Here is a 60078-nt window from a genome sequence, read left to right as displayed (position 1 = left end):
GACCATGGAGGGATGTTACTTACTGGCTTGCTTCCTCTGGCTTGCTCAGATTGCTTTCTTATAGAACCCAGGACTACCAGCCCAGGGATGGCACCGCCCACAATCAGCTAGGCCCTCCCCTCTTGATCACTAATTGAGAAAATGCCTTACAGCTGGATTTCATGGAGGCATTTCTCAAAGGAGGTTCCTTTCTCTGTGATAACTCCAGCTTGTGTCAAGTTGACATCCAAAACCAGTCAGTACAACAGTTATACATTTGTCTTCTGGATGTCATTCAGAATTTGTCTTTGATATTAATTCAGGATACCCACCAAGAACACATGAGGGTTCAAACACCAGACACTTCCTGTCCACATCAATAAGCCGCCATTCTGTGGGCTGCCGACGCACACCAGGCTTTGTGTAAACGTGTGAATGAGAAATCTCTGTAATTATGACCTTGCAAGATAAGTGCATGAGTCTTCATTACAAACCTACATCTTCCTTCAAAGTCTCAGCTAAATGCCTCAAAATAGGCAGCAGAACTAGTCCCCATAGGTTTGCTCTGGGTTGTATGATCTTACATTGTTTATATGGGACTCTCCATTTGTAACTGTGAGCATATTTACAGTTTAAATTCTCCTATTTCACTTCTGTTGTTACTACATGCTTTGTATTCAGCTATTTCTCCATCACTGTAATTTATAGAGTCACACAGCACTCAGAGAACGTGAGGATGAGGTTATAACTATAACTATAACTATAATAAACTTGTTGGGATAAAAATCCTCACATTCTGAGACCTATCATGTTTCTGACATCTGACCCGGCTAGGGGAAAGAGAGGCCCAGGAAAAACAGTAAGTGAATTAAAAAGGTGATTAAGTGAATTGAAACCATCTGTTCACAGTGTAAGAGAAGCAGACAGGTGAGTGAGGTGGCAGAGTGTGAGCAGTTAATACTGCTTCCTTAGCAATCAAAATGCATTACTATCAGAATTTTAAATCAGTATGGTTAGTAGAAAAAAGGCTTACCATTTCTCTGTGGCAGGTTTTCCTCAGCACAAGACGAGGGACGTGGATATGGAACCGAGTTTGGGATAATGGGGATCCCTTGGACATCGCACTCTTCACCCGTTATAACAGAACCGTCAAAAGTTTCTATCCTACGTTCCTAATCAACAGATGGACAGAGAATAAATTAAATTTGAGGTTTAACCATGCCAATTATGGACTGCAGGCTAAGCACAGGTAAGACCTAGACAGCATTTAAGACAAACAAATATTTTAAAAATACTATGCCACGATCAAGAGATGGCTCAGCAGGTAGCAACATTTAATTCTTTTGTAGAGGATTCAAATTCAATTCCAGGCATCTAGAGGCTCACAAATGCCTGTGACTACAGGCTCAGGGGATCTGATGCCCTCTTGTGGTCTTCACGGACACTGCACCCTCATACAAACACACACACACACACACACACACACACACACACACACACACCAAACTATCATACAAAACAACAATGCTATACCAATCAGAGAATATATAAGGCAGGTGAGTGACATTCTTCTAAGTCTTAATAGAATTTATTCTAATTGGAAATGCTGACGTCATTTCCTGCTGACTAGGCATTCTAGCCATTCGACTGAGGTAGAAAAGACTGCATTTGGCGTAAACACAGGTGATGCGGTCTTAAGTTCCAGCACCGGTCTTACTTCTCCTTTCTCACTGTGCCAATTCACACCACCACTCACCCCTTCTGCCACCACCTGTCACCTGCTCTCCACTCTTATTCTAGGTTTAAATTTATAATCCCACAGTAACCCTCAAGCCTGTTGTCGGCTAGGACAATTTCACCATCAGAATTCCTAACCACACCACTCATGCAGTGCAGGTGTATCTGAATTCCACTGTCTGCTCTTACTATTCTATTGTGCACTTACACCATCCACAACTATCACCACATGAAGCCACATTTCGTGCACTCCACCCAATCGGCTATTCTGATCTTACCGAAACTTTCCATCTCTCTCACCTTTCATTGGTTCCTCCAACCCCACAGATAGTCTCCTTCTACATCATTTCTCAGTGCTTTGCTTCAACCTGACACTTAAAACTCGGTGTCATCCACGTAGTCTTTCTTGGCCATCTAACTTTTTCATGCTACATTAGGTTTCTGCATTTAAAAGTCTAACTAAGCCAGGCATAATGGATCATACCTATAATCTCAAAAAAAATGCCTTATATAAGTACAAATCTGGCCTGTGCTATACTACACAGTTCATTCTGATAGAACCTAGTGGGGAAACCCCCACTCAATTCCCGATTCGGCCTGCACCCAAAAAAAAAAATCACGAATAGACCATCTTGATGTAATTACACGAGGTAGTTTAATGACAGAGCGCTGGACCGACATGCATCCCACACAGGAGATAACAGATGTTGGCCACGAGGCTCAAAAGCTAGGGGTTTTTATGGGGTTAGAGGCTTAGGGTTGTGGAATTCAGCATAGCAACACACTATTGGCTTATTCAAACATCAGCAGAAAAATTACATGTACGTGCAGGGTGTCAGAGTTCTGTGAGTTGCTGACTCAGTTCAGATAGCCTTGTTATGTCCTCACATTCCTCTTTATCTCTAGGGTCAAGCTCTTCCCAAGAATGTTTTAACTACGGGGGAATATCTGGGTTTGTTTTTCTTTTTTCTCAGCCCCAGGCAGCCTCTAGGCTCACAAACAACCAGCAATTTCTGAGTACTTTATATGACTTACAGGTCTTGGAATTTCATCTTTCTTTCAATTCTAGGACAGCCTGAGCTACAGAGTAAAAATATGTGTCAAAACAAAACAAAACAGAGGAACAAAAACTAAGTATGTAAGACTGGAGAGGTTGCTCAGAGATTAAAATATCTGGCTGCACTTCAAGAGGACCTAGGTTCAATTCCCAGTACCTACATGGTGACTTATAACCCTCCAGTATCTCCATTTCCAGGTTCAGGGGATCTGATGCTCTCTTGTGGCCTGAAAGGACATTGCACCCTTACACACACACACACACACACACACACACACACACACACAGACACACACACACACACACTTTAAAACAAACTATCATACAAAAAACCAACAACGCCATTCCAGTCAGTGAATGTATACGATCTGACAACTTCTTCTGGCCACTAAGGATAACAAAAACACATGTGGTGATCAGATATATATTCAGGCAAAACAACCATATACATAAAATGAAATGACTTTCCAATTGGTTAAATAATATAAAAGATAACAAAGGCTTAAACTATTATGGGTTGGTAAAAACCAGAAAATTAGCATAGAGATGTCTGTAATAGAAAAGCAGAGATTTTCATGGCTAGTTTTATGATACTGGGTCTATAATCCTGGTGAAGAGCATAGAATACATAACATGATACATGAATGTATCAACTGTGAAGCACACCTGAGAATGGGGCTTTCTGTAAGAAACTCAGACCTTATAATTACCAAGCATTAGTGTGTCACTAAGCACAAATATTTACCAGGGAAGATTCAGTATTACAGTCATGCAGTTGCATATTGTAGAGCCTTGAAAGAGACTGATAACCAATTTGCGTCAGTCTTTACATAATCCCAAGCACAAGTGCCTAAATCAACAATGAAGACCTTTACTCCTGGCAAAAAGTCCATCATTAAAATACAGTGTAATCATGACTTGATTGGTGAGGTCTTATTTGATTCTTATGTCATTATTATCATCTTACAAGTTTGGAAATTGATAATAAACTGTTTCATGAGCTGTCCAGAAATTCACAGTGAGGAAAAATAAAGTAGAATAAGTATAAAGCCCATTCTGACTCCAAAATCACATTCTTCACTAATAAACCCCATCACGTGCCCAGGGAGGTAGTAAACTCTATTAAAATTAGAGCAATACTGCTATGGTTTTCTAAGCACTAATGACCTCAGCTTCTTTATGAAAATGTTCATTCTCGTTCCATATAATTATGCTCCCTATCATGCAGATTTCTCAGCCATCAGTCTATCTTCAGTGATGACCTGCCAAATCGCATCATTTCCGGAAGAGTGCTGGTGAAGACCAACGTGAGGGAGTTCACCTCCACGTCCGCCATCTTTGAGGATGGCTCGGAGGAGATTGTAGACGTTGTTGTCTTTGCCACAGGCTACACTTTATCTTTCCCTTTCTTGGATGACAGCTCTGAAATCCTGGACAGCAAACACACAATGTTTAAGTTTGTCTTCCCTCCTCAGTTAGAGAAGCCAACACTAGCCTTCATTGGGATCCTCCAGCCAATAGGAGCCACAATTCCCACATCAGAGCTCCAAAGCCGATGGGTTACACGCGTGTTCGCAGGTATGATGGTCTTTATAGGAGCAACTGTTCTCTGACCACGCATGCAGATGATAAAGGCACCTAGTTTTCTCTTCTAATGTTACCTATTCTGCTAAGGCAGAGGTGTAGCTCATTGGTAAAAAATTTACCTGGAATGTTCATGATTCTACTTCTGGTTGATCCTCAGAGTTAAAAAATAAAATCCCTCAGCTAACTTGGGGCTCTATTTTTAGAGTGTCTAGTAGCTCTGTTTTATCATAAAAGAGAAGTGTGGGACAAGGTTTATAATTTATCTTTCATTGGAGTACTCTCTTAACCTAAGGAAAATCTTGGCTGTCCATACTGTGAGCAATGCATCTCTCACAGGGGAAACTTATTCACAGTGGCAGACAACTTTGTGGCTTTCTAATTTTAATTTTGTTTTCTTTTATTATATATGTATGTTCCTGAGTGTGTGTGTGTGTGTGTGTGTGTGCCAGGTACATACAGGTACTGACAGAGCCCAAAGGAGTGTGTTTTTAGAATTATAAATAAATACTACACGTGGCCTACTGTGGATGCTGGAAACTGAACCTGGGTCTTCTGAAAGAGAAGTGTTTCTTAACTACTGAGCTGTCTCTCCAATTCCCCTTATGGATCTAACTGGCATGCTGCCAGATTTATGCCTGCCCCACCATCACTGGCACCATGAGCCCAACTCTGTTTTTTCTCTGCTGCCCTGCCATAGAGAAACCTACTACTTTGTAAGTTAATTAAAATCTTTTTTAAAGGAATGAAAAGGTTTAAGGTAATGCATATGTTAATTATTCTGAGCTCATTATTACCCCATATATACATGAATCAAAGCCTCATACTGTATTTCACAAATATATGCAAATATTATGTACTGATCAAAAAGCCATATTAACATGAATGTTTAATAGTCATGAGTTTCAAGTAGAAATTTAAGTGGAAAAAACAACTCAAAAACCTAATTTTTTCTGAGAGAACACTGACACCCCCCCCCTCCCTTGCTGATAGCCTAAAGCTAACAGGAAGAAAATAGTCTTCTGGGGAGTTGTCTATATGTGGCTTTGGCTATCCATGGCTTTGACCATGCATTCCATGAAGATCCATGGTTATGACTATTCCATTCCAAAGCCATCCTTTTCTTTTTCTCTTTAACCAGCCCTTCTGGCAGTCCTCCAAAACCTATCTTGTTTTCTCAGGATTGCAAAAGTTACCCTCACAAAGCAACATGATGGCAGACATCAATAGAAAGAAACGGAAGATGGAGAAAGAGTAAGAAGCCTGGCTTTAGGGAGTAGAGTTGTTGCTGTTGCTGCTGTTGCTGTTGTTGCTGTTGCTATTGCTGCTATTGCACTTTTGCTGCTGTTGCTGTTACTGCTGCTGTTGTTGCTGTTGCTGCTGTTGCTGCTGTTGCTACTGTTGCTGCTGCTGTTGCTTTTACTGCTGCTGTTGTTGCTGTTGCTGCTGTTGCTACTGTTGCTGTCACTGTTGCTGTTGCTGTCGCTGTTGCTGTTGTTGTTGTTGCTATTGTTAAAGTAAATGAAACCCGTCCAGAGAGAATTGCTTAATTTTTTTCATATGCTTTATGCCTAAGTGTGATACATTTGTTTTTGTTCATGACACAAAGGAACCATGCATTAAAAAAAAAAAAGCAATCTCCAAACAGACCTTAAAAAGTAACAAGAAGCAATCATTCACCCCTTGTAAGAACTATGGTCAGAAAAGAATACTATCAAAAATAGTATTGACAATCTTTTTATGATTCTATTCATTTTATTTATATGATTACACCATCACTGTCCTCAGACACACCAGAAGAGTGAATTGGATCTCATTTCAGATGGTTGTGAGCCACCATGTGGTTTCTGGGAATTGAACTCAGGACCTCTGGAAGAACAGTCAGTGCTCTTAACCAATGAGTCATCTCTTCAGCCCCCAAAAAGAATATTTTAAAATGGAGACAAACATGTTAATGGAGTAGCTAGCAGCTGGTTACACAGTAATTTTGATTTATTTATCAGTTACTCTGGGTAGATCTTCCCTCAAGAAGACCCTTAGGGAAATTTGAAAGAATTGATAAGACAATCTTGCCACAACCTTATAACTTTAAGAAATGTGTTTATTTTACTATTTTGTTTTCCTTCCCAAGAAACAAGCTCTATGATATATCAATTATTTTTTATGATACCACGAATATAACTTTTTGCCCTTATGAGTTACTGCTGCTCATTGACCCCTTGTTTCCCATCCCTACTTTTTCATTTAGCCAGATGACTCGTTCACATTTTGTATTTTTAAAACACTCATTCTTGTCTTCTAAACACTTTAAAAGTTCTGATGGCTTGTAAATTGTCCATAGTTTTGGTTTTGCTCCTCTTTTACTCAAGAAAAATTTAGCCAGAGGCTTCCAAATTTCTAAGCTTGTGGAGCAAGTTACTATAGCCTAACAGTATCTGGGGTCACAATTTGTATCCAGCAATGACTTCATGACAAGATATTTTGTGTAGCTTGAAAACCTGAAATGGGCTGCACTTTATCACAACGTTCTACCCAACTCATGCATTCTGTCTATCACTTTTATAAAATGGAATTCAATTCTATGCCTGCAGAAAGGATACATGTATCTCCAAGAATTAATCTTGTCACTTGGTCAACAATTTCTATATTTACATCACTCTTCCCTTTGGGAAGTTTAAAGATGTCAATAATATAGGATTTATGCTTAAAATCTAGAGTAAAGCATGTATATGTAATGAAGATGATTTGTGAATAGAAGATAATAAATGTTTTACAAAGCAGAAACTAACCCCGCTGGAAACTCAGGGGTGAAATCTAACCCAGGCATTTAAGTATTCCCTTCTTGTTCCAGGTTTGTGAAAAGCCCCAGAGATGTACGTCGAGTGCCGTATATCGACTACATGGATGAAATTGCTTCTGAGATAGGTGTCAAACCCAACCTGCTCTCTTTCTTCCTCTGGGATACAAAGTTAGCCAAGGAGATTTTCTGGGGACCCTGTACCCCATACCAGTATCGTCTACAAGGGCCAGGGAAATGGGCAGGTGCTCGGGCAGCCATCCTCACTCAGAGAGACCGGATCCTCAAACCCCTGAGATCCCGGGTGCTCAAAAACTCTGAGACATCGTCCTCTAGTCTATTCTGGGTCAGATGTATCTGTGCTGTCATTTTTCCCTTTGTTTCTGTGTTTGCTATCATCCATGCCATATATCAGTGATCACATACTGATGCAGAGAGGTAAAGCACTAGAGAGAAGCAGTCATTGCTATTTGACATGCATGCCTCAGAGTAAAAAAAGTGAGGATGTGCAGAAAAATGTTCATTAGATTGACGAAGACACACACATATGTACACTTAAATGAAAACAAAGTTACTCTATTACGGATCTCCCAAGAGTTTTATATGTAAGGGGTTTTAAAATGCATAGCTCATTTCTACTTTATTCCATAGGTGGAAGTACATACCTTATAAGTTTCCCAAAATAAGTATATAGGGAGAATAACAAGCAGAATTCAATAAGCAATAGTATAGGGGAGGTTAAGGCAGACTATCTCCTGAGATGAGGAAAATTCATCTTCTTGATAGAAAAGCTGACAGTTACCATTTGAATTGATCAAACAGTGCTGAAAACTCAGTCTGTTGCTTTTCACACCATTATTTTGGGGTTTTTGTTGGAGTCAGTATATTTTATTTGATAAATTTTATCTGCAGAGTTTGCTGAAATCATTTTAATAATTGCCAGATTCTCCCAGATTTCCCATTCACAGAGTTATGTTGTAAACCAATACAAACTGCCCCCTCCAAGTCACCCCCTCCCACAATCTTTCCCCCCTCCCTTCTCCCTTCAGTGGGGGTTCCCCTGGGTATCCCCCACCCTGACCCTGGCACTTAAAGTCTCTCTGAGGCTAGGCACTTCCTCTCCCACTAAATCTAGACAAGGTAGCCTAGCTAGTAGAACAAATCCCAAATACAGGAAACAGCTTTTGGGATAGCCTTTGCTCCAGTTAAGGACATTCATGAAGGCCAAGTTGCATATCTGCTACATATGAACAGGGAGGCCTAGGTGGTGGTTCAGACTCTGAGAGCCCAGGTTAGTTGATTCTGTTGGTCTTCTTGTGGAGTATCTATCCCCTTCAGGGGCCTGCAATCTTTCCTCCTACTCTTCCATAAGAGTCCCCAAGCTCCATATATTGTCTGGGTATGGTTTTCTGTAGATACTGTTTTCTGAATCAGCTGTTGGGTGGAACCTCTCAGAGGACAGCATACTCTTGTCTGCAAGCATAACAGAGTATCGTTAACAGTGTTAGGGATTGGTGCTTTCCCATGGGATGGGTCTCAAATTGAGCCAGTTACTGGTTGGCCATTCTCTCAGTCTCTGCCTATTATATGATAAGAAATCCAACACCATTTGATCTTACAACGAGTGTTTAACTTGAATGTGATCATGAAGAGTAATCAGAGAAGTGAAGAGGACAAGACCTTCTCGGGACATCTCCCTGATAGTCTAGAGGAAAGTCTGTACCACCAGATAGTAAAAATATCATAAATCTTTTTATAATAATGGAAACCAAGGAGGCATAGACCAGATGCAAGTTTTAAATGTGAGTGAGCTGTCTTAGGACAACTGAGGAAATCTGACATGCACTGTTTTATGTGATCTTACCGAATTCATGTTTGTATTGAGTGACAATACTATAGATAAAGATCCTCATATGTAGAAGATGCATGTACAGAAGGAATTGGTTATAATGATACTGCCAGTTAATCTGTAAAAAAAGCCTTTGCGGGGTGTGGAAGGGAAGAAAAGAGGGAAATGTGTGGTGATTCTAGGGCAAGGGTTATAAAATGTTCATTGTGTTATGCCTTCAGCTCTTTTGTAAATTTGAGAATTACAAAATAAAAGAAATTTCAAAATAAAAGCCATACTCGTGTGATGGTTTGCATGCATGCCACAGGTTGACCACAAATTCAGCATTCATGTTTCTATTAACCAAGCCATAAAAGGGAAACCTAGACAAATAAGCAAGACTTTATGTTTAACAAACATGTCTTAGAGACAGGCAACCTAATGGCAACACACATTCATCATGAGCTGGTTTCCTATCTCATAGTAAACTTAATTATTTATGAGCAGTGTTTGAAATAGTGACCTAATACGAGCACACTCTTCAAAATAATTTTCAACCAGCATAAATTTCAATGGACATAGGGAGCATAGTTTGAGAAAATCTTTGGAATTAACATACTTACAAGCCTAGGGTTGCTATTTTAATTGTAGGTCTCTATATCAATATATAAAGACTCCAACCCTTTGAAGGAATGGTGAGGGAGAATGAGCAGCTTCTGTAAGGGAGCTCACCTTATACCAAAGATTTGAGCCCCAAGGAGACTCACTTTGAGGACCAGGACAGTTTTTAGGAAGCTATGTTAAGCCTGCTCCACATGGACAAATGTTTGATTGAAGTCCGGAGCTGTACGGGCTTCAGGAAAGCCAGAAGAGTCTTCCTGTGAAAGCAACTCTGGGGGAGGTTTGCACATCCTCACTCACCTCTCAACTTCCTGCCTGCCCAATGTTTACACTGTGAGTTACACCCCTAATATGATATAAATTACTGTAAGAAAGAAAAATGCAATTTACCAAAGTGAAAAGTTAAGAAATGTCCATTTTAAAATGTTGTTTGGTTTAGACCAGAAAATATCCCCATTGTTTTCCCTAGCAACAACCAACTAACAGGATCATCTGTCTAGATTGTCCACTCAGAGTTCAAAACTCAAAAAATACACCACTTCTAAAAAATTGTGAATATAAGAGAGGATAAAAGTATCCATTTTTCTACGTTAAGATTCCGGGATTTTCTGGAAAGTCCACCCATGGACGGATCACCATATTTCTCTAGTTCAGAGTTTTGACTTAAACGGTCAAAGGACCAATGGTTTTAAACTGAACAAGACTTCTTTCTTTTCTTATAAGGTAAAACCCACTACCAAAAATAGCAGAAAGTAATTAAAACTATTTCAGAGTTAACTGAATCTAAGCATAGTAGACAGACTTTTTCCATCATCTCCTCTTCTATGTGGAGGCTCACACTAACCCTAGAGTCTCCTCCTCTCAACCCAGAGGCTGTGAGGAATGGAGCCCTTTCTTTTTCATCAGGCAGAAGTCTGATCGTGGGTCTGCGATCTCTCGCTTCCTGTCTTTGCCTATAAGATGTCACAGGTGTGAAACAACCATTGTGAATAATTTTAAACCTGAGCTCCCTTGAGATTCACCCTAGAATAAATCAAGGGGACTATGAGAAAGCCAAACTCAGCTGCACATCAAAGCTACAGTCTCACCTAGGATCAATAAAAGTCCTGTTTTCTGTTTCAATGCACTTAAATCCTGCACCTTCATCCCAATTTGTCTCTGAACTCAAGAGATAAATAATGACTTGTATAACTATGACCCAAACTCAAACAAAAAGAAAAAAGGACTCATTTTGGTGATGCAAGAATGAAAGAACAGGTATAGAATGAGAGGTGACAACCATGAAATTTGGGCACCTACTGCAATACCAAACAAGGAGGCTGGAGATGTACATGTAGAGTAGAGGGTTGGAAATGAGGAGGTATGGAGTCAGAGTGAGATCCTGCTATGTCATGGCCCTTTACACTTCTGACATCAAAGAGAAGAAATAGAGACTGTTGGCTGATGCATGAAAAGTTAGCAGATCATAAGATAGACATATCAGACATCTCTAGGAACTCCACAGTGTAGCTGGTCGAATTTATTAGACAGTATAATTCTCTGTCTAGTGATACTACTAATGTGTAAGACTCCACTCCCCTAATGACTTAGAAGTGAGAAAAGGTAAGATTAATTCATTCTTTCCAAATACTTCAAATACTAAAGCCAGTGGTTCATAAAACTCTTGATGCCCTCTTTGCTTGGAGATTTTCCTATGGAATCTGGAAGTTCATTTCTGGCAGTTTGTTTGTGGCTGTTGCCAATGGGATCCTTTGTCTGGTTCCCTTTTCAAGGTGTTAGCCATCTCTCTCAGGAAGGCTGTGGTCTCTTGCTTCCTTCCCTGAGTCTGTTGTTTGCACATTCCTGGCCTGGCTCAAGCCCCCTTTGCTTTTACTCCACATTTTCAGTGAAACCTCCTGCCCTTTTCTTCACTCACATTAATTTCAATTTACACAAATGACCAAGCGGTTTTCAAATGACTACTCTAACCAACCACCATAGGTATGAAACTCACTAAGTTATGGTTTGCAAAACAGGTCTGAAATTGCTTCTGAATAACAAAATGCAATCGTTGATGGCCTTGGTGTGGTTAACCTCATGAAAGAAAATTCAGAAAACTTAACAGCTCAGGCCTAAGACCATTTTCATATTAAGTGCACATTCCTAAGTATATTATGTTAAGGTAAGCTTTTCATGTGTACATTTATTAACATTTATCAGAAATAACACCTCTACATATTTTGCCATAAATTCACATAATAATAAACACCTTTTATCCACGCTCTTCAAGAAAAGGGGCAATATTCTAAACTTTAAATTACAACAGTTAGCCCAATCAGAATTTTTTTCTATAATAAAATTAACGAGTCTTGTAGTTTTAGAAATAAATCCTTATCAAAATGTGTGCTCTTAAGCTTCAGAATATTTGTGTGTGGCATTGCTGTAACCTTGTTAGAGGGAAATAAATGAATACTATGCCATGTTAGGCCACAGGGAGCATCAGTGGGAGGCAGTGTGGACCACCACAAGATTTTGGACCTTCAGCTCACAGGCCTTTCTCATGAGTCAATGAGCAGAGTCAGAATCTGAGTTTGTTCGAACACTTGACCTCAGAAGGTTCCAAGAGAGACTTAAGACTCACTATAGAGCTTCATGTGTTTCTCTTCCACATCTGTCTTCAGTGTGGGCTAACAACCCAGATGACCTGTGGCGCTCACCAAACAAGAGGCGTGCAGGTCAGTGTCTACAAATTTTGCTGCCTGTTGTGGTGACGTGTCCCTGAATTCACTAAGAAAACTGCCAATACTGAAACTCTCTGTGTCTCCTCTTTTGTTGATTCCGTTTCTCCTCTGCCTCTGTCAATGGGTAGTAGCAGTCTCTTATGGACAGACACTGAAGGAGAGGATGGCTTATAGTTTCCTGTAAATGGCCCAGTTACTGGCCATCCTCCTGTATGTACTTCAGGTTGCTTTGACACAGTGTTTCTACCTCTAACACTAACTCCTTGGTTCAACACGTCTTTCTGTTTTCCCTCCCTCGCAGCAGAGTTTTATCTGTGGCCTTCACACCATGCCCATTCCAGCCAATGTCCCACCTTCACACACCTCAGGGAGACCAGTGTGCTTCAAAGAGCAGTGTTGATGCCTCGGCGTATCAGAAGAAACATGCAGCCTCCAAGACACAAGGTCAGGGTTGGTGGAGCTACCAGGCCTTGGAGCCAGAGCAGCAAATAGAGAGCACGGGCTGTGTATGAGCTGGAATTCAATTCTGGCATCAAATTCCAAGTGACATGGGGCAAGTTATTAATTTCTCATCCTTCCTAATATAATTCATTTAAATTAAATTCATATTATTCATTTTGATGTCTTTATTCATCCAAAAACTTAACGTTTAATATTTAAATGTTATAGCAAAAAAATAAATAAATAAATGCAGTATGTGGCATATCTTGAAATGCTTTCAGCTGCCCTATTTCACGCATCTTTGAAGAAACTTTTAATGACACCATCCTTAACTCTTTTTTTTTCCATTTTTATTAAGTATTTAGCTCATTTACATTTCCAATGCTATACCAAAAGTCCCCCATACCCACCCCCACAATCCCCTACCCCCCCACTCCCCCTTTTTGGCCCTGGCGTTCCCCTGTACTGGGGCATATAAAGTTTGCAAGTCCAATGGGCCTCTCTTTGCAGTGATGGCCGACTAGGCCATCTTTTGATACATATGCAACTAGAGACAAGAGCTCCGGGGTACTGGTTAGTTCATATTGTTGTTCCACCTATAGGGTTGCAGTTCCCTTTAGTTCCTTGGGTGCTTTCTCTAGTTCCCCCATTGGGGGCCCTGTGGTCCATTCAATAGCTGACTGTGAGCATCCACTTCTGTGTTTGCTACGCCCCATCCTTAACTCTTAACACCATCCAAAAATATAAACCATAGGAGGAACCCAGAAGTATACTGCTAAAGCCCATAGGTGCCATTGTCAGACTGATCACAGTTCAAAATATAGTCTTACCCCATAGTGCTAAGTAACACTGGACAAGCTGACTCACCAGGCTACGTCTCCGTGGTCCTGTATAAGGTGGAGTTCATCAAAGGAACAAAAGTAACAAAAGGTGATTATGAAAGGAATCCATTAGACAGGCTCGTGCAGTTAGGGTTGAATACTCCTACAAGGACCATCAGCAGGCTGGATAACCAAGGAAATCTGCAGAGGATGAGAGCCTCGGGATACTAAAGAAGCCTGGTGTTGAGGCTGAAGGGCTAAAGATCCTGGAGAGCTACTGGGAAAAGGCTGAAGAATCTGGAATCTGAGTCTCTGGGTAACACCAGCAGCTGCCACCGAGGGTTAAGAGCCAGCAGGAGATGTCTTCTGTCTTCTTCTGTCCCTTTCAATCTAGGCTCCCAGGCTGCTGGATTGTGACTCAGAAGAGCTATCCTGATCTCAGTCCACTGACACACTACCACTGTTCCCTGGAAGCAAGTCACAGATACACAAGAGTATGTGTGCTTTGCCAACTCTCTAGTCACCCCACCCCCTACTCCAGTCAGGATGACAACCAGAATCGTTTACAGTTCTCATCCTTGATGAGTGAATCCTTAACAGACCTTGCCTCACAGAACATGTGTAATGAAAAATGAACACAGCAAGAGTGGAGCCTCTTAGCCCTGTGTTTTGTACATGCTGACTGACATGAGGACCATAATCCTCCGCTGCATCCCGGCCTCCTGAGGAAGTCAGAAATACAAATTAGCTCATGGTCTTTGACAAAGCAGCATGAACAGACAGCTAAAAATAAATAAATAAATAAAAATAGCTTGAATGGCAGAATCATCCCTCCAGAGCAATACAACTCATGTAACTTGTCTGCTTGTTTAGCCAAGGCACTCAGGAATTCCTGTCAACAGTGTTGTTGAATGATTTAACCTTTCCTGTACTATGCTGTTAGGGACATCATACATGACATCAGCTGAATGCAAGTGGCTTCTAGTCGATGGCATTCTTTTCACAGTAATTGTGTCCTGAATATTAAAATAAAAAATAACCCTAGACAGTTTTATTAGAAAGGAGACCAAACAGCCATAGATGCCTTGAACTGGTAGAGGAATTCTATATACACACATCTGTTAGAAGACCCACTCGTGTAAATAAAGAGCAGCTAGTGAAGCTGCTGAGAATTAATAGATCTTTCCAGATGTTTACAGTAAATAAAGTACACAGAAAGACCCATTTCCTCCCTGAAAAAAATATTGGGAACATTATTTTCTTATAGACTCTATAAAAATAGTCTTATAAACTCCTTGTGATGCTTTGAATAGGAACAATGGCCCCCATAGACGACTGTGTTTGAATGCTTGGCCCATAGGGAGTGGCATCATTAGGAGGTGTGGCCTTGTTGGAGTAGGTGTGGCCTTGTTGGAGGAAGAGTGTCACTATGGGGGTGGACTTTGGTGTCTCAGAAGCTCAAGCTACACCCAGTGTGACACACAGTCACTTCTGCTGCCTGCATATCAAAATATGTATAACTCTCAGCTCCTTTCCCAGCACCCTTGTCCACCTGCACACTGCCATGTTGATGATGGACTAAACCTGTGAAACTGTAAGCCAGCCCCAATTAAATGTTTTCCTTTATAAGAGTTATCCAGGTCATGATGTCACTTGACAGCACTAGAAACCCCAGATAAGATACTCTCATATAATATAGAGAGAGTATAGAGAACCCTTGGTCTGTTCACTTGCTCAGAGGATATGCCAAGCCCATTCCAACTTCTTCCTAAGATTTTGTGCTACATCCTTCCCCAGTATTTCCATGGCACTGGCTTCTATCTTTGCCCCCTTTTAAAATATATATCCATTTTATGAGTTCTGTTCCCCTAGAGAACTCTGAGTGATACATCACCCTTAACTAGGAAACCTGTGTCTGCTACAATACTTTAGATACATTGTAAGAACAGCTCACCTCAAACTATTCTCAGGTTACTTCCTATGAGGTCAGGAACAAACACAACAGAGAACGTGCTGTTGGCTTAGAAGTGTTTTAATTTAGATATATGCCCCATGAATGAAAGGAATTTGAAAAGTGAACAAAGGGACAATATGATCTCTCATACAGACAGCAGTTTAGAATGTTGCACTAAGTTCATATAGAAATCTGAGTTTCTACAGAGGCGCTGAGGCAGCACCCTTTGTGGGCCGGGGACAGCCAGCCACCGTCCGGACCGGAGGACAGGTGCCCGCCCGGCTGGGGAGGCGGCCTAAGCCACAGCAGCAGCGGTCGCCATCTTGGTCCGAGACCCGCCGAACTTAGGAAATTAGTCTGAACAGGTGAGAGGGTGCGCCAGAGAACCTGACAGCTTCTGGAACAGGCGGAAGCACAGAGGCGCGGAGGCAGCACCCTTTGTGGGCCGGGGACAGCCGGCCACCGTCCGGACCGGAGGACAGGTGCCCGCCCGGCTGGGGAGGCGGCCTAAGCCACAGCAGCAGCGGTCGCCATCTTGGTCCCGGGACTCCAAGGAACTTAGGAATTTAGTCTGCTTAGGTGAGAGTCTGTACCACCTGGGAACTGCAAAGCAACACAGTGTCTGAGAAAGGCCCTGTTTTGGGCCTTCTTCTTCGACCAGGAGGAGGTCCAAAAACAAGATATCTGCGCACCTTCCCTGTAAGAGAGCTTGCCAGCAGAGAGTGCTCTGAGCACTGAAACTCAGAGGAGAGAATCTGTCTCCCAGGTCTGCTGATAGACGGTAACAGAATCACCAGAAGAACAATCTCTAAACAGAGTCAATTATAACTACTAACTCCAGAGATTACCAGATGGCGAAAGGTAAACGGAGGAATCTTACTAACAGGAACCAAGACCACTCACCATCACCAGGCCCCAGCACACCCACTTCGCCCAGTCCAGGGAACCCCAACACACCTGAGAACCTAGACCTAGATTTAAAAGCATATCTCATGATGATGGTAGAGGACATCAAGAAGGACTTTAATAAATCACTTAAAGAAATACAGGAGAACACTGCTAAAGAGTTACAAGTCCTTAAAGAAAAACAGGAAAACACAATCAAACAGGTAGAAGTCCTTACAGAAAAAGAGGAAAAAACATACAAACAGGTGATGGAAATGAACAAAACCATACTAGACCTAAAAAGGGAAGTAGACACAATAAAGAAAACTCAAAGCGAGGCAACACTAGAGATAGAAACCCTAGGAAAGAAATCTGGAACCATAGATTTGAGCATCAGCAACAGAATACAAGAGATGGAAGAGAGAATCTCAGGTGCAGAAGATTCCATAGAGAACATCGGCACAACAATCAAAGAAAATGGAAAATGCAAAAAGATCCTAACTCAAAATATCCAGGAAATCCAGGACACAATAAGAAGACCAAACGTACGGATAATAGGAGTGGATGAGAATGAAGATTTTCAACTCAAAGGTCCAGCAAACATCTTCAACAAAATTATTGAAGAAAACTTCCCAAATCTAAAGAATGAGATGCATATGAACATACAAGAAGCCTACAGAACTCCAAATAGACTGGACCAGAAAAGAAATTCCTCCTGACACATAATAATCAGAACATCAAATGCACTAAATAAAGATAGAATACTAAAAGCAGTAAGGGAAAAAGGTCAAGTAACATATAAAGGCAAGCCTATCAGAATTACACCAGATTTTTCACCAGAGACTATGAAAGCCAGAAGAGCCTGGACAGATGTTATACAGACACTAAGAGAACACAAACTGCAGCCCAGGCTACTATACCCAGCCAAACTCTCAATTATCATAGAGGGAGAAACCAAAGTATTCCACGACAAAACGAAATTCACGCATTATCTCTCCACGAATCCAGCCCTTCAAAGGATAATAACAGAAAAAAACCAATACAAGAACGGGAACAACGCCCTAGAAAAAACAAGAAGGTAATCCCTCAACAAACCTAAAAGAAGACAGCCACAAGAACAGAATGCCACCTTTAACAACTAAAATAACAGGAAGCAACAATTACTTTTCCTTAATATCTCTTAACATCAATGGTCTCAACTCGCCAATAAAAAGACATAGACTAACAAACTGGCTACACAAACAAGACCCAACATTTTGCTGTTTACAGGAGACACATCTCAGAGAAAAAGATAGACACTACCTCAGAATGAAAGGCTGGAAAACAATTTTCCAAGCAAATGGTATGAAGAAACAAGCAGGAGTAGCCATCCTAATATCTGATAAGATTGACTTCCAACCCAAAGTCATCAAAAAAGACAAGGAGGGACACTTCATTCTCATCAAAGGTAAAATCCTCCAAGAGGAACTCTCAATTCTGAGTATCTATGCTCCAAATACAAGAGCAGCCACATTCACTAAAGAAACTTTAGTAAAGCTCAAAGCACACATTGCGCCTCACACAATAATAGTGGGAGACTTCAACACACCACTTTCACCAATGGACAGATCATGGAAACAGAAACTAAACAGGGACACACTGAAACTAACAGAAGTGATGAAACAAATGGATCTGACAGATATCTACAGAACATTTTATCCTAAAACAAAAGGATATACCTTCTTCTCAGCACCTCATGGTACCTTCTCCAAAATTGACCACATAATAGGTCACAAATCAGGCCTCAACAGATTCAAAAATATTGAAATTGTCCCATGTATCCTATCAGATCACCATGCACTAAGGCTGATCTTCAATAACAAAATAAATAACAGAAAGCCAACATTCACATGGAAACTGAATAACACTCTTCTCAATGATACCTTGGTCAAGGAAGGAATAAAGAAAGAAATTAAAGACTTTTTAGAGTTTAATGAAAATGAAGCCACAACGTACCCAAACCTTTGGGACACAATGAAAGCATTTCTAAGAGGGAAACTCATAGCTATGAGTGCCTTCAAGAAAAAACAGGAGAGAGCACATACTAGCAGCTTGACAACACATCTAAAAGCTCTAGAAAAAAAGGAAGCAAATTCACCCAAGAGGAGTAGACGGCAGGAAATAATCAAACTCAGGGGTGAAATCAACCAAGTGGAAACAAGAAGAACTATTCAAAGAATTAACCAAACGAGGAGTTGGTTCTTTGAGAAAATCAACAAGATAGATAAACCCTTAGCTAGACTCACTAAAGGGCACAGGGACAAAATCCTAATTAACAAAATCAGAAATGAAAAGGGAGACATAACAACAGATCCTGAAGAAATCCAAAACACCATCAGATCCTTCTACAAAACGCTATACTCAACAAAACTGGAAAACCTGGACGAAATGGACAAATTTCTGGACAGATACCAGGTACCAAAGTTGAATCAGGATCAAGTTGACCTTCTAAACAGTCCCATATCCCCTAAAGAAATAGAAGCAGTTATTAATAGTCTCCCAGCCAAAAAAAGCCCAGGACCAGACGGGTTTAGTGCAGAGTTCTATCAGACCTTCAAAGAAGATCTAACTCCAGTTCTGCACAAACTTTTTCACAAGATAGAAGTAGAAGGTATTCTACCCAACTCATTTTATGAAGCCACTATTACTCTGATACCTAAACCACAGAAAGATCCAACAAAGATAGAGAACTTCAGACCAATTTCTCTTATGAACATCGATGCAAAAATCCTTAATAAAATTCTCGCTAACCGAATCCAAGAACACATTAAAGCAATCATCCATCCTGACCAAGTAGGTTTTATTCCAGGGATGCAGGGATGGTTTAATATACGAAAATCCATCAATGTAATCCATTATATAAACAAACTCAAAGACAAAAACCACATGATCATCTCGTTAGATGCAGAAAAAGCATTTGACAAGATCCAACACCCATTCATGATAAAAGTTCTGGAAAGATCAGGAATTCAAGGCCAATACCTAAACATGATAAAAGCAATCTACAGCAAACCAGTAGCCAACATCAAAGTAAATGGAGAGAAGCTGGAAGCAATCCCACTAAAATCAGGGACTAGACAAGGCTGCCCACTTTCTCCCTACCTTTTCAACATAGTACTTGAAGTATTAGCCAGAGCAATTCGACAACAAAAGGAGATCAAGGGGATACAAATTGGAAAAGAGGAAGTCAAAATATCACTTTTTGCAGATGATATGATAGTATATATAAGTGACCCTAAAAATTCCAACAGAGAACTCCTAAACCTGATAAACAGCTTCGGTGAAGTAGCTGGATATAAAATTAACTCAAACAAGTCAATGGCCTTTCTCTACACAAAGAATAAACAGGCTGAGAAAGAAATTAGGGAAACAACACCCTTCTCAATAGCCACAAATAATATAAAATATCTCGGTGTGACTCTAACGAAGGAAGTGAAAGATCTGTATGATAAAAACTTCAAGTCCCTGAAGAAAGAAATTAAAGAAGATCTCAGAAGATGGAAAGATCTCCCATGCTCATGGATTGGCAGGACCAACATTGTAAAAATGGCTATCTTGCCAAAAGCAATCTACAGATTCAATGCAATCCCCATTAAAATTCCAACTCAATTCTTCAACGAATTAGAAGGAGCAATTTGCAAATTCATCTGGAATAACAAAAAACCGAGGATAGCAAAAACTCTTCTCAAGGATAAAAGAACCTCTGGTGGAATCACCATGCCTGACCTAAAGCTTTACTACAGAGCAATTGTGATAAAAACTGCATGGTACTGGTATAGAGACAGACAAGTGGACCAATGGAATAGAATTGAAGACCCAGAAATGAACCCACACACCTATGGTCACTTGATCTTCGACAAGGGAGCCAAAACCATCCAGTGGAAGAAAGACAGCATTTTCAACAATTGGTGCTGGCACAACTGGTTGTTATCATGTAGAAGAATGGGAATCGATCCATACTTATCTCCTTGTACTAAGGTCAAATCTAAGTGGATCAAGGAACTTCACATAAAACCAGAGACACTGAAACTTATAGAGGAGAAAGTGGGGAAAAGCCTTGAAGATATGGGCACAGGGGAAAAATTCCTGAACAGAACAGCAATGGCTTGTGCTGTAAGATCGAGAATTGACAAATGGGACCTAATGAAACTCCAAAGTTTCTGCAAGGCAAAAGACACTGTCTATAAGACAAAAAGACCACCAACAGACTGGGAAAGGATCTTTACCTATCCTAAATCAGATAGGGGACTAATATCCAACATATATAAAGAACTCAAGAAGGTGGACTCCAGAAAATCAAATAACCCCCTTAAAAAATGGGGCTCAGAACTGAACAAAGAATTCTCACCTGAGGAATACCGAATGGCAGAGAAGCACCTGAAAAAATGTTCAACATCCTTAATCATCAGGGAAATGCAAATCAAAACAACCCTGAGATTCCACCTCACACCAGTGAGAATGGCTAAGATCAAAAATTCAGGTGACAGCAGATGCTGGCGAGGATGTGGAGAAAGAGGAACACTCCTCCATTGTTGGTGGGATTGCAGGCTTGTACAACCACTCTGGAAATCCGTCTGGCGGTTCCTCAGAAAATTGGACATAGTACTACCGGAGGATCCAGCAATACCTCTCCTGGGCATATATCCAGAAGAAGCCCCAACTGGTAAGAAGGACACATGCTCCACTATGTTCATAGCAGCCTTATTTATAATAGCCAGAAACTGGAAAGAACCCAGATGCCCCTCAACAGAGGAATGGATACAGAAAATGTGGTACATCTACACAATGGAGTACTACTCAGCTATTAAAAAGAATGAATTTATGAAATTCCTAGCCAAATGGATGGACCTGGAGAGCATCATCCTGAGTGAGGTAACACAATCACAAAGGAACTCACACAATATGTACTCACTGATAAGTGGATACTAGCCCAAAACCTAGGATACCCACGATATAAGATACAATTTCCTAAACACATGAAACTCAAGAAAAATGAAGACTGAAGTGTGGACACTATGCCCCTCCTTAGAAGTGGGAACAAAACACCCATGGAAGGAGTTACAGAAACAAAGTATGGAGCTGAGATGAAAGGATGGACCATGTAGAGACTGCCATATCCAGGGATCCACCCCATAATCAGCTTCCAAATGCTGACACCATTGCATACACTAGCAAGATTTTACTGAAAGGACCCAGATGTAGCTGTCTCTTGTGAGACTATGCCGGGGCCTAGCAAACACAGAAGTGGATGCTCACAGTCAGCTAATGGATGGATCACAGGGCTCCCAATGGAGGAGCTAGAGAAAGTACCCAAGGAGCTAAAGGGATCTTCAACCCTATAGGTGGAACAACATTATGAACTAACCAGTACCCCTGAGCTCTTGACTCTAGCTGCATATGTATCAAAAGATGGCCTAGTCGGCCATCACTGGAAAGAGAGGCCCATTGGACACGCAGACTTTGTGTGCCCCGGTACAGGGGAACGCCAGGGCCAAAGGGGGGGAGTGGGTGGGTAGGGGAGTGTGGGTGGGTGGGTAAGGGGGACTTTTGGTATAGCATTGGAAATGTAAATGAGCTAAATACCTAATAAAAAATGGAAAAAAAAAAAAAAAGAAATCTGAGTTTCTATAATACTATAATTAAGCAGTAATGATTGGTCTCATGATAACTAGATAAGCAATGTGCCCATATACAGAGAACAGGAACCCTCTTCTACCTGCACCCCTGCACTCACCATCTCTATGAGTCCATACAGTATCTCGCAATGCCTCCCCCCACCAGCATCCCTCTTCTCATATCGACCCCATAGAAGAGTAAGATATCCTAGAAGAGCTGCTCGAGTGCACACACACATATACATTGGTAGATGAAAAGCAGAATAAGAACTCAAGCCACAAAGGAGTTTTGTAAGAAGAGCAGTGATTATTAAGCAGGTGAATGTGAGGTGACTGTCAGGCACTATGTAAGCTTGCATTTTAGACATGTTTCAGCCAGCCCACATGTAACTCAAGAGTGGTGTGAATACTAAGGAGTAACGAGGGTCATACAATTGCTTCAAAACACCAGAGCAGACTGTTTCCATAATGTAAGGAGAATACTTCTTTTTGCTGCTGATAGAAATTCACATTGTCCCACTGTGAAGCTAACCTAGTTATTTACCTGTTGTTTACTCTCTCCTACAGAGGGAAACGTATATAACTATAGTCTGTGCAAGAATAATTTGGCAGTTTCCACTGGGCCACATACAACTGAGTAGCTCAAGAGGATGCCAATCTAGAAGTATTTAAGAAAAGGAAACTTCTAGAAGCTGATGGAAATTCTTTTGTAGCACAGTTCACTGACTCTAAAGCTGGGAAGGACTCAAACCAGATAGAGGAAAGCAGCCCCTAGACCTTTCAAAAACAAGCTAAAGTAATTCTAACCTTTAATTAATCTCAGCTAGTCACAATGGCTTTCTTTCTAGATTTTCATAATGTTAACAAATTTAGAAATCTTAAAAAAGTTACCAGAAAGTGACAAAGCTAACACACTTTAAGAAATATAGGAAAGTATGTGTTAAGAGATGTTTCAGAAACATCCCAATGTGGCCATTAGTAAAACGTCCATCACCTCTTCTCCAAACACAGGACACAGGGGGCAAAATAAGGAAAACTACAAAAGCACAAGAAAGAAAAGAAAATGCATGGAGCTGGGTGGGGAGCAGCCGTGGTTAAGAGGATGCCCTGTTGCTACTGTAGAGGAGCTAGGACACCAGCACCTACGCTGGGATGCTCTCCCACAAATCCATCTCCAGCTGATCCAACACCTCTAACCGCTGTGGGAACCGCACTCATGTGCACATCTCTACATACAGACACACAATTAAAAGGTAAAATAAATCTTTAAAAAAGAAACAGCATTTTAATAAAATTGTGAACACACCACAATAACGCAGGAAAGCATATAAACTGCTTTCAACTAAACTTCTCCATTGGAACAGAAGCCCACATATATTAAGTTGAAATGAAAACCGACTCCAGATGGTTTGTAGGAAACACACCTAAGACAAGTGACCTGAAGGATGGGCAAAAAAAAAAAAGTGTCTGTCGCCATTTAAACAAATATAAAACAGGTAATCGAATGCCACAATCCAAGTAGAGGAAGGAGAGTCATAGGTCTTCACACTCAGGTCTTTACAATCCAGCCTATCTATTAAGTAAAGTAAGCTAGAAATTAAGAAACACATCAAAAACCTAATAGCAATGGCTGTTTTTCACAACATAATCATCTGTGATTAATAACTTCCCTAGAATCTGACAAAATAAGATGTAAAACTCAAACTGGAAACTAAAATCATCCAGGATACACAGAGCTCTCTGGGTGGTGAGTGATAGCGCAGGCTTCACATAAGAAGTGAAAAATCTAACATTATGCAATACATACGGGGCGTTTCATAAAAGCAAAGCAAACATCAGGGAAGCTGTCCCAGCACACACTTCCCTTGCCTTCCCTTCTCTGAGGAGAAGGGGTCAGGGGGAGGGGTTCATAAGGGTGGGACAAGGAGGAGAGGAGGGAGGGGGCTGCAACTGGGATGTAAAGTGAATAAATAAATTCAAGCATAGAGAAAAAGAAAGAAAGAATACGGGATTCCTAAAAAGAAATGAACTTCAGTTGGGAGAATCTATGAATGAGCAGACATGTAACAAACTTGAAATTATGTCAGACAAGCATGGCAGGTACTGTGGAAGAGGAATTAGAGATGGGGAGCCATGAGAAAATAATTCTGAAGCTTAAATGAAAGCCCTCAGATGCCTCTGTATTATTTGAGTGAATAATATTCCAGAAAGAACCCCCTACAATTAAGTGCTGAGTCATAATGAAGAACATTGGTCTGAAAACCTTCCAGAAATTTTTTAAATGTAATAAAAGCAAAGGAAAAAAAAACCTTCACCTTCGTGGTAGTGCAGCCTCCAGTGACTGGAAGGTCGTTGTGGTAAAGATGCAGCCACCTGTCAACAGTGAGGATGGAGGGGGTGGGAGAAAGCCAACGGTTGGTCACCTTGAAAGGGCAGCTGTGGCAGAAGCAAAGGCCAGGGTGGCCAAGAGCCAATCTGACTCCTGGAGTCTGTAGACCAACAGGATACCTTCTCAGCTGTCTTCTCCTCCGCCATCACAGTCATCAAAGGTGAGCAGCCCTGAGGGGGCATCTGGTATACCACACTGCTCGGCCACCATGGTTAGCCTCAAACTTGGAGAGGAGACCTGAGTCTATGGGGAGAGAAACATCAACACCCTAGTACACGTACTCAACTTGGTACATGAGAAGTTTTCAAGACCTCCAGCCCAAAACTTGGGCCCAGAGGCAGGGTAGTATCCCCAGAATTCAGATTCTTCCACTGTGCCTACACCTGAATGGGCACGTGCCTGTCTTTGGATTTGTACTTCAGGAATCCAATCAGCTTACCGTGAGTATAGAAGTGATCGCACCCTTTGGAAAGAATGAGCAGCTAAAATAAAAGGGTCTTTATTTTTGGAGGCCTAAGCATGGCTTCCTCAAGTATCAAACAACAGGATCAGGAAGATCAAGACCTGTTTGTTGTCCTCCATGATCTTTCTGGATCACACTGTGAATGCCTTGTTGGTTGGCACCACAATTGGCACACAGATTTCCCCTAGCAAGTCCCTCCACCCACCTTAGCTACTTCCAATACAGACCAATCTGACCCAGAGGAACGTCAGCAGGCTCTCCTACACGATGCTCACATGACAGAGAGGACGTACTGTTGCTGGGATTTTGATCCCGGCTCTGCTCCTGGGTTTTCAAGATTGTATGACTCACTGCTAGTAGTAGATCCCACAGCTGTCATGAGCCTTATAGAGGAGTTCAATAAACTTGAAAAACATAGATGAGATCATTCAAACACCCAGAGGCAGAAGAAAAGTCAGCAAACGTGCCAGGTGGGCCCTTTCTTATTTAATATACTTCTGACAAGTTACCAAGTGTGTGTACATGTGTAGTTCGCATACATGCTACTGTTGATACAAGTTCACATTGAATGTAGAGGTCAGAGGTTGAAGTCAGGTGTCTTCCCAATAGCTCTTTCTCTTATCTCTTGATACAAGATGTCTCACTGAACCTCTCAGTGACCCACCAATTGGCTAGTTTGGCTATCCAGACAGCTCCAGGGATCTGTCTGTCTTTACCTTCTGGTAAAATTATAGATGTACAGAACCACACCTGGCTTTTTTTTTCTAATGTGGATGCTGAGCTTCTGAACTTGGGTCCCCATACTTGTGTGATGGGCACTCTATCCACTGAGCCATCGCTCCAGTCCATCTTCTGTTAAGCCTGAGCTTTCATTCACATAGCAAAATATGTCACTCTCTGATTAAGCCCTCCAGGGATACACTTGGCTTTTATGAACAGCCAGATGTGGAAGTATCCATAGCTACAGTTGATCTAATGGGCTATTCAACCAAGAACTCTGCACATGAAGTCTTTTTTTTTTTAATTCAAGGTCTCCACTAACTATGCTGTCAAACTAACCAACCATTGCCGTTGTCCATGCAAGAGCTATGTGCTGTCATACATCAGTAACTAAATTAGAGTTGATTCAGAAATTGCCTTTGCCAGACAAAACGAAGAACCATTCATGGGGTAAGCATCACTGAATTGTGAAATTGAAAATAAATTAATTAAAAACTGTCAAGGAGCAACGTGCATTAAGTTTAGATTTAAAACGGAAGAAAGGGAGAGGGCCCCTGGCACTGGCAAGAGGGCAGAAGACACCTAGAGGCCCACTTGTGGTGTCACCTACCCAGCCCAGAAGCCATTATGATGCGCAAGTATGTGGTGGAGAAGTAAGAGAGAAAGAGATGCAGAATGGTAGGTACTCTACAGTGAGCCTGATGTGAGTAGCCTTCAATGTCACCTTAGACCATGGTGAAGTCCTGGCCCAGGCTGCCACTGAGGGTCATATCTGTGTTTGTGGCCATGCAGCAGCAGGGTTCTGTGTCCCTGGACCATGTTACCACCAAAGGCTATGCAGATGTCCCCAGCCTGGGCTGCCTCCTGGGATCATGTTGACTGACATCCAAGAGCTCAACCACCCCTCATCTGCTATGAGGTGACATGGGTGGACAAGAAAGACCCTTCTCCCCCCTTGCCCCTCACCACCTGTGGCAGGCAAGAGAGCTACCCCTCACATACGCACACCACCACCACCACCACCACCACCACCACCTCCACCTCCCCCACCCCCAGGTCATGAGAAGAGAGATGAAGAGCTGACTCATCAGCAGCTGTAGCACTTGGGAGAGCAGGAGCTGCACTTCATCTGGTCATCACTGTAGAGCAACCCCAGGGCACGAGAGCAGGAGAGCTGGCCTACCCCTTGTCCACTGGAGCACTTGAGTGAGCTGGCCCCCAGGACAGTGCTGGAAAACTTTCCCTGGAAGTGTGGGCACAGGAGAGATGGCTGGCTGACAAACTCAGCTACCACCCAGGCCCAGATCCAGAGCTTTGGGTTGGACCACGCTGTCATCTACCCCATCGATGAACTGCTGGAGCTAAGCTGCAGGATCTCCATGACACAGGGCAACAACAGGATGTCCGAGAAGAGTCTTAGTGAGGATCCAGTATTGGTAGAACAGCAGAAGCCAGAGGCCTCGAAATGCACAATGACTGGTTGCAATGAACATTTGCAAGTAAAGATGTCTGGACAAAGGGTATAATGTGTGACACACTGCAGCTTCTATGATGACAATTTTGTTGTTGTTGTTGTTGTTGTTGTTGTTGTTGTTGTTGTTGTGTTTCTTATTTTCTTTTAAGGGATGTTAAGGGGGAGGTTGCCAGGGAAGAGAGTGGATTTGGAGACAATGGGAAGATGAATGGGATTAGGATGTATGATGTGAAATTCACAAAGAATCTATAAAGAGTTAACCATCCCTTCCCCCCACCCCAACATATGCAAAAAACAAAGTGAGGACAAATAGAATTAAATCTAATTTTAGGTGAAGTGGTTACGGGAGCTGTCTTACCTTAAATTCACTACAACAGAGGTTAACACATGGTTTTGTGTGTAGGTGGTTAATTAAGGAGGAGCAGGAGGGCTGGGGAGATGGCTCATTTGGTACTATGCCTGCCATGCAAGCGTGAGGACTTTTAAACGGGTCTCCCACACACATAAGAGCAGAGCACAGCAGCTCATGACTGCAAACCTAATGTTGGGCACCCACCACAGTCAGATCCCCGGAGTTGTCTGACCAGCCAGTCCAGACATTCACCAAGCAGTGAGCTCTGGGTTCAGGGACAGTGCCAGTCTCAAAAAAATCAAAGAGCAGTAGAGGAAGACAGTCAGCATCAACTTCAGGCTCCACATGCACCCATAAGCACATATGTGCATGTACAATCACATACACACACACACAAACACTGACATCACACACACACACTCATGCACACATACATATACACACATGTACACACATTCACACTGACATCACATAAATACTCACACACATACATATATATACACACATCACACACACACTTGCACTCACATCACACATGCTCACACATACACTCACCTCACACACACACATACACACATACTCATGTACACACTCACATTATACACACACACACACATACACTCACACACACTCTCACACTCACACGCAGATTGATCTGCTCACGCACAATAGCTCACATACACACTCATACACACACACTCTCACACACACCCACACTCACATTCACACACTGTTAGCTAACTTATAAATAATTTATATTATAAAAGTAATGCAAAGAAGTGGCCAAAGAAGGTAGAAGGTGCCACTGTGAGTGTGTTATTGCTGCCAGGGTATCAAAGCTTCCAGTTTCCTGTCTTTGTGTAATTATAATCACCTGCACAAAGCATAAGAAACTAGATCAGTTACTTACTCTCATCTGTTACTAGATGAGAACCACCCATGGGGGTGCCAGTTCCTGTGCCCCTCCAAACCATGTATGTGCACGGGCTGAATGCGCTTGTGTGGGCGTCCTAAGATGGACCTGCAGATAAAGTGAGACTTGGTGGATGGTTTGAGTCAACCTGAGACTAGGTGAGTCTGTGCAAACTATCATCAAAGTGGTTAGACTAAGAAATAAAGGAGCTACGATTCATAGCAGTGGAGCCATCTAATAGAAAAGGCCTCCTGAGTAGGTGGTACTTGAATGAGGACTCCAAAGAGGGAGTAGACTGTGTAGATACAAAGCTAACAAGTAAAACCGGCAGAGGGAACTTGTAGCAATACTTTGGAATGTGATGGAAACTTTCTGGAGAGGTTTAAACAAGGACACGCTATACTGTGACTCAGCTGTTACACAGGAAATGGACAAAATAGAAGAAGTATGGAGGTGTAGAAATGGAAATGGTGTAGAAAAGTTGTGGGAAAGATGGAGGGAGAGTGGGGGTTGGAGACATCACTTCACCTCCGTGAACCTGGAGCAAAGCATCTATACCCCTGCAGTTGTCTTGGTCTCAGTCAACCATAAATAGAAACCATGTGAACTTACGCAGAGAAACTAAACACAAAAAGAGTACTGAGCAAAATAATAAGGAAAAAGAAGAATAATTCCCAGCAGGGCTCTGAGCATAAGAACAAAAGAAAGACCTGAGGTACAAGGATTCACAGTGACATGTTGACAAAAAAAATAATAATAATAAAGTTTAAACCAGGAGACATAACGTGGTCAGTCATGGTAGCTCATGCCTGTGGTCCTAACACTTGGGGACTACAAGCAAGATTAAGTGTTCAAGCTTCTCCTAGCTGCACATCTAGTCTGAAGTCAGCCTGGGAGACATGAGACCCTAGAAGGCTTACCAAGCAGCAGGCAGAAACTGGAGAAGGATGCTCCCTGTACTTCCCAGCTTGCTCACTGGTAGCTTACAGGGGAATCCTTTTAAGAGAGGTCTTAGAGACAAAACTTTGGCTAAGAAGACTCTGCAGGTTTATAGTTTTCAGCCCCAAAGGCCCCATGCTGGACAGGGGAATGGCCACCATGGGGGTGAGTGTGGTCTCAGAAACCTGGTTCTCACTTGAACTTGGATTCACAGACACGGATATCCTTAGATGGGGAAATGCAATCCACACTGAAGAGGAAGCTGAGGGTGAACGCTTTAGGAACCTCTGGGCAGAACTGCAGTAAGAAGAAAAGACCAGCCATGTGCAAACATAACAGTGGGAGAGGGGCCTTTAACTTAGAACTTTGAGGTGAGTCCAGAGCACGTAGGACGTCTGTAGGGCGTCCTCACTGCCATTGCAGAGAAGTTGGGCATCCCTGTTTATACACTTCAGAGATTAGCGATTACTGCATCCTTCTAGGTTAGTGATGTGGCTAAAAGGCTTTATGGGGCTGTTTAGAACCCCACACGCACTAGGAATGTCGGGAGCAACTATAATACTAAGGCTGAGCGAGGGAACAGGCCTGTGTTCATACTTTGAGGATAATCCTGGGTTTCAATTACCTGTCTAAAGGGATGTAGCCATGGACCCCGAATAAATCACTGAAAAGTCAAAATTCACAATCTCTAGCACCATGGAGGATGAACAGATACGTGACTTCAAAGGTTTGTCTGTCCACTGGCTTCAGGCTTACAGCTATCCAACTCCAGAGTAGGTCTCGGCTCATGAGATCTGCTCCAGCACACAACTCTCCCTGTGAACTTCACTGTCTCAGTCATGCTTCTAACCACACAAACCCTTCAGCTTGTCAGCATCCAAAACCCTGCCTCCTTCAGCTGCCTCTCTGGCCCTTCTCCCCTAGAAGCTGTGGCAGGCCAAACTGAGATCCTTGGACTAATGTTCCCATTTCTTAGGCCCCCATGGCAGCTCAGTTTCTAAGAATAATTTCTATCAAGACAGTGCCTGGACATTGCCCTCTGAGTTATTAGAGTGACAAGTTGATATTTTTTTCTACCAAGCTCTCTCTCTCTCTCTCTCTCTCTCTCTCTCTCTGTGTGTGTGTGTGTGTGTGTGTGTGTGTGTGTGTGTGTGTGTGTGTGTGTGTGTTTAGTTGACTGGAATACAAGTGGCTTACCTTTGAAGTTGTAACTCCTTTGCTTTCTAAAAATTTAATCACATATGTGTGTGCACTCGGTAACAATAACTATAGGATAAAAAAGATCTAGAAAATATTAAGTAATAACCTTACAATCGCACTTTAACGAATCTTAGAGAGTTGGTTATAATGATGAAAATGACTTGGATTTTATAGTTTTAAAATTTCCATAGTGTCTTCTCTTTAATTTTTTTTCTTGAGATTTAAGAAGTCTTAGTTATTTTATGTTACTGGTTTTGCCTACCTTTATGTCTATGTACCACATTTGTGCAGGGACCATGCAAGTCAGAAGAGGGCATTGGAACCCCTGGAACTGGAGTTAGAAATGGTTGTGAGCCCCCATGTGGGTGCTGGGAACTGAATCTGAGTCCTCAGAACAAACAGCCAATGCTTTTAAGTTCTGAGCCATCTCTCTAGCTTCTGTCTTTTATTGTTGTTGTTGTTGTCGTCGTCGTCGTCGCTGTCATTGTTGTTGTTGTTAAAAATAGAGTTTTTCTCTAGCTCCTCCATTGGGGGCCCTGTGTTCCATCCAATAGCTGACTGTGAGCATCCACTTCTGTGTTTGCTAGGCCCCGGCATAGCCTCACAAGAGATAGCTATATCAGGCTCCTTTCAGCAAAATCTTGCTGGTGTATGCAATGCTGGTGTCAGTGTTTGGAGGCTGATTATGGGATGGATCCCTGGGTATGACAGTCTATAGATGGTCCATCCTTTCATCTCAGCTCCAAACTTTGTCTCTGTAACTCCTTCCATGGGTGTTTTGGTCGGCCATCATTGGAAAGAGAGGCCCCTTGGTCTTGCAAACTTTATATGCCTCAGTACCAGGGAATGCCAGGGCCAAGAAGTGGGAGTGGGTGGGTAGGGGAGTGGAGGTGGGGAGGGTCTGGGGGACTTTTGGGGTAGCATTTGAAATGTAAATGAAGAAAATACCTAATTAAAAAAAATAAATTAAAAAAATAGAGTTTTTCATACGATTGATTCTGATTTCAGTTTTCACTCCCTCAACCCATCCCAAATCATCTCACCTTCCACCCACCCAAATCCACACCCTTTCTCTCTTCCATTAGAAATCAAATGGGCATCTAAAATAATACAAACAAACCAGAAGAGTACAAAACAAACAAACAGAAAATAAGAGCCATGGGGGGGGGGGGAAGCTCAAGAAACACAAAAAGATGCAGACACACACACACACACACACACACACACACACACACACATTCCTATGGAAACACAAAACCAGAAACCATAATGTATAAGCAAAAGACCTCGACAGTTTTTTTTAATGCCCAGACAAAGCTTTATTAAACAAACAAACAAAAAATCTCCAAAAATACCATTGAATAATTTTTTTGTGTGTCAGCCACCTACTAAAAAGCATGGGACCTGCACATCCGTGTGGTTTGTATACGTGATGAGCCTCTATTGGCCAGAACTAATATCTTTCCTTTGTGAGCAGATATCAATTGGAGATAGCATCTGGGTTAGCTTAGCAATGGGAGCTTTTGGCCACTTCCTCTCTCGGCATCCAGCTCCTTTGCCCCATCTTAACCTTTCAGTGAGCTAAGGTTTATAGTTAGAAAATGCACATAAGTCCATTTTGAAGCTGGAACCTGCTTTGGATACAGGTTCCTCTTCCACCCTGACTGAGACATATAAAAACAAAGCCAAGGTCAGATGTCTGGAGTAAAGGGTGTCACGCGCATCATGTGGCTCTGGTGTTCTGATCGCCGTTGTGTAAAACCACTGTCACCAAAGATAACTCGCAGCATCCTCAAGCTCTTTCAAGGAAGACACTTCTGTTTCAGGAACACAAGTCCTCAGAGGTATAGAAGGCTACCTGACTTGGGCCAGAAACCTCAGGACGAGAATCTCCTATCAAACATAGATCTTTGTTGTGCAGATAAAACACAGTGGAAACCTGAACACAGCCACAGGTTTTTCAGCCATTGAATTTAAAAGCTTGGCATCGCTTCAGCTAAAATGTCAATAAAATTTCATTTTGCATCCCCCCCCCAAAGCAAATCAAGTAGGGCTGTGTCTCAGCAAATGAGAAATAGGGGGAAGATCTGTGTGAGTGCAGAACTAAAACCTATCGAAGTTTTTAAGGACGTTAGGAAATAAGCCATAGGTGAGACCCAAGCTGTTGCCATAGGTTAGATAAAAGCTTCTGGCGTCTTCTCAACCAAAAGATAGCAAATGTCACTCAAATAGCTTTGTCAAAACATAAGACAAATAGACATATATTTCAAAGAAACTAAGTTAAACACAGGATCGTTTATTTGTTAAGGATCTCAGTGTAATGAAGTCTTCTTCAGGATTTAGCCAAGCACATTGAAAGTAAGAAGGTTTGAAGAATATCTGTACTATATATTTTAGTTAAAAAGTTAAAAGAGCACTTGGCATGCTCTCTATTGGTTCATGGTGACTGCAATGAGAAGTCGACAGGAGTTGTGGCTTTTTAAGAACTGGAGGCGTGTTTTATCTTGAAGTAGCATCCCTGAACAGTCCGTTGAGATCATTCAACAAGATAGAATCTCAAACTGGGCTTAGCTGTTCACCTAAACTTTAAAAAAAAAAAAATCTCTAGAAACACCTTTTCTACTGCAGAGCATTGTGTAATCTTCTCCCAGTCCCAGGTGCCTCCCAACACAGCCCCAAGCAGCTTGTGACTGATCTAAGGGGTGTGGGTGCAGGCAGAATAGAAAAGGAACATAAAAAACCAGTCAGCACTACTGCACCCTTCATACTGGGAAGCTGTGTCGTAGAGATATGATAAGGTGGAGTGCGTACAAGAAACAAATGTTAAGTACTACTTACATTTTCCAAAAACAAATATCTCTACACACGGAGAATTTAAACATAGGCCCTGGGATAGTACACAAGGTGTTCAATGTTTTCCCTTTTATCGCTTGAGAATTTCATATAAGTGTATAACATTTTGAATGCATCCTCCCATACCTCCTACCACTTTCTCTCCCAATTTCTTGTACTCTTTTTAGCCCACTGAGGCCATTCAGTGCTGTCAGTATGTGCTTAGTGTCGATCATGAGTGAGGGCATCCCTGAAGCAAGCCGAAACTCTCCTTCACCATCTGCAACCAGAAGTCCGAAAGGTTCCTCAGCTGGGGGCAGGCCTTCATTGGCCCCAAATCATCCACAGTGAGGATTTTGGCTGATTTAATCCCCTGCAGGTCTTGTACATACATTCCCAGTTATTGACTTCATCTGTACAATAGCCCTGTCTTAGCCAGAAAATACTGTTTAGTCAAAGCCCTGAATGAACTCGGATTCCTAAAAATCTTCCCACCCACCTATCCTGCACCTGAGTGACTCTTACACATTACCAAGTCCTGCTGCAGCAGGAGTACAACCTTGGCTATCTCTGGAACACAGCCTCTTTGTGCTTTCAGAAAACACTTCCCAGAAGATGTCACCTCAACGATGCTGGTCTCTTCTTAATGAATACAGAAAATGTAGTACATTTACACAATGGAATACTACTCAGCTATTAAAAAGAATGAATTTATGAAATTTCTAGGCAAATGGATGGACCTGGAGGGCATCATCCTGAGTGAGGTAACCCAATCACAAAGGAACTCACACACTATGTACTCACTGATAAGTGGATATTAGCCCAGAAACTTAGGATAACCAAGATATAAGATACAATTTGCTAATCACATGAAACTCAAGAAGAACGAAGACCAAAGTGTGGACACTTTGCCCCTTCTTAGAATTGGGAACAAAACACCCATGGAAGGAGTTACAGAGACAAAGTTTGGAGCTGTGACGAAAGGATGGACCATCTAGAGACTGACATATCCGGGGGTCCATCCCATAATCAGCTTCCAAACGCTGACACCATTGCATACGCTAGCAAGATTTTGCTGAAAGAACCCAGATATAGCTGTCTCTTGTGAGGCTATGCCGGGGCCTAGCAAACACAGAAGTGGATGCTCACAGTCAGCTATTGGATGGATCACAGGGCCCCCAATGGAGGAGCTAGAGAAAGTACCCAAGGAGCTAAAGGGGTCTGCAATCCTATAGGTGGAACAACAATATGAACTAACCAGTAACCCCCGGAGCTCGTGTCTCTAGCTGCATATGTATCAGAAGATGGCCTAGTTGTCCATCAGTGGAAAGAGAGGCCCATTGGTCGTGCAAACTTTATATGCCTCAGTACAGGGGAACACCAGGGCAAAGAAGTGGGAGTGGGTGGGTGGGGGAGTGGGTGGGGGAGCGTGTGGGGGACTTTTGGGATAGCATTGGAAATGTAAATGAAATAAAATACCCAATAAAATAATTTAAAAAAAAAAAAGCAAGCTGAGCAAGCCAGGGAAGCAAGCCAGTAAGTAATATCTCTCCATGGCCTCTGCATCAGCTCCTGCTTCCTGACCTGCTTGAGTTCCAGTCCTGACTTCTTTTGGTGATGAACAGCAATTTGCAAATGTAAGCTGAATAAACCCTTTCCTCCCCAACTTGCTTCTTGGTCATGATATTTGTGCAGGAATAGAAACCCTGACTAAGACAAATTGGTACCGGCATAGTGGGGTATTCCTGTGACAACCTGACCGTGTTTTGGGGAGGACTGTGGAAGGACTTTGGAACTTTGGGCTAGAAGAGCCATTTGGCGTTAAGAGGTCTGTAGGATGTTGTGTAGGAGCTTGGAAGATAATATTGAGAACAGTGTAGAAGACAGAAGCCTGGCTTGTGAAATTTCAGAGGGAAGATTAAAGACTCTTATCAGAGCAGTTGCTATTTTGATTGTGAAGATTCTGTGGTTCTGGTTAGCTGGGGCTGAAGAATCAGCTGTGATTAACAAGATACCATAAATACTAAAGTGAAAACTATGCATTACTGGGACTCTTGATGCTGGTTAGCTGGAGCTAAGAAATTAGCAGTGATTAAGAAGAGACCAGCATCACTGAGGTGAGATCTTCTGGGAAGTGTCTTCTGAGAGCAAAGAGGCAGTGTTCCAGAGATAGCCAAGGTTGTACCTCGTGCTGCAGCAGGACTTGGTAATGTGTAAGAGTCACCCAGGTGGTACTGGTTTTGAAGGCATGAAGAGATCATGAAGAGCAGCTGAGACTCGGCACTGTGAGAGGCCATGGAAGGCCATTGGTGAAGGTGCAGCCTCAGTTGCAATTGATGGCCCAAGATTGAAGGGGCCATACAAAGGAATAGAGGCTTGGCACCATGCAGAGAGCCTATGAGAGGCTACTGATGAAGCCTAGTTACAGTGGAAGACGGCAGTGTTTTGGAGATGCCAGTACCATGAGATGACCACCAAGAACAGCAGCAGCAGTGGAGTACAAGTAACTGGGGCCTAGAAGACAAGGTGTGTGCTAAAAAGGGCAGGGTTGGAGAAGTGACCCAAGCCCTTGGAGGAGCCTAGAAGATCATGAATGGATCCCAGACATTGGATGGTTGGAGTTAGATTTTGCTTTTGATTGTGACGGTGCCCTGAAAATTTTCCATCTTGGAGTAAGAAGGTATTTTAGTGGAGCCCAGTTAAGATACTTGAGTTTTTAAAAGACTTTGAATTTTAAAATATACTGGATATTTTAAAGCGATTGAACTTGTCATATGTAAAAACTGTGGAACTTTTAAAGTTATTTAGATCTTGGGGACGAATAAGAAACTAAGGGTTGAGGCTTAATAGTGATGTGTTTGTGTGTCAAGTTGACAAGGGGTCAATTGTACTGGCTAGTTTTGTGTGTCAACTTGACACAGGTTGGAGTTATCACAGAGAAAGGAGCTTCTGGTGAGGAAATGTCTCCATGAGATCGAGCTGTAAAGCATTTTCTCAATTGGCGATCAGGGGAGAGCCCATTGTGGGTGGTGCCATCCCTGGGCTGGTAGTCTTGAGCAAGCCAGGGGAAACCAGCCAGTAAGTGACATCTCTCCATGGCCTCTGCATCAGCTTCTGCTTCCTGACCTGCTTGAGTTCCAATCCTAACTTCCTTTGGTGATGAACAGCAATATGGAAGTGTAAGCTGAATAAACCCTTTCCTCCCCAACTTGCTTCTTGGTCATGATGTTTGTGCAGGAATAGAAACCCTGACTAAGACAGGGTGTGAGATACCTGTCCCATTTTAAGGTGAAGTGCTCCAGAGTCTCCTGATCTTATCATGTTGACCAGTCAACAGAATATTGAATGTTCTAAGAATAAGATACCCTTATACACACATAAAATTGAAAGAACATGAATAGAATAGAATAGAATAGAATAGAATAGAATAGAATAGAATAGTAAGAATAGAAACAGAAAAAAAATGCCAAGTTATACAACTAGTATTGTAAACTAAGGTCATCTATAAGTATATTTGAAATCATAACTAATAATCCAGGGGAAATATAAATGCCCAAAATTGTCTGATAAAGGCAACCACTTATCAAAAATTAAGTTGAAAATATGTCAAATATTTTATTTTTATAATATATTTTTTCTTTTTTAATTAGGCATTTATTTCATTTACATTTCCAATGCTATCCCAAAAGTCCCCCACACCCTCCCCCACCCACTCCCACTTCTTGGCCCTGGTGTTCCCCTGTACTGGCGCATATAAAGTTTGCACGACCAATGGGTCTCTCTTTCCACTGATGGCCGACTAGGCTATCTTCTGATACATATGCAGCTAGAGACACGAGCTCTGGGGGGTGGTAGGGACTGGTTATTGTTGTTCCACCTATAGGGTTGCAGATACCCCCAGCTCCTTGGGTACTTTCTCTAGCTCCTCCATTGGGGGCCCTGTGATCCATCCAATTTATAATATATTTTTATTCACATTATATCCCAATTGAAGTGCCCTCCTGTCTCTCCTCCCAACACTGTCCTTATAAATCCCTCCCCCCATTAGTCCCTTCCCTTCTCCTCAGAGAAGGGGAAGCCCTTCTAGGGTACCACCCCAACCTGGGACAGTCTCGTCAAGACTAAGCACCTCCTCTCCCACTGAGGCCCAACCAGGCAGTCTAGGTGAGGGAAGGGAATCAAATGCTGGGCAGCAGTCAGAGTCAGCCCCTGCTACAGTTGTTAGAGATTCCACATGAAGACCAAGTTGTACATATGCTACAAATGAAAGGGATTAGGTCCAGCCCCTGCATGCTCTTTGGTTGATGGTTCAGTCTCCACGAGCCACCATAGGCCCAAGTTTGTTGACTCTGTAGGTCATCTTGTGGTATCCTTGTCCCCTCCAGTTTACCTAATTCTATATGTAACTCTTCCACAGGACACTCTAAGCTCCATCTGATGTTTAGTTATGGGTCTCTGCATCCATGTCCATCTACTGCTGGATGAGCCTCTCAGAAGACAGGTATGCCAGGTTTCAGTAATATGTCCCTTTCTGGGTCTGGGTTACCCCACTCAGGATGATATTCTCAAGTTCCATCCATTTGCCTGCAAAATTCATGATGTCTTTGTTTTAAATAGTTGAGTAGTATTCCATTGTATAGATGTACCACATTTTCTTTATCCATTCTTCAATTGAGGGAAGTCTAGGTGGTTTCCAGTTACTGGGTATTATGAATAAAGCTTCTGTGAACATAGTTGAGCAAGTGTCCCTGTGGTATAGTGGGGCATCCTTTGGGTATATACCAAGGAGTGGTATAGCTGAGTCTTGAGATAGAACTATTCCCAATTTTTTGAGAAACTGCCAAATTGACTTCTAACATAGTTGCACAAGTTTGCACTCACACCAGCAATGAAAGGGTGTTCCCCTTGTTCTATACCCTTGCCGGCATTGTGCTGTCACTTGAGTTTTTTATCTTAGCCATTTTGGCAGATATAAGTTGGAATCTCAGATTTGTTTTGATCTGTATTTCCCTGATGACGTTGAACATTTCTTTACGTGCTTCTCAAACATTTGAGATTCCTCTGTTGAGAATTGTCTGTTTAGATCTGTACTCCACTTTTTAATTGGGTTATTTGGTTTGTTGATGTCTAATTTCTTGAGTTCTTTAAATATTTTGGATATTTGTCCTCTGTTGGGTTTAGGGCTGGTGAAGATCTTTTTCCAGTCTGTAGGCTGCCATTTTGTCCTATTGATGGCATCCCTAGCCTTTGAAAACCTTTTCGGTTTCATGTGGTGCCACAGAATGTTTCAAACAACAGAAAGAAATACAGTAATAAAAATATTACAAATTGTGAGCATGCTTTGTGTGTGTGTGTGTGTGTGTGTGTGTGTGTGCAACCCAAAGTTTATTCTAGATATGAGTGACAAGAAGCCAACTGTTCATTTTTCTTGATAGTTACATGTCTTGATAGTCACATGATGAGTGAGCAATTAAAGCATTGGCACCTCCGTATATTTTATCTTACACATCACTGGTGAAATATCAAGAACCACTGTTCCCTGGAAAGCAGGTCCCGTGCAATTTCCACAGCAGCTGCGGCGCTCGCTGCACTGCATGCAATAGCCACAATAAGTTGACACTTGAATTTTAACTTCCAGAGTTGAATAGTGGCCCATCCGTTTCACATGTAAATCCAATATGTCTGGAAGGAGATTTTGATATCCGTGGAGATTTGCAGTGTATAGGGGTAAGAAATATGTGGAGATCTCTGTACCTGTCATGAACCTCAAACAACTCTAAGAATGAGTCTATTTATAACAGTTTTTGAATGAATAAATAGTCTTAGGATAACGAATCCACTCTCAAACTACAAAATCATGTCTGTCCTATCTTGGCCATAATTTGCTTGTACTTTTTGTCTTTTCCATATTTCTGCTCTCACAATCAAGGATCCAAGTTTTTGTGGGTTTTTTTATTGGTTATTTTATTTATTTACATTTCAAATGTTAACCCCCCCTTCCCAGTTTCCCCTCCATAAGCCCTCTTTCTCCTCCTCCCTCCCCCTGCCTCTATGAGGATGTTCCCCCACCCACCCACTCCTGCCTCAGAGCCCCAGTGTTACCCTATCCTGGGTCATCAAGGCTCCACAGGACCAAGGGGCTCCCCTCACAGTGATGCCCGATAAGGCAATCCCCTGCTACATATCCAGCTGGAGCCATGAATAGCCCCTGAGCACTCTTTGATTGGTGGTTTAGACCTTGGGAGCTGTGGGGGGTGGGGGGCGGTCTGGTAGGTCGATATTGTTCTTCCTATGAGCTTCAGCTCCTTCAGTCCTTGCCCTAACTTCCCCATTGGGGTCCGCATGCTCAGTTTAATGTTTGGCTGTGTACATCCACATCTGTATTGGTCAGGCTCTGGCAGAGCCTCTCAGGGGACAGTTTTATCAGGCTCCTGTCAGCAACCACTTCTTGGCATTAGCAATAGTGTCTGAGTTTGGTGTCAACTGATGGGATGGATCCCTAGGTGGGGTAGTCTCTGGATGGCCTTTCCTTCCGTTTCTGTTCCACTCTTTGTCCCTGCATTTCCTTTTGACAGCAGGAACTCTGGATTAATATTTTTGAGGTGGGTGGGTGGTCCCATCCCTCAACTGGGGACTGTGCCTATCTACTGGATATGATCTCTACAGGTTCTATCTCCCCTTTGTTGGATATTTCTGCCAATGTCCTCCCTGTTGGGTCCTGGGAACCTCTTGGGTCCCTGGCATCTGGGACTTCCTAGTGGTTACCCTCAGTTTCCCTTCCCCCACTGCCACACCTACTTTCAAATTCCTGACCTTCTGTACTTCTCCCGCATCTCCTCCCACCCAAGTTTTATAAAAGTAGATTTATCCCTGAAATCCAAGTCACAAACCCATACCTTCAGACTTGTCCTCTCATTTGTGGGAGTAATCCCCCTGGGCTTTAGTTCAATTATATATTCAAGTGCCTTTATATGCAGCAATTAAAGTTCTTCTGTGTTGATGGTGTTCCCTGCTGGGCACCATTAATTACTCTTAAATCCCAAGACACCATTGATCACTTCAAACCCAAGAAATTTTTATAGGAATTATGGACACACTAGTTTAAAAGATTAAAATTGTTCATCTCCAACTTTGGCAGTCCTTGTAAGTGCCAGTCTAAAGAAACAAACAGCATTGAGATTCCATGAAAATAGCTTCCTCATGTCTGCCACAGCATCAGGATGTGCCCCAGGGGTATAGGCCAATCTGACCAACCAAGTCCCAAAACAGACACTGAGATCGGGATGGAACAGTCCTGTCACAGGGTTTCATCCATGACCACACCCTGAGCTCCTGAGGCAGCATGCCGCTCTGGCATCTTTTGTTTTCTACTTTGGAGGCCCACACTGACGGGAACTACTATGCACAGCCTGGGAGAAGCCAGGCTGGGAAAGCAGAGGGTTAAGAGTTTTGTCTCTTCAGTGTTCCCAGAGGGAAAATAGAACAAAACCCATCTTCTTACTGGGAATTGTTGCACACCCACATTAAACTTAAAAGAAATAAAGTGTTATAACTCAAGGAGAGGAAAATTTCCCTGTGTCAGAGTGCAGTTTACTCCCTGTAGGGTTACAGAAGGAAATATGAATTCTATCTCCTACCGTGGGTCAATTACCCACAAAGTCCTGTGACTTTGTGTTGAGGGGAAACGGTGAGCTTTATGAGGACCTATGTACACTCGAGCCCACCCACAGTACCCAGAGTAAACGGTTCCTTCATTAACCTAAGGTCACACAGCTAGAACTCAGGAAAGAGAAAAGCCTAAATCCTAGCCCACTGCCTCCGGGTTTGTTTTTAAGTGTGCCTGCTATCTCACATAACTATCCCAAGCCTTCTGTGTCCTCTCCCAAGATATCTCCTGTCTCAAAAGTCTGTTTAAAGGGTTCATAACATTACCAATTTTTAGTATAGCATAGGGGCATGACTCCTTGGAAAAGTGCTTGCCTTAAAAGCATTGGGAACTAAGACTTACGTGCATGTATGTTTGTGTATTCATGTGCACATATGCTATTTTGTGAACATGTATGTATATGGAGTCCGGAGGACTTCTTTGGGTGTCATTTCTCGGGCATTCTCCATTTTTTAGAAATATTTTTTGGGGGCTAGAACTTCACTGTGTAGTCTATGCTGGCCTGGAATTTTCTCTGTGGATCAGAAATGGTGGTATATGCTTGCAATCCCAGGAGTTACTCAAGTCGATCCTTAGGAAGAGCTGTCCAGACAGCCTGGACTACTTGTCAAGCTCCAGGCCATTGAAAAACCCCGTCTCAAAAATAAAAGATGGATGTGACAGGCATGCTACATATGCTTTTAATCCCAGCACTCAGGAAGCAGGGACAGCCGGATCTCTGCGAGTTGTAGGCAAGCCTGGACCAAGAAAAGACAGAGGATGTCCGAAGGCATGATAAAAATATATCCTCCTCATGTATAAAATTCTCAAAGAATAAATAAAACAATGTTATTATATTTGCTTAAATGGTGTTAAAGACTAACCACCCTAAGGTAAAAAAATACAACTACAAAAAAAAAAAAAACATGGTAATTAGAAAATACAATTTTAGCCAGCCACAAGGAGAATCTCAAAAATACAATGTTGAAGAAAAAAAAAAAAAAACCTAGTGTGAAAAAAAAAATAGTGTGCACTCACTTAGGCAAAACTGACAAGTGAGCAAACTTCTAACTGTGCTTGTAGACCTACAGCATTCCCTGTGCTCAGAGGGGACACGGCTGCTTCAAAAAGGCAAAAGATCCAGTGTAAATAATACTGCCACCTCATGGTCTCAGATGTTTCAGCCCATGGTCTTCAGCTCCACTGACTCTGATGAGGCAGAAGAACAACATGGCGCCAATGTTAAAGGCAGAAGCTCCTAACCTCATACTGGCAGGAAACAAGAGCAAGGGAAAAGGTGACACTTTCCTACATGTCCCCTTCCACCTCTATGTCCTCTCCTTTCTATTGCCCTGCTGGAGAGCAGGTATCACCCAATCAGAGACTACGGAATTCTAGAGCTGTTGTTCACCACAATTATTTCCTTAAAAGCCTTCTTCTCCAAACTGACCACTCAGAACGATTGGTCCTTTGTCACGTACACCATAATGACACCATACTCTGTCACCACAACATTGAAAACCTCAAATGAGTCCTAGCTGGACTCCTGTGTGCCTAAAGAAAACAACCCTTTCATTGGACTTAACTTGAATTTGTGCCTTTCCCATCTCTGCCAAAGAGCCTATTCATGTTTTATAAGCATGAGATAGTTAATATGTGTACCAGGCACTATCCTGTACCATAACCCTCACATGATGACAAACTTTAATACCAGTCTATCATTTCAGGAGCAATAAAACTAATGCATTGAGTAGTTTGGCCTCAGGAGCCACTATGACTCACAACTGTATAGGGATTAAGCCAGAATCTTCCAACCTTACATCATGTTCTTACAATAACAGAGAATCATCATGTCAGCCTTAAATCAGGAATAGAAGTCAGCTAGTCACTCATGACATATAGATGTCAAGTCAATAAGCATGTTTATGTGCAGCACCCAACAGGTCTCTATGTGGAACCGTCTCTTCAGGTGCAATAAAAAACAAAGACAGAAGAAAAAGACACAAAACCAAAAAATATTCTAAGTGGTTTTCATTTTAGTCCAGTGGATAAAACATAAACAAATAATTCAAGATTTGAAAAATGAGCAATGTGTATGTGAATTAGCTACTATTACATAATAAATCAACCCAGGGCTGAGTACCTGGAAAAATTGTATTATCTCTCCTTATTCCAAAGAAGGTTCTGGCTGGCATTTGTCATTAGATTGCAGTTAGATGGTGGCTGGAGCAACAACAATGTTCTTTGTTTTGTCTCTCTGTGCAGCCTGCAGTTCTTCCGTATGGTTTGAGTGTCTTTACAATATGGGAGCCTCTCAGCAGTCAGGCTATCCACCAGGTAGCTCAAAATTTCTTCTTTCAGAACTTCTTTCAAGCCAGATACTTGCTTTTTTAGACCTATGTTCCTACTTTGGTTCCTTTTAATTGTCAATTTGACATAATGTAAAAATCACCAGAGATGAAAGTCTCAATGTAGGATTGCCTAGATCAGGCTGGCCTGTTGGCCTGTCTGTGGGGGATTTCTTGATTATGTTAATGTGGGAAAACCCAGGCCACTCTGGGTGGTGCTATCCCCTAGGCTGTATAAGAATGGAAAAAGTGAGTTGACTAGTAAGCATGTATGCATCTTTCTCTCTGCATATTAACCATGCATATGATGAAGCTAGCTGTTTTAAATCCCTTCCCCTCTTGGCTTGCTTGCATTGATAGAATTGAGATAACATAAGCCCTTTTTCCAGGGCATACTTCTCTTCTCCCTCTGGCAACTATGAGACAGTAAAATACCTACTTAATTACCAACAGGAGAGAGTGAAGCGTCATCTTTGTGTTTCCAGCCCGTAGCCCTTCATGCACATTTACCTAAGGCTCACTCAGTGAAAGTATTCAAGGGATGCTGAGACAACAAAGAACTCACAACCCAATCTTAGAATATGCCCAAAGACTAGGAAATAATTCAAAATAGTTGTCACTAACCATCCAAAAATATAAATGTCATTTTAAATAAAACTTCCAGTTCTTCTAGATGATGTTAATTATACATCCAGTAACAAATGTGAAAATATGGCCAAAACCCCTAAAAATCTGATGATTATTTCAATAAATTTCAGTTTATATAGCCAGAGCGTCATCTACATATTTATTTAAAAATAGCCCTCTCCTTTGTGGGTTCTATTACTGTTTACAGAGAGAATGCTACACTGAATACATGAACTTCATCTGACCACTTCTTGTCCCACCAGCTGAGGACCACACACCCATGCATCTTCCCTGGCTTGTAGTTAATACTTCAGACGCTTGCTCTCACAGAGCTGTGTGAGTAATTTCTATTAATAACAATGTTACTAGAAAGGAGTTATAGAATCTAAGTTTGCTCAACCCATCTGAGCAGATCCCTTGGATAAGCTATGCAAACACACTGAGCTTCAGTTTCTTTAGTTATAAAAACAGAAGGGCAATACCTCATGTATTTGATAAAACTTAATTCAAGTTGTATAATATCCTTCCTACCTAATCAGTGGTAAATAGTTTCCAGATGGTAGAAATGGGGAAAATCACTTAATTGGCTAAATTTATTGTCTCTGGCCACACAATCCTCTATGACTAGTCATTTTTCAATACTCATGCTGCCATCCAATGAAGTGGTTTGTTTTCTCAAGTCTTTGTTTCTGACTCTTACCAATTACTTAGCAGTGAAACACACTTATCCCTTATTTAGACTTAATTGCATTATGCCCCAGTGAAAAATGAGCTTAACATGTGCATTTTTTTCAAAGGTTTTTGGTAATTCTAGGTAAATTACATTCACAAAGTCACCCAAAATCTGTTTTTTGGTACACTCAAAAAAGTAAAAGTGGGGCCAACAAGATGATTCCATGGGTCAAACGCCCACTGCTAAGCCTGACAACCCAAGCTTTATCCCAGGACCTACATGGTAGAAGAGAAAACAGACTCCCAGAAGTTTTGCTCTGACCTCTACACTCACTGCAACACACACACACACACACACACACACACACACACACAAACACACATGATTTTTAAAATCTTAAACTACAGGCTAAGGAGATGGTTCAGCAGTTAGGAGGTCGTACTCCCGGGCACCCACATCAGGTGACTCACAACAGCCTGTCACTCCAGGTCCAGTGACTCTGATGCCCTCTTCTGGCTTCTGGCTTCTGCAGGCACCTGCACTCACAAGGCATACAGACTCAAACACATAATTAAATTTTTTTAAAAATGTAATCTTAAGAGTAGAGTAACTTATCTCTTTAAATGTGGAACTAAAGGTTTGCATCATAAGTGTGTTGGTACTTTATGGCATTGCAGTAAAGGAAGATTAAAACCTTCCCTATCATTTGGTCATTATTAATCCATGACTCTCCAGGACAGAGATAACAGTTGTGGCACTCCTGGAATGTAAGAGAGCCCTTTGAGCTGCAATTTAAGGTGCTGCTCCCATTAGCATTCTCTGACTGGAACACAGTTTTACAGATCAGATGAGAGCAGTTGGCGTATTTGCACTGCACACAACACAGGATGGCATGAATATTTACAATGAGAATTCTTCATTTCTGCCTCTGCTTCTACCATTGCAACAATTACAATCAGTAAAACGTTTTTTAATGACCCAGATTTCCACTCAATAAGCACAGAGGCTCATTTTATATAAAACACATCCCGTCTTAGCATTTCCTGCTCTGCAGTCATCTAAGCCCAAGTTTCTGCCTTTGGGAATTTGCTAATGGGTGTAGTGAGTCTATTTGGCTCTTTTGTTTTAAATGTAGAAGATTAGTTTATTTCCTTTCTAGCCTTGATTTGTTTGTTGTGCAGTGATTTGCTATTAATATTTAAACATACTCCTCAGATGCTATCTCTAATGACTAATGTTTCTTACAAAACGAATTATATAGCAACTCATTGCACAAAGAAAATCTACCTATTATATAAAGTATATAAATGACATTAAAAACTAATCTGAACTTTTAGCCATCTTTTAAATGACAACATCTCCCCCTTTCATTTTAAATACCAGTGAAACATGACTTTCATGTTTCTGAAGCTGTCAAAGACTATAAAAGAACCATTTTTTTCCTGTGATTTATGCCTATGGAAATTTGCTATAACTGCAAACTAAATGAAGATTTTTAAAGATTTTACAGCCCTTGCTCATTTAAAATAATCATGCAATGTATGTTGGCATAAATAACTTCTCAGAAAATATTTCTCTGTTCAGAACAAAGAAATTTTAATGAAAAGATTAGCACTGGTTTACATTTTGGCAGAACCCATTAATGTCTGGCTTGATGAGGAAACAGCTAGATTCCAGTATTTTCTCTGAATTTGATGTTTCCTTATGCTGTTCTGACTGAAGTCTGTGATGGTTTGAATGAGAAATGTCCACAAGAGGTGGGTGCATTTAAACACTGGGTCCCCACTTGGTTGCCCTGTTTGGGGAGATTATGGAATCTTGAGATAGAGCCTTGCTGGAGAAAGTCTGTTACTGGTGACCTCTGAGAATTTACAGCCTTGTTCTACTTACAGTTCTCTCTGTGTTCTGTTGTTTGTGACTGGAGACATGATCCCCCAGCTCCCTGCTCCTGTCACTATGTCTGATGCTTGGTGTCATGCCTCCTCACCATGACAGACTCTCATCCTCTGGAACTGGAAGCCAAAATTAATGACATTTCCTTTCTTAAGTCATGAAATTTCATCGCAGCCTCAATCAATAATTAATACACTGTAGAAAGTGGTTAGGATAACTATTTCTTGTGGCATTGATACATTGGGTTGAAGTGAGATACAGGAAGAACACACAATGTGGAAAGGCATAGATTAAACTACTATAGGATGATTACTTTGTTTGGAATGTGACAGATGTCTACTTTAAGGTAAATGGAGCTGGAGAAGGCTCAGTGGACAAAATGATGCTGTGCGTGTATGTGCACCAGAGGTCACATCCTTAGGACCCATTAGCAGGCAGCACTCCCAGCACGAAGAAGGTAGAGACAGGGTGCCTGGAGCAAGCTGGCTGCCTAGAATACACAGAATTGGTGAGATCCACGTTCAGGAAGAGACTTCCTCAATAAACAAAACAAAAAGCAATAGAGAAAGACATTGAACATCAAATTTGGACCTGTACATAAATACACATACATGTGTGCGCATGTGCACACACACATTAAAAAATGAATACATACACATGCACAACACATGTTCACACAAATGATAAACTGTAAAAACTCAAGGGTATAATTTGTGATCTCAACTGTAATTACTAAAATAATAATGTAGGACTATTTGACCAAAACATGACAGCGAAGAGAAAATGGAATATCAAAAAAAAAATTTGCTTAATGGACAAAAGTCAGGAAAGGGCAGAATAATTATAGAGAAGATGAATAGAATATGCATCACCAAACTGTTAGACACATTATCTGAAAGGAGAGACAAAGACATACTAATGTAATGTTCCTAATAATTACTGGCAGAGGTGGCAAGCCCTGTGCTGAACATTTTGCGTGGATATTTCATTTTGTCCTCACAACCATGCAATAGATAGGAACTGCTAATTTCACTTTTTTTAATAAAAGGAAAGCCAAGGCTTTTAGTAAGAGGTAAAGTCGGCACTCTGAACAGAGCTGCCTGACCACAGAGCCTAGCAATTCTTCTATTAATCCCTCCACATGTATGCAAAACTAAGACCTCAGACAACGAAGTCTATAGGATGAGCTATGTGCACTGTGGGAAAGCATCGGTGACATACCCAGCTCACGGGTTATAGAACGCAATGACTACAGACTATCATACTTCTATTGCTTTAGCCCACACTTCTAAAACAGAATTACCACAGGCTTTAAAAATGTATAAATAGCAGAGTTTTATTTATTACAGTTCTGAAGGCTGTGAAGTCTGAAGTCAAGACACAGACAGATTCAATAACCTGGAGGTGACCAGTCCCATTTCCAAGATGATACCTTGATGTGCCTTTAGATGGTGGAAGGCAGAAGGTCCAACCAGACAAATGCTATGTGAAGTGTCTTTCCCATTGGCTTTAGTCCCACTCATTAGAGAAAAGATAATATGGCTTTAATCAACCCATAAAAGTATCACTTCTGAACATTATCACATGGTAATACCTGAGTTGTTGAGAAGAGAATACATGTACAAACCACAGTGTGTGTGTGTGTGTTTTAAAATAATAAAAAAATAAATATAATAAAAACATTTATATATATATATATGTATATATATGTGTGTGTGTGTATATATATATATAATTTAGAGAGAGGTTGGTCCCTTCTGTTGTTTCTACCTACCCAAAAATCTGTTATGCCAAGGCATGATATTTGGAGAAAATTTTATTTTGAAACAGTTAACATAAATACTAGTGGTATTGACTTTATGCAAATGGCAATGCCTTGTTTTTAATATTGGACAAAGTTTTGAAACAGAAAGCAATAAAAGTCATTCAATTTAAATCAGTGTGTAGCCACACTTAAATGTTCTAAGAGATATAAAACTTTGAAGAAAAAGAGAATAAGAGAGAGATGTTGCAAAAATTAAGAGAAAATGGGTGTGTTACTAATGTATTACTGCACTGTGGCTTTTTAAGTTCAGAAATTTCTTTTTTTTATTAGATATTTATTTACATTTCAAATGTTATCCTCCAAACCCTCATCCCATCTCCCCTCCCCTACTTCTATGAGAGTGTGCCTCCACCCACCCATCCACTCCTGCCTCCCCGTCCTCAAATTTCCCTACACTGGGGCATCAAGCCTTCACAAGACCAAGGGCTTCTCCTCCCATTGATGCCCAACAAGCCCATCCTCTGCTACATACCTATGCAGCTGGAACCATGGGTCCCTTCATGTGTACTCCTTGGTTGGTGGTTTAGTCCCTGGAAGCTCTGGGGTGTCAGGTTGGTTGATATTGTTGTTCTTCCTATGGAGTTGCAAACCCCTTCAGTTCCTTCAGTCCTTTCTCTAACTTCTCTAACTTCTTCTTCTTTGTGTAGCTGTTCCCCTTTCCTCTGAGGGTGAGGTAACAATGGCTCACTTGGTCCTCACAGTTGGGGCACACAGATAGTGGTGTCTGTGACATCCTACGGCACACCCGTGGATATTGGAATATCCCAGGATTGTTCAAATATTCCTGACCATAGGATCCTAAAGAAATATCTCACAATATCTCACGCAACTCACAATTATGAGAAAAGATTCATTCTCTGGAGCCTGAGAAGAGAAGGAAGATTAGTGTCAGTGACATGCACAGGGGCACGCAGTAGGTAGCTAAGGCTAGCCTGTACCTCTGCACTGTAGAATTGCTCTGGGCAGTTCCACATCAGTAAGCATCATTAGCTGTGGCCAGCAGAGAGGTGGCCCTTGCTGCTTCTCAGTGTCTGTGTTCGCAGATATGCAGTGATCCTGGCTGAAAGGGGAACTAATCGAGATTAGTACAGTCAGGGTGGACATCTCAAAAAGCTTAGTAAGAGATAGCTGGGTGTTTTCTAATGCCAAAAAAAAGACCCTCAAATTCTTTAAAGAAAGCATTATACAAGCCAGGTGATTACATCTGAAGGGATAAGGCAGGAGAATCATTAGGAGTCTAAGGCCAGCCTGGGCTACACTGTGAATTCCAGGATGACTGGGCTTTAGAGTGAAACCCTGACTGGAACCATGATAAAAGAGATAAATAAATACATAGAAAAGAAAGAAAAATGATCTATATATGGTCTAGTTTTCTTTCTGTTGCTGTGGTCACTCTGACCAAAAGCAACGTGTGGAAGAGAAGGTTTATTTGGTTTATACTTCCAGGTCATCATCATCCATCATTTGGGGAAGTCAGAGCAGGAACTCATGGCAGGAACTTGGAGGTTCAAGCCCCATGGCAGGAATCATGGAGGAACACTGTTTGCTGGCTGTTCTCTGGTTCACTAGTTCACGGGCTCATGTTTACCTAGCTTCCTTATATGGTCCAGAACTACTTGCCTAGGGATGATGCCACCCATAGTGGGCTAGGTCCTTATACATCAATTAATAATCAAGGTGGGGTCCAGAGTAACCATCCGGGGTAGATGGTCAGCAGTTAAGAACATGGCTGTTCTTTCTGGGTTCAGTTCTCAGAACCCACATGTCAGCTCACAACTGTCTATAATTCTAGTCCAATCCCCTCTTCTTGTTTCTGTGGGCATTGGACACACATGTGGCATAAAGACATACAAGCAGGCAAACACCCAGACAATCCTCCACAGATATGCCCACAGGGCAATCTAATCTAGGCAATTCCTCAATCAAGGCCTTTCTCTCTGACAACTCTAGGCTTTCAAGTTGATCATTAAAACTAACTAGAACAATACATATAAGTGTGTGTGTGTGTGTGTGAGAGAGAGAGAGAGAGAGAGAGAGAGAGAGAGAGAGAGAGAGTATGTGCATGTCATACATTATTTGAGTTAGTTTTTGTTCAAATACTTAAATATTTTCAATCTCCACATGCCTAGTAGTATGTTAGATTCATTTGGGGTATTCAGTTAAAGTCCATGACATAATCTGCTATCCTGTGGAATTCATCTTGACTACAATCAATATATATATACCCATAAAACATTAGGATACACGATGATGAAAGCAAAAGCCATGCTTTAGAAGACCAGCAAGAGAAGGTGGAATGTTCGTAAATGGAAACTGAGGAAAGGACATTCGTTTCCTTGATGTGTTCCTAGTCCTTCACTATCTAAGGGTGTAAATGAGGAAACCACGTTTGAGATCAGTGAGAAGACTGGCCTGTCCAGGAAAGTAATTGGTGTGAGTACTAAAGGGGCTATCAGACCGCCATCATTGCAAGGTTACACCATCATCGATAAGGGTGCACACGGAAGCAGAGTTACAGACAGCTTTTCACTTATGCCATTGACCAGGTATGCCATCGTAGTTAAATTGGTATTGCCCCATTTTGCAGACAGAAAAACTGTAATTCACCTGAAGTCCTGCAGCTAGTAAGTAGTGAGAGGCCCGGGTTCAATCCCAAGTCTTTCTGTTGCTAAATTACCCAAGCTCCATACAGTGAGGAAGGGAAAGCCAGATCAAACCTCAGAAATTATAGTTTTCAGATAAATGAATAATAAAAATATGGCACATATTCAATAGGATTTCATTCAGCCATGAAAGAAACGAAACTAGGAAATTTGCAGAAATGGGTGGTTCAAGAAATTGCTATATTAAGTTGATTACTAAATTAGCCCAGACTCAGGCAAATATTACATTACTTCCTCACATCTGATCCTAGCTCGTAAAGTATGTTTATTTATGTGGATGCAAATGTAGGTGTCAGTTATGAAATGAGAGGACCAGGAGAAGGGAAGCAAATTCATTTTTCCTCTGTCACCATTGAAGGTCAGTGGGCAAGTCAGACTGATCTGCACGCTCCAGAGTCCTCTTTCATGGTCTCCAAGGTCTCACCTTCCCCCCACCCGGGAGCTTACATACCTACTGTGGTCATAAGACAACAGAGCAGTTAAGGCGCTCCTGAACTGACTGTCTCGACCAGAAGTCAGCTAGAGATTGGCCTCTAGATACAGGTTGTTTTGCAAGTTAGCAAATTAGAAAGCTGAGTTCTAATGACTCTATGGAAAAGCTAGTCTCTCGGGAATGCACTTTACAAGAGAAAAGAAGAAAACACAGCCCCAGGTGGTGACTTATCACTGGGAGGTTTTAGCAAGTGCCAAGTTTGAATATATTATGTTGACACCTGGTAGCTAAATCTAAGCTAACTTTCCATCCTAGTGTCATGCCAGAACAATATAGTGTACGCTTGTGGTAGCCTTCCCACTGTGTCATTTCCCAAAGCTGAGATCATATCTGAGTCTTTTCTCTGATTAGAAAGCCCCACAGGATTTACACAAACTCTGTGAAGGAGGGGTGTCTTTAGGCATGTCACACATATGTGCTGAACACACAGTGAGTCTTCTTTCGTCTCCCAAGAACTAACTGCTCTCTGAACAAATTCACTCAGGGCATAGTGATGTGCATGCAAAAGCCAGATTACTGGAGGCAGGGTTGAGGAAGGCCATGAGTTCAAGGACAGCCTGGGCTATAAGACCCTCTCAAGAAAATCAAACAAAACAAAAACGGCAGTTTCTCACATAAATAAAATAATAATAGGCAAAGGTTTCCTACCCACAGCTGCAGGTATCATGCAGTTGCAGATGAAATTTGTGGCTTTGATTATATTATATAAGTGTTATCAATCATTTAGTTGTTACATCAAAGAACTTAAATATTTTTAGTGCTGTGCTAAATTTTTTAGGGAACTATAATGGATCATATTTTCAGTTTACTGGGAAGACAGAGACATACTTAAATCAAATAGTATAAAAACTTTATAACTACACAGTAAATTGTACACTGTAGACAGTAGGTATCAGAGAAAAAGATGATGGGAAAAGGGATAAAGAAAGCTTGGGGAAATGTGTGGGTTGCAACATTGTTGCAACCTATCTGTCCCTGCCCCGCCCATGCCCCACCCCCACCCCACCCCCTGTAAAAAGGTGGGTTTTTTTTATTTTTTTATTTTTTTTTGCCTAGAAACTGCTTGTGGTAATTACAACAACAATAGTAACTGATTACATACCCAGTTACCAACTTGACCTGGTGAGTTGCTTTTTTTTTAATAGCCCCTATTTTTCTTTTTTGAGATTATAATTTGATTACATTTTCTATTCCATTTCCTCTCTCTAAACCCTGTCATATAGTCCTTCCCCATTCTCCTTCAAATTCATACCCTCTTTTTTCACTATTTGTTACTGCATGCATATATGCATATATATATATATATATATATATTCCTAGGTATACTCTGGTCAGTCTGTATAATGTTATCTGTACATACATTTTCAGAGCTGATCATTTGGCACTGGACAACTACTGTACTCTTCCCTGAGGAAGACCACCTACCTGCCCTGCTCCAAGATTTCTTCAGTAGCTTAGTTCCTGGTGTAGTGTTAAGGCCTCATGGGCTCTTTTCTCCATCCAGTCTGTCATGTTCCTTTGTAACCCCTCTACTGCTCTTCCTCCTTGTGGATGTCCACTTTATACCATGGCATGGTAAAAAGCTAAGTTCTAATCACCACGTGGCAAATGAGAGACTATAACAAATGTACTTTACAAATAAAAAAAAAAAATAGCCGCTGGCAGCTGAAATAATTTGACTTATCTCATGAATTGTGGTTTTTGCCTAGAAACTGCATGTGGCAATTAATAAATAATAATAATAAATAATAGTAACAACAAGAATAATAATACTGATTACATCACAATTACCACCTTGACCAGGTGACTTGCTTTGGATAATGGAAGCAAGTAGAATGAACGAATTTTGACTAACTAGCCATTCTAAATGTGCGTGCCTGGTTCTCCAAGCCTCTAGCATCTCTGCTGTCTGCTATGAAAACAGTATATTCTGGATATGGCACAGAAACTACCCTAAACAAGCCAAGGACAGTCACACTCACTGAGCGACGATGATCAGAACACAGAACTAACTTCCTATACAAGAAAAATCAAGCAGTTAAATCTAACCTAGGAATGTCAAAAGGATACAAGTAAGTGGCATGTCCTCCATCTCAGAGTCACCCTGAGTCTGCTGCATTGACGTCTGTCATTCAGTTTACCTCATGAATGACAGGTACATCCCCCTGATAGAGGGAGAGATCTTGGCCCTAGCCCCAAGATAGTTTGTCTGGGAATTAATTACTCCTGGTAGGCAGACCTATGAGCTGTTTACCTTGTATGGAAGGAGAAATAGAATCTGCCTGGGTTCCTGTGCTGTAGACAGTGGATTAACTGGATGATCTGGATCCCAGGAAAAGCAAAACTACAAGATTAGAAACCAAAAGAGCATAAGACGAGTAGATGAATTTATTAAAATTGCCACAAAGAGCCCCATGCTTCACACTGATGCCCAACAACAGCCCCCCCACTCTCTCTCACACACCACACACACACACACACACACACACACACACACACACACACACTCACACAATGTCCAGGTTCCTTCCCCATTGAGCCTTTTGTTGATACAGCCACTCCATGATGAATATGGGGTCCAGGCTTCGGTGTTATACATAGACCTAACTAATGGTATGAAGTCCCTCCCATTAACACAGGTCTAGGTCCTGCTCCTGCTGGATGCTCAGTGTGCTAGTAGCAGAGGCCAACTCTGAGATCTGAGGTAGCACCACCCCTGGAAGGGAGTGGCAAGCTCTTCATTAGTGAGTTAATGACCTCAGACCTTGTGTTCTGAGGAGGAAGCAGACGGTCCTTGCTAAATTGTTATTCCAGGTATGGTTTCCTTTCTTCATCCCACCATCATTCCAAGACCCTACAGAATATCTGGTGTATCAGGAGAAGATGCCACATTGCATCACTGCAGACCAAGATACCCATTTTACCATGAACCTACTGAGAAACTAACTCTAAGCCTCATTTGCCTCTTTCTTAAAACAAGGGATTTCATGATCTGTTAAATTAGCTTTCTTGTTGCTCTGACAAGCAAGGGACAAAGGGTTTAGTTGCATTCACATTTTAAGGACCTCGTGGTGGCCAGAAGAGCTCTCTACTGTGGCATCAGAAGCATGAGGTGGGGAACTGGAAAGAGGGCTCAGAGGTTAAGCACACTTGTTGCTCTTGCAGAAGACCCAGGTTTGACTCCCAGATCCCACTCAGTGACTCACGGCCATCTGTAAGCTCATTTCCAGGCGCTCTAACACGAATGCTTATGGTGCACATACATCATGCAGTCAGAACATTCATATGCATCGAGTAAAATAAATAATTCTCAAACAAATGATTAAAAACCGAAACAGGAGATTAATCTATAAATTCCTAATTAATTTCAGCTCTGTGCCCTATATTAACTGTTTATTTTCTGTCCCTGCCCACAAGCTGGAGGACAGAGCAGAGTGAGGGAAATACGTTCCTCAAACCCAGTGAGCGTCAGTCACTTCATTGGAAGAGTGAATTCAAAGATTACTCATACACAGACACAGCCTCACCTGCCAACTTACAGCCTTCTGTTCTGCTGGTCTCTCCACCTCCCAATACAAAAGGAAACCACTTTATGATAAATGTGTCCTTATTGTCCTGGGGAGAAAACTTAAGTTTTAGAATGTGGTCGAACAGTTGTAAACTTGGAAGCCAAATCAGCCTGGTCCTTGGCTTAGTTCCTTCTCAAGCATGAAGAAAAGGCAGAAAGGTAAAGAAGCTATGCAAAACCATTTGCATCCTTAAAATGGTGTGTGTGTGTGTGTGTGTGTGTGTGTGTGTGTGTGTATGTGTGTGTGTGAGTGTGAGTGTGTGAGAGTGTGTGTGTGTGAGTGTGTGAGTGTGTGAGTGTGTGTGTGTGAGTGTATGTGTATGAGTGTGTGTGAGTGTGTGTGAGCGTGTGTGTGTGTATGTGTGAGAGTGTGAGTGTGTGTGTGAGTGTGTGTGTGAATGTGTGTGTGTAAATTGTAAATGTATGAAAAATTAGAATAGATAGATAGATAGATAGATAGATAGATAGATAGATAGATAGATATCAACAAAACTATCTTTTCCAAAACAACTATTCAACAAGGCTTGGGGCTGGCGGAGGTGGGGGGAAATAAAGACAGTGATAGTTCTTAAGGAGTTTTTCACTAACCTAACGAGTTTAATGGAACTAGATTGTATAAGTTTTCTTCAATCTTACGTGGCTAAATAAAAGACACTTATTTCCTTTCTTTAAAAACCTATTCACATTAGATAACTCCAAACGCATTTTTCCTATAAATATCCAGCACCTGATTCTGGCCCCAGTGGTTTGCCAACTCATAAAAGCCAACTGATGAACCACACTTGTCAAACTACTTATTAAAAATTAAAAATTAAATAAAGTATATTAAACACTCCCTGAAAAATACACACACACACCTGTGGCATGCAGGTGAACTGGCCCCAGGACATGAGAGCAGGAGATCTGTCCCTGCCCCACACCTGGACAAAGTGGAAGGACCAGCCCTGGTGGCTCAGGTGCAGGAGAGCTAGTGAGCTGACCAGCTCAGCCCCAAACCCACCCAGACCCAGAACCAGGGCTGTGAGTTGGCTCACACCAACATCTACGCCATCTACAAACTGTTGGAGAATTTAAAGAGTCCAGTCCTGCAGATCCAAAGCTGCAAGTTCTTCATGACGCAGAGCAACAACAGGATATCCAGAAGGAGTCCCTGGTGAGGATCCAGTATTGATAGAGTAGCAGAAGCCAGAGGCCTTGAACCAGACCAGTGACTCATTGCCATGAACATTTGCAAGTAAGCTATTTGGACAAATAGGGTATACTGTATAACACACCTGACATACAGCAGCTTCCACAGCAAGATTTTGTTTTGTTTTGGGGGAGAGCAGATATGAAGAGATGGGGAGATGTGTTATAGTTAGACCTGGTTCTTCCTGCCAGCCTCATGCTCTCAGAAATAAAACTCAAAATCAAGATATATTTACAAATACCTTGGCCATATAGAAAGGCTCTCTTCTGACTAGAATCATAAATTAATGCATTTGTTTTAACTTCAATTCTGCCATGTGGCTGGTTTCCTGTGCTCAGGTACTATGTATCCATCTCCTCACAACTTCCCAGGATGATCTTACCGTGCCTGGCTCTATTCCAGAATTCTTTCTCCTTCTGAGTGGCCCACCTTCTATTTTCAGCCTAAGCCATAGGCCATACTTTTTAATATGTATGGATACAAGTGATACATCCATACAATCACAAGATATTCACTCTACAGAGATGAGTGGGGTTGGGGTGTGTGATGTGAAATTCACAAAGAATTTAAAGGTTTTTTTAAAGTACGTTAAATGTAATAGTGGTCTGATTATCTGTGCCTTTAAGTTTGTTGAATCTACTAGTTATAGCAAAGCCATCTTATGAGGCAGGGGGAGGTGGGACAGGAGAAATGAGAAGCTGGCATGGGTTGTCTGCTATGCCACTGCTGCTGTACTGCTTGTGACCTCAGTGAGTTCACACCTTTGGGTGCTGAGGTACCCATTAGCAGCCTTCTTAGCACCACCACATCAATGCCCTGAAAAAGCTCAGTCACCAAGAGGCTCAGAATTCTCAGAAGGCATATTTCTCTCTGGGGTTTGACCTTATCTTCTATTTTTTCCTCTCAAAGATAACAATATTGCTGTGCAGCTTCTGAGAATTCACTGAACTAATCCATTATTAATGGAAAATAGATGCCATGATGAGAACAATTGAGCTACAATAGAATCCACCCATCATTCATTTTATTTTCCTATCCCAACATTGCTAGTGGGTTTCACAATGGATCACGGGCTTATGATATCACTCCATAGAGACAAATGCTTTTTTCACTGCAGACAAGAACACAACCAACCAAAGAACTGATTCCACCCAAGGATCAGTAAGACAGAGCAGCAAGGAAACATGCTTGCTGCCAAGCTTAAAGACTGGAGTTCAATATTAGGGAGCCACATAGTAGAAAGAGAAAATGAACTCATGTAAGTTGTCCTCTGGCCTCTGCATGCACATTGGGGCACATATGCAGAAGACACACACAAACACACTCACACACATACACAAACATACAAACATCACACAAACACACAAAATCACATAAACACAAACAGACTCAATCACACACATACAAACATACACACATACACAAACTCACACACAAACACAGGAACATACACATACAGTCTCACTCACACATGCTAACACTCACACAAATGCACACTCTTACACACAATTAAATATAGAAAACTATATAAATTAGAAAATTTTATATAATAAATAAATTTTTGAAAAAGAAAACAATTTTATGCAAACCTAGCTTGATGGTCCAGTGAGTTTATTAGGGTTTCTTAGGGATCAGGGGCAACTTGTAGGTTGATCTCATTACAAAATGGCTCCTCTCCCTCCCAACTGTTAACCACTTACGTATCTCCAGAGTTGTGGGGCCTCATATGACCCTACCACAATGAAATGTTAACAAGCCTAATGTTGTGAGGGTCTGGCACAGTAATCAAAGTTGCCCTGACTTCAGGAGTCGTGACCACGTCATACCCAGGGGACAGAGTTCTATAACACTAGGCTATGTTATTATTAGTTAAGCTCTTAAATGTTCTGAAGTTTCTATGAGGTGTAACCGTAACTATCCACACTGCATGGCCTCTTTTCCTGAACTTCTCCTGAAGTTCTCCTCGGAGCTCACAGACATCACCTTCTGTCTTAGGCCCTCTAACCACAGACCCTTTTCACAGATCTGATTGAAGGATAATCAGAGACTAATTCATCAACTCCTCCTCTTATTTCTACTTATTTACACTCTGTGCTCAAGTTCACACCACATGCCACCTGTTCCACCTGTCCCTCCTCACCTGGCTCTCCTGAGTCCTGTGCAGACCAAGGGTTGGTAAAGACACTCAGTGCTCTTTGGCGTGGGGCTTTCACACTAGGCATACTGTGCTTCTGCTTCTGTGGGGAAGATGTGTTCCTCTTGATGATCATGGGATTTTGCAGGCTCTTGCTTTTAAAGAAAAATTCATTAGTTTATATAATCAAGAGCTTTGATGTACTTGATTCTAAAGCCCAAAGTCCTTGTAATATAAGTACTATACATTTTATGAATAATACCCTTGTTATTCTTAATAATCCCACTTTTAATTTACTTAGAGGTGGGGGGATTACAAATAACAAGGTCTGAGAAGCACCTAAAGAAATGTTCAACATCCTTAGTCATCAGGGAAACGTAAATCAAAACAATCCTGAGATTCCACCTTACACCAGTCAGAATGGCTAAGATCAAAAACTCAGGTGACAGCAGATGCTGGTGAGGATGTGGAGAAAGGGGAACACTCCTCCATTGTTGGTGGAATTGCAAGCTGGTACAACCACTCTGGAAATCAGCCAGGCAGTTCCTCAGAAAATTGGACATAGTACTACCTGCAAACCCAGCTATACCACTCCTGGGCAAATACCCAGAAGATGCTCCAACATATAACAAGGACACATGCTCCACTATATCCATAGCAGCATTATTTATAATAGCCAGAAGCTGGGAACAACCCAGATGTCCCTCAACAGAGGAATGGATACAGAAAATGTGGTACATTTACACAATGCAGTACTTCTCAGCTATTAAAAACAATGACTTCATGAAATTCACAGGCAAATGGATGGAACTAGAAAATGTCATCCTGAGTGAGGTAACCCAATCACAAAAGAACACACATGGTATGTACTCACCGATAAGTAAATATTAGCCCAAAAGCTCGGAATACCCAAGATAAAATTCACAGACCAGTATTGAGACCCTGCAGCGATGCTGAGCAGGTTTCTAGGCCCGCGCTACCGGGAACTGGCCAGAAACTGGATTCCCACAGCCGGCATGTGGGGCACTGTGGGTGCTGTGGGACTGGTGTGGGCCACGGACTGGCAGCTGATCCTGGACTGGGTGCCTTACATCAACGGCAAGTTTAAGAAGGACGATTAGGCAGCCCCTCCCCCACCACAGGCCTCGATGGTACCATGTGCCGAGGCCTCAGACACAGCGTAGTCCTGTGGAGGACACTGAGGAAGCTGGACACTGGAGAGGTCTGCACCGCTCAGGGAGCTTCCGCGTTGACAGACACTAGGGCTGCCTTGATAGGTGCAGCATTAAACCTTATTCTTATGCCTTGGAAAAAAAAATTCACAGACCACATGAAGCTCAAGAAGAAGAAAGATCTTGGTGTGGATGCTCCAGTCCTTCTCAGAAGGGGGAACAAAATACTCAAGGGAGGAAGTAGGGAGACAAAGTGTGGAACAGAGACTGAAGGAAAGGCCATCCAGAGACTCCTCACCTGGGCATCCATCGTATTTACAGACACCAAACCCAGACATTATTGTGGATGCCAAGAAGTGCTTGCTGACAGGAGCCTGATATAGCTGTCTCCTGAGAGGCTCTGCCAGAGCCTGACAACTAGAGGCAGATGCTCACAGCCAACCATTGGACTGAGCACGAGACCCCAATGGAGGAGTTAAAGAAAGGAC

At 41.8% G+C, this 60078-nt stretch overlaps 1 protein-coding gene, 3 long non-coding RNA genes and 1 pseudogene across 8 annotated transcripts in view; 3 read left to right on the top strand and 2 right to left on the bottom strand.

Moving 5' to 3' along the window:
• Window positions 1-8645, top strand: part of Gm4846 (predicted gene 4846) — a 23537-nt gene extending 14892 nt beyond the window's left edge. For 4 of the 5 annotated variants that reach the window (XM_006496785.4, XM_006496787.4, XM_006496786.4 and 1 more), the window contains exons 6-9: window positions 1029-1228; window positions 4002-4351; window positions 5539-5611; window positions 7209-8645. In XM_006496785.4, the coding sequence (XP_006496848.2) occupies window positions 1029-1228; window positions 4002-4351; window positions 5539-5611; window positions 7209-7572 (987 nt within the window). In that variant the 3' untranslated portion in view covers window positions 7573-8645. The remainder of the gene's footprint in view (window positions 1-1028; window positions 1229-4001; window positions 4352-5538; window positions 5612-7208) is intronic. The other variant, NM_001164306.1, reaches the window with a different exon arrangement.
• A 27110-nt stretch (window positions 8646-35755) lies between these two features.
• Window positions 35756-42992, top strand: Gm33354 (predicted gene, 33354). The gene is made up of 3 exons (NR_151518.1): window positions 35756-36040; window positions 37778-37861; window positions 42089-42992. It is a non-coding gene; the product is annotated as a predicted gene, 33354 (long non-coding RNA).
• A 4872-nt stretch (window positions 42993-47864) lies between these two features.
• Gm51768 lies at window positions 47865-48875 on the bottom strand. Its single transcript, XR_003948886.1, has 2 exons — window positions 48844-48875; window positions 47865-48064 (listed from the first exon to the last, which is right to left on the bottom strand). It is a non-coding gene; the product is annotated as a predicted gene, 51768 (long non-coding RNA).
• A 512-nt stretch (window positions 48876-49387) lies between these two features.
• Window positions 49388-58566, bottom strand: Gm39694. The gene is made up of 3 exons (XR_865712.1): window positions 58425-58566; window positions 53782-53871; window positions 49388-49443 (listed from the first exon to the last, which is right to left on the bottom strand). It is a non-coding gene; the product is annotated as a predicted gene, 39694 (long non-coding RNA).
• Gm16418 (predicted pseudogene 16418) lies at window positions 59345-59728 on the top strand (annotated as a pseudogene).

The sequence above is a fragment of the Mus musculus genome, chromosome 1 (assembly GCF_000001635.26).
Source record: "Mus musculus strain C57BL/6J chromosome 1, GRCm38.p6 C57BL/6J".
Lineage (NCBI taxonomy): Eukaryota > Metazoa > Chordata > Mammalia > Rodentia > Muridae > Mus > Mus musculus.
This window is presented reverse-complemented; position numbering and strand designations above follow the sequence as displayed.